This window comes from Schistocerca piceifrons, chromosome 2, assembly GCF_021461385.2.
Source record: "Schistocerca piceifrons isolate TAMUIC-IGC-003096 chromosome 2, iqSchPice1.1, whole genome shotgun sequence".
NCBI classification, from domain to species: domain Eukaryota; kingdom Metazoa; phylum Arthropoda; class Insecta; order Orthoptera; family Acrididae; genus Schistocerca; species Schistocerca piceifrons.
The window spans coordinates 648,485,066-648,557,154 of NC_060139.1; the positions used below are offsets into that span (position 1 = coordinate 648,485,066).

Sequence of the window (72,089 nt, forward strand, 5' to 3'; positions counted from 1 at the left end):
GCCAACTTAGCCATTTTATGACTAGATCTAGCCTTTTTGAACTGGCAACTAGTCACTGTTTTTGAAAAAAGTTACTGCTGGCATTCATAGTATTATTGTGATATGATCTGGCCACTTTTAGTAACCGATAATTTTCTAAATAAAAAGGCAAAATTAATAAAACTATGAAATTTATTGTGGCTGTATTTATTGTTTAACATTCCTTTTCCTCTCTGATACAATACGTACCATGCATGGGTCATGTGTGGACAATGGACAAGTTATAACAGTGTTGTGTTAAATTCCACATTTATATTGTATGTGAGCAGTGAGTGTTAAAAGAATGTACTGCACATTCTAATTGTGATAGTTAACTGTGACATCATGCCAAAACGACAATATATACAAACTTACAAAAAGATATGAGAGAATATGTTGGACTTTAAGGAGTGGATAGTATCAGTCGTACAGACACAACTAAAGCATTTTCTAGGTTTTGCAAAAAAGAAAGAAGGGCAAATTATATGATCAAAAGCATAATTCAAGTGCAAAAAAATACATATAGAATCTGTTCCATCTAACAGCAAATGTCAAACTAAATTCATTTTTAAAAGAACTGATGAAACCATGGGTAGCAAATAAGGCAGGAGATAGATTACTGTTGTACATTGTGACACATTCCACAGTAAAAAACACTGGTCGTCTGTCACAATTATGCAGTAACACATTTTCTTTAAATGACAGTAAAACTGTCGATCTTCGTCTGCACAGGACAAAACATAAGGGAATAATTGTAAGTATAATCGCCCTATGCTGCACTGATCTATTAGTGAGAGATACAGGTGCACAGAAATTCAGTCTTACTGTAAATCAATCTACTGACATTTTAGTATCTACATTTTTAGCAGTTGCATTATAATATTGCAGCAAACGAATGAACAAAAATTTTTGGGTGGTCTTGAACTAGAAAAATGTGACACTGCATCTGTACTTTCAGGAATAAAAAATCTTTTGTTGAATCTAAAAAGTACAGGGCCACAGAACAGACAATGCCAGTAGATGTGCGGTATTAACGATGGAATATATGTTCAGACGAAAAAAAGAATTTGAAAACAATTCTGCTGTTCTCATACACTGCACCCGTCATTCTCTACAGCTCGCACCTGCTTTTGTTACAGAGGAAACTCCCCCAAAACATTTAATTTCTTATTTGTGAAACCAATAAATGGTTTTTGTGTTCTTGTCAGCGGCACTGAGAATATAACCACATATATAACACAATTAACTGTGGAGAAGGTGAACATGATTCACGAAACAGTCCATAAATTTGCAGTACTCGCTGGATTTCCAATGTACCCATTGTTCAATAGTAAAATTTTAAAAATGTACAGAACATTCTGAATTAACCTGCCACAAGACACATTGGTTTACTGCAGAGCTTTCTTACAAAATGTACAAGGCCCCAGCCATGAAATGGAAGACGCTGACTGAACTCAACAAACAAACAAAAATAAAACAAAATAAAAATGTATATGTGTTGACCAAACACTGCCAATCCCACGAAGTAATTAAACAGTTTGGCCAATTTAGTTTGGTCCATAAGAGCCAGAATAATAAATCTCACTTCTTCTCAAGACCAGTACTGATATTATATTGATCCATCTCCATATCTTGGCTATGCAGTCGAAACTGTACTCAAACTATTCTGTCTGTCCAATGATGCCAAGACAATTTTATGAGACATGTGAATGAATTTCACAAAAATAAAGCTTTTTCATGAGCTTCCAAATAGGCTTCCAGATTATTTTGAAGTACTACCCCAAATATCGTTAGTAAGTGTCAAAGAAACAATGAAAATCTGAAGCAACCAAGGGCTTAACCTATCACTGGTCTGATGTTTCTATGGGTTTTGAGCAAAATGCCGACAAAATTGAAAACCAGTGGCGAAATATTAGTTACACAAAATGGGTAAATGAAACATCCACCTCTGAATTCTGGCAAGAAGTGAGTCAGTACAGTGATGCTGGAGGTGTAAATCCTTTTATTGAGTCTCACTCGCATTTTCAATATTAACTCTATCACACTGCAATGCGGAAGTCGAGAGATTTTTAGCCAGGTAAACTTGGTAAAAAATAGACTTAGAAACAGTAGTGTCATATGTCAATGAGGAACTTGAAACTTTCAGCACAAGGCAGGAACATGTAGAGGAAGTGTGTCTTATGTTTAAAAGAATGTTTGACAATACATTGTATAGATATATACCCAGTAGAACAGTTCATAATGATTGGAAACCTCTATGGCATACAGACACTGTGAAGAGACTTCTAAGGAAACAGAGATTACTGCATAATAGATTAAAATAAAGCGTACAGCTATAGACAGCCAAATAAATGCATAGGAAAAGCTGATATACTTCACTACATTTTCAGATGTTCCTTTATAAATGAAAACCCAGAACAATTTCCCCATTTTAATCCTCGTACCACTGAACAGATTAATGAAGTAAGTATTAGGGTCAATTGTGTTGAGAAACAGTTGAAATCGTTAAAATTGAACAAAGCTCCAGGCCCCAATGGAGTCCTGTGAGATTCTATACCAAATTTGTGGCTGGGTTAGCCCATCTTCTAACTATAGTCTATCGTCGATCCCTCAAACAAAAAACTATGTCCATTTCTTGGGAAAAAGCACAGATCACACCTGTATTCAAGATGGGTAATAGAAGTGATCGACAAAATTACTGTTCAGTATCCTTGATATCTACTTGGATTGGAAGATATTCTGAGCTCAAACATAATGAGGTATCTTGAACAAAATGACCTCCTTAATGCCAACCAGCATGAATTTCGAAGACATTGATCATGCAAAACCCAACTCGCACTTTTCTCACATGGCATACTGAAAGCTATGGATCAAGGCTACCAGACAGACACAGTATTTCTTGATTTCCTAATAGCATTTGACGTAGTACCGAACCTACGCTTTTTGTCAAAAGTATGATCATATGGGATATCAAGTGAAATCTGTGAGTGGACTGACGACTTTTTGGAAGGGAGGACACAGCATGTTATCTTGGCTGGAGAGTCATCATCAGATGTAGAGTTAACTACAGATGTGCCCCAGGGAAGTGTATTGGAACCCTTGGTGTTCATATTGTATATTAATAATCCTGCAGACAATGTTAATAGTAAAATCAGGCTTTTTTTCAGATGATGCAGTTTTGTATAGCGACGTGCTATCTGAAAGAAGCTGCAAAAATTTTTAGTCATATCTTGATAAGATTTCAAGGTGGTGTAGAGATTGGTAGCCTGCTCTAAATGTTCCAATACGTTAAAACTTGGCATTTCACAAAATGAAAAAACGTAATATCCATTGATTATAATAACAATGGGTCTTTGTTGGAATAGGCTAACTTGTACAAATACCTGGGTGTAAGGCTTTGTAGGGAAGCTATGGAATGATCACATAGGTTCAATCTTGAGTAAAGCAGATGATAGACCGATTTATTGGTATAATACTGGGGAAGTGCAATCATTCTACAAAGGAGATTGCTTAAAAATCACTCGTGCAACCAGTTCTAGAATATTGCTCAAGTGTGTGGGACCCATACCAGATAGGAGTAACAGTGGATATTGTGTGTATTCAGAGAAGGGTAGCATGAATGCTCACAGGTTTGTTTGATCCATGGGAGAGTCTCACAGATGTACTGAAGGAACTGAACTGGAAGAGAGACATAAACTATCTCGAGAATGTCTATTAAAAACTTTCAAGAACCGGTTTTAAATGATTACTCTAGGAAAATACTACAACCCCCTACGTATCGCTCACATACGGAACGTGAGGATAAGATCAGAACAATTAATGCATGCAGAGAGGCATTCAAACAATCATTCTTCCCGCTCTCTATACGTGAAAGGAACAGAAAGAAACTCTACTGACTGGTATAAGGGGACTTGCCCTTTGCCATGCACCTCATGGTGGTTTGTAAATTATAAATGTTGATGTAGACTTAAAACGGATACACTTTCTGCTATTTTGATTGAAAGGTACAGTTTCAGATGCCATCATAGCCTATGTGTTGTTTTTCATGCGAAGTTACAGAAGCAGTACTGTAATTTGGTGGTACAAACGGTGCATACACGAGGGAGACCAAGGAAATCTACAGCACCAGCAAAGGAAATAATGTAGAAGGGGATGAGTAGGATGATATTTATTTTGGTAACTATCTGACCCGACAGATTTCGTCCTGTCAAAAAGATTTGTAATATGGCAGTTTTTTTGCCTACGTATTTAAAAAAATTCTCCTGAACAGAACCGTCACCCTGGTGATAGGGCGTTGTGAATAAAAAATAATTAAATAAAACATATATAAGGATTTAAAAGTAAGTAATCGCTTTATTGTTAATCATGTGAATCATAATTATTATTATTATCATTGTAGTGCTTTGTGGTATACGATGTTTTTTGTTTGATTACCTGGCGCATAGATAAACAAATCTGATGGTTTTCCAACACGGGAACAGGCAACATACAATTGACCATGTGAGAAACATGGGTTTTCTAGATTAATACCACAAACACTTAATGATTGCCCCTGGGACTTGTTTATAGTCATAGCAAAAGCAAGCCGCACTGGAAACTGTAGTCGTTTAAACTCAAATGGCACATCAGTCGGCATCACTGGGATGCGCGGTATGAGAACATCTTCTCCTTTATACTTTCCTTTGAGTATAGTTGCTTCTATCACATTGTTTAGTAATTTTTTTATCGCTAACCGTGTACCGTTGCAAAGACGCGGTTGGTTGATATTTCGCAACATTATAACCACCGATCCAACCTTTAATTGAAGATTGTGAGGTGGCAATCCTGGCAAATCCAGCGAGTTTAAAAATTCCGGTGGATAGTTGACTACATCATCTTGATTAGTAGCCGAATCAACTGATTTATATATCCTCAATTCGCCTGTAATTTGTTCTTGAATTTTGAAATTTAATTCATTTACATCTATGTTTTTTGCAGCCAGTATAGCTCGTTCGCTCAACCAATCATGGTTTCTGTAATTTTGAGAAACATCTGGAAACACCTTCTGAATAAGTTCATCTTTTGATCGAGTTAACTGACAAAAACTTTGAGGAAAGTTAATGCAGCCAGTCAACATGTCTATAGGAAATTTGCCATTACCAATGTCAATGAGTTGTTTAGAGAATATGTTTCCAGATTGGTCATTTCGCAACTCGACACGCATATTCTTGCTTAAATGAAGTACTTTGACATGTTTCCACAAATTGGAGGACTTTAGACATGCATTGAGTTCATCAGCTGGCGTTGATCGTGGAATCACTGGCAATGTTTGACGAAAATCTCCTGCTAATAAAATCATTGCACCACCAAATCGGTTATTATTGCTCCGTAGATCTTTTAAGGTTCTGTCTAAAGCCTCCAAAGATTTTTTATGTGCCATCATGCATTCATCCCAAACAATCAATTTACATTGCTGCAAAACCTTTGCCATTGCAGAGTTCTTCGAAACGTTGAGGGTTGGAGTTTCATTGCTTTGCATATTTAATGGCAATTTTAGTGCTGAATGGGCTGTTCGACCACCTTCAAGCAAAGTTGCTGCGATTCCCGACGAAGCGAGTGCAAGTGCAATTTTATTTTGTGAGCGAATTGTTGCTAATATTAATGAAATCAAAAAAGTTTTTCCTGTACCACCAGGTGCATCTAAGAAGTAAATCCCTCCAGTTTCATCATTTGTTACTTTCATAAGAGTTTCAAACACATACTTCTGTTGTTCAGTTAACAGTGGAAGATTTGTTTGAATTAATTCTTTCAAAGTGTTGAGATCATACAGTTTTTCTCGATGCAACTCTTGGTTAAAAGCGTCATGCATTGGACGATTGGGCGCGGTCAGGCCTAATTGAATTAATAGTTTGTTTGACATTATCAAGCACATGTCCTCAATTGAAATCAATGCTTCATTGTAAATTTCTTCACTGATTTGTATATTTGGATTTCCCATTCTATTCCGTATTTGATACAAAATATCATCACACATATAATCTTTGTACTTGATCCACAAATCAATTGGGTTTGATGGGAAGCATGTAGATATGATTATAGAAAACAATGTTCGTATTTGATGAGCGTGTGATGATATTACAGCATCATTGAGAGTTTGCTCCCAATGAGCGTCATTTTCAAGCAATTGCAAACGTTGACAGGCTTCTCTGTAGGATCCACACAATTCACCATGAACAGTTCGTAACTGTTGGAATGATGTTGGGCCACGTACATTGACTAATAGCAGTCGTAAATAAAAACATTCATCATTGCTTGGATGTACTGAATAAATCCGGCCAATCGCATCGGTGGAATATACATCTGTATATCCTGGAACTGGTTTTCCTTGTTTCCGTCGTATAAATCTCCTTGAGGATTGATTCCAGGTATAATATTTTGGCATTTCAGAATATAGCAATGTTTGTGCGAAATGATCGTTTCGGCATGTCTCAAAAAAACTGGTTAATGTAGTAGATGGTGGCTTAGCAGCTCTTTGTACTGCGTTCTGTGCTGTAAAATACACTCTTTGTCCATTTTCTAAATGCACAGCTAAGTGAACAACAGAAGGGTGTCTCTCATGAATAGGAAAAGAAAATATTCGCCAAACTGCTTCATTACTACTGACATAGCGGCCCATTTGGTATTGGGTAACTTCATCATTGGAATTCTCTGCACCAATTCCAATCACAGCCATATCACTCCCTTTGGTTACATATTTGCAAATGTATTTAATAGATTTCACTGAATGGCAAGATTCAACGTTGATGTGTGCTATGAATGTCTTTGATAACATGGGTGAATATGGAACAATCCAACGATTATCTATTTCAATATTTTGTTGATTTAATTTGACAATTGTTGATTTTCCATTGTCTGCTGTCGATCTGCGACGATACAATGGATAACCGTCATTACCAGTAATTGTTTCCGATATTAATGTCCGTGGATATCGTTTTGAACATTTACCATCCATCATACACGGTGAATTTTGATTAAGAGTTCCACAGGGACCATGTATCATGTTTTTGATAACTACCTCTTGCAATCCAGGATCTACTTGTACATTAGGGATTTCAGCTGATATCACTGCATCAACTTCATTTGGCCTTATCTTTTCAACCAACCAAATCAAAATGTGTGCATGTGGCAATCCTCGTTTCTGCCACTCCACAGAATACATCCAGCAGCGTGTCTCACCAAACACATTATGTTTTACGATGAAATCCATTAAAGATTTCAACTTTTGTCTAAAGACTCTGGCTGTAATATCATGACGATCAATGGGTGATTGCCCAGGGAATAACTCCTGCTTGATTTCTATCCATTGCGGATTGCATGTAAATGTGATGAACAAATCTGCTGTACCATAATGACGAACATACGACATGGCATCTTGAGCATATTCATGCATATGCCGAGGGCTTCCGATGTATGTTGCTGGAAGAATAGTCATCCGACTGACATTCTGTGCATTTCCATCAGTATTAATCGCATCTCGAAGGTGAATATACTCTTCAGATCGGAGTTTGGTTTGATTCAACCTGATGAATGTTAATCTCTCCGTTTCAATTTTTACATACATGTCAACAACATATTTGTGATATAATCGCTGACATTTCAATATGTGATTTTCTTCATTTTCCCGAATCATTAGGCGGTATGAATAATAGTTCATTGAACTGACTTTTTTGTTGGTTTCAGAACCTGTAAATAGATTTTCTTTTAATAACATTCAAATATAAAATTAAAATACATAATATAATGACTGAGATATTATCGTCATAGCTAAATTAATATTTTAGTTACCTGTAATGGGATTTATCATTTTTATTGAGAAATCGTAGCCATCTTCACCTTGCCAAAATATAATGGGATATTGCAGTGCATCATATGAGCGGTGTGTTTCCTTTATACGTTGTAATTGATCATTCCGACGATGTAAAACAATATCACGGGATTCCAAGTTTTCTCCAACTACAACGATAGCAACTTCATCAATAGTTGGTGCATTAAAACGTCTTGTATGTTGACCTGCAGGTGTTTTATCAGCTCTGATTACAATTTTGTGATTATCGGATGGCATCAGATCTAGGGCAGTTTTAAACAATATAATCAATTGATTGTGTTGATGAAATAAAGTTTGTAATTGTTCTACAATAGACCTCTTTACTAAATTGTTATGTGCACAATGCAGATCAATTTCTTGTGGTGAATTGCCCATAAAATAAATTTGCAGGAATTTGTTGTCGCTATCTGACACTGGTAACAGTGAACCTGCTCTGTGATATATTTGCCCTTGTATCTGTAAATAAAATAAAATATTATGGTGTGGTATAAATTAATGGATTGACAGTGATCAAACTTAAATAATATTTGATCTTAAAAAGTATATATTTAGTTTGAACTAATACCTATCAAATATAAAATATAATAAAAGTGTCACTGAAACTGAATCACCATATAATATGATGACTAAGTGATATATAAGTGATTAAGAAATTGAAGATTAGTGACACATCTTAACTTTTGTGACAGAAAATTTTGTTCGCTAAAATAATTATGAGTAACTGCTATAATACATACCTTGAAAGTTGGCATAAAATTTTCCCGAACTACATTTGTTGCCCCAAATGAAGTCATTTGAAAGCAATTGTTATATTGTTGGATATGTGTCAAAAAGTGTATAGAATCTGTTCCTATTCCTGAAACCAATGAGTACAATGGTTCTGGTGGTGGGTCCAATGGTATCAATTTCACTTTACCATTTGCGCAACACAATCCATTGGCTTCGTTTTTGTATTTTAATGCCTTACAGTGTGAGCAAACCGAGTTCATAGAACCAATAACAACACATTGGTAGTTACTGTAGTCAATTGACACATCGTAACTGAAAGCAGCTCGATTCAAACTTGCGCGATTATTAGTTGAATGTCGCGCTCGCGCTTCACGCGTTTGTGATATCCGAATTCTTTCACGTTCATTTCCGTCGTCACGTTCTTGTGCCGTACGATTAGATCGGTAATTAGCTTGGTTTGTAGCATTTCTGGTTCTTCTACCTAAATTGCTTCGTCTTATAGGAGGCATATCAAATATAAATTAGTTTTTCACTAATCACGAACTAAACAAACACTAACTAAGTAAACACTCTGCACAAAACACGAATTTGTTTCGTGTATCAGTTGACAAAAGCAAACTCAGTAGATTAGGTCACAGACAACTTTTTTTTTTTTTAAATTTTATATGACTTGAAGTCAAATCCTTTTAAGCCGTACGAATTGTAACGCGATTTTTGTTTGACTGATGTAATGACGTGGAAACTGATGCATTTTATCTCGCGTGCCGAAACTAATACAAAAGAAACGCGAGTTTCGGAACGCGACATTAAACTTCTCCAACTATGTATTCTGTGCTCCAACGCACACACGCACATTGTTTTGATAGATATGATCTTTGACGTTAGGAACACACCTACATTGCTTAGACAACAGTGAGTGCTTGTAATTTAATATGAACTTTGTACCATAGCAATAAAGCTCAAATTGACTACTTTTAGTTACAAATCATTTGTATAGGAAAAAGAAAAGGGCTATTTTTAGGGTTTTTTCCAGCAATAATTCTAATTTTTCTCGCCGTAAAAACCATCCTTGAACTTCAACGAACATTTTAAAAAAAGACTTGGCCAAATTGATCGAGGCGTTGTTGAGTTATGCGCTTACCAACACATTTTGCGATTCATTTTAATATGAACTTTATACCATAGCAATAAAGCTCAAATTGGCTACTTTTTAGTTACAAATCATTTGTATAGGAAAAAGAAAAGGGCTATTTTTAGGGTTTTTCCAGCAATAATTCTAATTTTTCTCGCCGTAAAAACCATCCTTGAACTTCAACGAACATTTTAAAAAAAGATTTGGCCAAATTGGTCGAGGCGTTGTTGAGTTACGCGCTTACCAACACATTTTGCGATTCATTTTTATATTATAGATTTCGCGAGGTCCAAACGATACATATCGAACGTGATATTGTAAATCGATCATGCGAATCTGGGGGCGGGCCTTATGAGTATGTTTATGGTGGTCATTACAGCAACGACAAAAGAAGAGCGTTACAAAAATACTTATAATTACAGAGGGAACCACTTACCTTACTCGTCGTTGGTGTTGTGATGTGGAAGTCCATGTGATGTGTACGCTATGGGAACAATTCCCTTTTTGCCAAAGCCTTGGTAAACTCTGCCAATGTCATGCAGGAATATGGGTGGAGTGTGGACGCTCTTCTCTGTTAACGGAAGACTTCATAAATTTCCATAGCCGCTCGATGTTCTGAGTGTGCACACTAGGGCTGTCCTAAGACACGAAATCTACAGTGTGATTGACGAACTCGTGGTCGAATCCTTCTGCTTTGAGTGTCTTGTAGGACTGAAACCTGTCTGTAATGACTTTACTACCAGGCAGTATGAAGTGCTTTATCAGACACACTAATGTGACCTTGTCTCTGGACAATTCTCTGACAGGGACTCTCGTTCTATTCCACCGAATACCCAAATATAATCGATTTCACTTTTTGAAGGTCGTCCTCTCTTGTTCTTTCTTCTTGCTGTGTGAGAGTCGTCCACTTCAACAACTTTACTCGGTCCACTAATCGGTACACTGCCGTTCGGCAATACCACATAACACACTTCTCTGTAAAACCGGAAAGAGTCACGCGCGGTATTAACAGATAAATCAATTTCCGATACTGTTGTTTGTAAGGTGTAGTCTCGAATCCAGAAAGAATTACGCTGGCCTGGATGGATAATTTGGAAGAGTCGATCCACGTATTCTTCCTGATACTTGCTCGTTTTCCACACTGTCCGCAATGAAATTGTAACGGTATTTCAGCATCGAAACTCTCCTTGCGAAGTTGTACACACTTCGCACCACCACAGTCTACACAGTCCCTGCTTTCGTCGGCCAGTAGTACTCCAACATTGGGACAAAAATTCAAACAATTTTCTACGCTGGATTAGCATGGAATAACATTGTTCCATGTGAGAATATCCCCCTTGGAAACGTCAAGAAAACCAGACATCCCACTCATTACCGACAGAAATCGTCTGGGTTTCCCTACTAACTCACAAACAATTCCCGGAGGTATTTATTTTACAACAACTAAAGGAAAGACGAAAAACAAATAAAACTGACGATCACAAATAATTGGTCATAACACACGCCACCAAAGTCGCATGATCGATTTACAATCGCAGGTTCGATATGTATCGTTTGGAACCCACGACTTCGACAGGCAATTATTCTTGGAAATTAGCATTGTTTTTGCTAAATGAGTGTTATTTTCTCAGTTTTTAAATTTTTCATCTATTAAACATATAAATTACAAGTTAGCCGTGTCTATCCTATTTTGCGAGACTGATTTGCTATTTTTATTGACTGTAGTTGGCAACACTGCAAGAAATGTGTGTTCAAATGTTTCGCGGCGTTGGAGTGTTTGTTATTTGTTTATACTTGGTGCTAGAGCTAGGGGAAGGAGAAGGCAAGTACTAAGTAGAGAATCTGATTAATATAGTTGTTACATAGGTTAGTGTTTACGGATACCAATACACGGTGCGACAAACATTCATTGAGTGCATCACAAATGCGTGATCTGCAGTGGTGACAAGATTTAGGCTGTAGGAGAGTTAAGTAGTCTTCATCAAGCGTGTTGTTTTTCTTTAATGTGTACACATCATCGCTTAATCCACAGTGATTCACCATTCAGTGTACCTCTTTTCACATTTGTTAACCATACGATTTTAATAGGAATTCATATAATTCATACTGCCGGCAGTACGGCTAACAATTGCACCAAACTCGGATTCTAACATTAACCGTAATATTCACGTGTACAGTAACTCATGTTTGGTTTCTTCTGTGATATTTGTCAAGGAACACCATTATTATGTTAAAGTAGACAATGATAGCTTTTGCATCACTGATGAGATCTATCTGTAGATTTGTAATTAGTGGTTTATTCACCCGCAGGTTAGTTTAGAGTGATATTAGAAATTTCTGGTACTCCGGTGGTGCTTCACATCGCTTGTTTTAACGGCGCGACAGAAATATGTATTGGGGAATGGGCATGAAATAGCTATTTTTGTGATAAAAAATTGGTTTTTCCACGATGTGTTTGAAATAACAAAACTGTTTCACCAGTATGTAACGTGCCTGTAGTAATTGTAGCTGAGGTGTGAAAAAATTGATCTTTTAGCCCTTTGCTATCTACCTGCTTACAGTTCCCATAGGCTGTCTGCTACCTGCAACATTATACTTTGATTAAAATAACATTATGATTGACATTTATGTTATTCGAGGGGTAATGGTTATGTGCCATTCTATCATGGTTCATTCTTGAGTGCCGCCTGCAGCATGTGTTGCCTTGTTTAGGCGTAGCTGCCTGCTCTCCCCCTTTGTCTCCACTTAAATTTTTCAATCACAGAGTTATCTTTTTAGCAATAATTTGGTTCCCAAATGTGCTGCTGTTTAATCCCAAATTTATGATTTCATTCTTGGTAGTGATGCACACACGAAAAAAATTTAGATTTAGTTATTACTAAAAAACTACAAATCAGACAAATTTGAACAACTGCACCAATTTGAGACAGTCTTTAATATCCCAGTTAAACTCGTAAAATTATTAAAGACCTGTCTGTCTGTGTATAATGATGTATGGCCACATTAACATGAACGAGTGTGAAGAAGTCTCCTATGATTACGATATTTGTAAGTCAAGTGACAATTACAGAAAATTTAAATCCCAAATTAAATTTCCTCTCTTGCTATATATAAGTAGAACTGTTTTAGAGCAATTGATCAGTTGGGCTATGTATCATTTGCATGATACTAGTCATTAATAATTTTATGGTGTGTGGACAATGTTGTTTTTATCATGTTTCAGAATGACACAAACAGCAAAAATATGTCGAAATATTAGGCAATATTGCAGTAAAGCAGACCAGATCAACAACAATGAGATAACTTCATGGTTTTATAACAGGAATCCTCGTAATCTGGAACGATTACGAATTGCATACAAACCAAGAGGGTATGGTCTTGAAGCTCCAGGAAGAGAATACTGGCACAGGTCTGTGTTATTCAGTGTTGCTTGCATTGTACAACTTTTTCACTGAGTTAGAACCTAAAAATATATATATATAAAATATAAAAAATATATATATATAATGTAGACTGGCAATGGCAAGGAAAGCGTTTCTGAAGAAGAGAAATTTGTTAACATCGAGTATAGATTTAAGTGTCAGGAAGCCGTTTCTGAAAGTATTTGTATGGAGTGTAGCCATGTATGGAAGTGAAACATGGTCGATAAATAGTTTGGACAAGAAGATAATAGAAGCTTTCGAAATGTGGTGCTACAGAAGAATGCTGAAGATTGGATGGGTAGATCCATAACTAATGAGGAGGTATTGAATAGAATTGGGGAGAAGAGAAGTTTGTGGCACAACTTGACTAGAAGAAGGGACTGGTTAGTAGGACATTTTCTGTGGCAGCAAGGAATCACAAATTTAGCATTGGAGGGCAGCGTGGAGGGTAAAAATCGTAGAGGGCAACCAAGAGATGAATACACTAAACAGATTCAGAAAGATGTAGGTCGCAGTAAGTACTGGGAGATGAAGAAGCTTTCACAGGATAGAGTAGCATGGAGAGCTGCATCAAACCAGTCTCAAGACTGAAGACCACAACAACAACATAGAACCTAATGACAATCACTTGTGAAACCAGTCTCATTTATGATACAAGTTAAATAATAAGAGTATGTTGTACGAATTGTGTTTTAGTTTCTGTAGATGAACAAAAAATGAAGAACTCATACAGTGCATTTTCAGTTTACTTCTTCCCCAAAAATTTGTCTTCACCTATTCTGTCAACTAATAATATAATTTTGCTGAATCATTCCACCATTGCATAAACATATTCAGAGTTGCATAGATAATTCATGCCTACCAGCTGAATTTTACCAAAAAAAACTATCAAGAAGCACTTTATTTTGTGTAATTAATTGCCGTTTAACACATCCTTGATAAAATTAATTTTTGGCTATCATAGACTTATTTTGAGAGCAAATGTCAGCTGCCTTTTTAAAATAATGTATTAATTCAAATACAGCAGAGTCAAGCATTAACTCTTAACTGGTATCATGATGTCTGTCAGACTCCAGAAGTTTACTATTGAATTGTATAATACTGTATTAACTTATTAGCCATTTATTGATCTCAGCTAATTGCAACATGTAACATAAGTATTATTAATAATCAAGAAGAAAATACAGAAAATATTCAAGTGATGAACCGAAAAAGCAGATTATCAAAAATCTAGAAATTAAACTTTTAATTACTAGTCCTATTCTGCACCTACCTTTCATAAACAACCAAGAAACAGAAACAAAACTGCTGGAAAATTTCAATTGTAAATTTACATTTTCAAGTCACAGTGTAGGCATAATATAAGTTCTGCATCCTGGTGTCAGTCACACACAATCTTGAATGCCTACTTAGCCAGTTTTCTTGGCAGGTACATCCAAACTTTATATAGATTGCGGTAAGTACAAACAGTACATTTGAAGAGTAACACTGCTGATGGTTTCTAGTAAATCTCTTAAAAGTGTTTGATACTGCGGCAGTTGAATCTTACTTTTTCCTTTCTTCCCTATCATCAGTGTTCTCAAACCAAAAAGCCATTGAAATGAACAAAAACTTTTTTTTTACAGTACTTTGAAAAATGTTATGTCTGCTTCCACCCACTGAGGAAAGCTTGGGCTACCTATGGATTCAGTGCCAGATTGAGATTGCTGTGAAGCTTATTAAAGCTTTCAGCTCAAGAACAGCAAATATCATGCACAAGAGATATCAGAGTACTTTTATTTTACCGATTTTTACTGTGTGATCTGTGCAGAATCTTGTCGAAAATCTCGTGAGTGAAAAGTAAACCCCATATTTGTTCAACATCTGGATTGTTACTGAAGGCATTAATCCTAAAGTCACAGATCAGAAATCTGCAACAGAGTGCTGTGTTATGTTGTCTTTTTCTGATATTAGTTGATGGTTGTGCTTTTTTCCATTTGGAGTAGTTTCCATTCACGGCGATGTAAGTGACTTATACTTAGATCATCTTCTACTGTTTGCATGTCCTACGTTCCATCGTTGTTCTTTCTGCTTTGAGTTCGTATCACCATCGCTATCTGTCTCAAAATCTGGATCAGTATTACTGTCATCCAAAAGGTCATTCATCATTTCTTCCAGGGAAGTTTTGATGTTTGCTTCATTTACTCTCAGAACCCATTGAGAATAATAAGTCTGTTTGGACTGTTTTGAATGACTGAGAGGGACCTGGTAGAGGCTCCCTATTGTGCAAATTGATGATACACTGCCACGAAAAACTGTAATACAGGGCTATTACCAATGATTGAAGCGATTTCATAAATTCACTGTAGCTCCATTCATTGACATATGGTCACGACACACTACAGATACGTAGAAAAACTCAAAGTTTTGTTCGGCTGAAGCCGCACTTCCTTTCTGCCGCCAGAGCGCTCGAGAGCGCAGTGAGACAAAATGGCGACAGGAGCCAAGAAAGCGTATGTCGTGCTTGAAATGCACTCGCATCAGTCAGTCATAACAGTGCAACGACACTTCAGGACAAAGTTCAGCAAAGATCCACCAACTGCTAACTCCATTCGGCGATGGTATGCGCAGTTTAAAGCTTCTGGATGCCTCTGTAAGGGGAAATCAATGGGTCGGCCTGCAGTGAGCGAAGAAACGGTTGAACGCGTGCGGGCAAGTTTCACTTGTAGCCCGCGGAAGTCGATGAATAAAGCAAGCATGGAGCTAAACGTACCACAGCCAACGGTTTGGAAAATCTTACGGAAAAGGCTAAAGCAGAAGCCTTACTGTTTACAATTGCTACAAGTCCTGACACCTGATGGCAAAGTCAAACGCTTTGAATTTTCTGCGCGCTTGCAACAGCTCATGGAAGAGGATGCGTTCAGTGTGAAACTTGTTTTCAATGATGAATCAACATTTTTTCTTAATGGTGAAGTGAACAGACACAATGTGCGAATCTGGGCAGTAGAGAATCCTCACGCATTCGTGCAGCAAATTCGCAATTCACCAAAAGTTAACGTGTTTTGTGCAATCTCACGGTTTAAAGTTTACGGCCCCCTTTTTCTTCTGCGAAAAAAACGTTACAGGACACGTGTATCTGGACATGCTGGAAAATTGGCTCATGCCACAACTGGAGACCGACAGCGCCGACTTCGTATTTCAACAGGATGGTGCTCCACCGCACTTCCATCATGATGTTCAGCATTTCTTAAACAGGAGATTGGAAAACCGATGGATCGGTCGTGGTGGAGATCATGATCAGCAATTCATGTCATGGCCTCCACGCTCTCCCGACTTAACCCCATGCGATTTCCTTCTGTGGGGTTATGTGAAAGATTCAGTGTTTAAACCTCCTCTACCAAGAAACGTGCCAGAACTGCGAGCTCGCATCAACGATGCTTTCGAACTCATTGATGGGGACATGCTGCGCCGAGTGTGGGAGGAACTTGATTATCGGCTTGATGTCTGCCGAATCACTAAAGGGGCACATATCGAATATTTGTGAATGCCTAAAAAAACTTTTTGTGTTTTTTGTATGTGTGTGCAAAGCATTGTGAAAATATCTCAAATAATAAAGTTATTGTAGAGCTGTGAAATCGCTTCAATCATTTGTAATAACCCTGCATATTATACCATAATTATTGTAATAAATACAAAAAGTTTAGAAATGCATCTTGATGAAAAATAATCACACAACTGGTAGCATAAATCTGCCAGACTTTGCACTTTTACTAAAGGTATAACAGTGTGACCAGAACCAAACATTTGCAGCGGGAAGCCAGCACTCCATCTGAAAGGTACGTGGGGGAGAAAATGCAAAACTGCGTCAGAATGGTAGGGGATGGCCACCAGGAAGATACAGCCTTCCAACATGTGTATGATACCAGTTAAAGGTTAAAGAAGAGCTTAAACCTCATTCCTGACCATTTTCACTCTCATAATGCTCTTGGCTTGTTCTGTAAATTTGTGTATAACTTTGATTTTACCAAACAGTGCAGTGGCTGACATCGTTACTTTGAGTTAAATTTTTATGTTAGATATTTTTGTGTACCATGGATCACATAAGTGTGTAATCATGTTGAGACACTACTGTTTGTTTACCTTGCAGCTTAATGCATTGTCTGCAGGAGGATCAAAGAAGTGTACCGTGTATGTCTGGAGACTACACTTCTAATGTTTTCCTTGTGTGTATTTGTGTGGCTGCTGTCATATCATTTGGTCATTTAATAATTAATTATATGCCAATATTTTTCTCTCTGCATTACTACTATACCTGTCATTGCATTCCTGAGGATACAGTTAGGGATAGCTTAAAATTCATATGTATCTTTTTCTTTGCACCAGTCTCCTCCTTTTATGTAGTGTGATTATATTTGTGTTGGTGCACAAAATTCATATTTCCAGACACATTGTTTGCATGTAGTCCTTTTTTTCTGGTGCTGCCATCACAAATGCTTTTTGGTTTTGTCAGTGTGATAAATGCAGTCACTTAAGACCAACACCTACCCATGCACAAAGCTGTAGCTGTCCAAAGATGTAGCAGTGTACACAGATCCTTCATGTTAACATTTTGCTGCATCCATACCAGTTATTATAATTGCTATTTTAACTATCATACTCATTGCAGAAGTTACATGCTGCAGCACATTTTTTGTGATTTTTAGGTCCTTTACATTATGATTCTCTTCTAAGTAAAAATGGATCATCAGATAGTACTAGGTATAAAAGAAGTACCTGTTCGCTAGATAGTGAAAAAATATATGTCTGGAGTGTAGCTGTCAAAAGTGAAAACTAGAGCTGTCAAAACTGAAAACTAGATGAAGCTGTAGCATTTGTGACAGTTATCAAAGTAGTTCCTCTGTTGTGGGGGAGAGGCAGATGTAGAAGAAGAAAATATAAGTAAACATGGTGATCAACAAAAGTTTTGCATCATCCCGGTTCCCAGAACTTCTGAAGAAAGACATTGACTGTGGATATTGTATCACAGACACAGTCCCTTTGACTGTTCAGAGATGTCTCTAAACCCACCCAAAGATGTAAACTACCATGCATGAGCACTGCCTATTAGATGGAGGGGATCCGACAGCTGATCAGTTCCAGTCCTTCCACCAGGAAGGAGGTACGCAGCTTGTGTTGTCTGTAATTCAGCCATGCCTAGACAGTCAATAATGCGGTTCAATTGTGTCCACATTGTTACTTAGTGCCAGGAAGAGCCCTCAACAAGAGAAGTGTCCAGGCGTTTTGGAGTGAACAAAAGTGTTGTTGTTCAGACATGGAGGAGATACAGAGAGACAGGAACTGTTGATGACATGCCTTGCTCAGGTCGCCCAAGGGTCACTACTGCAGTAGGTGACAGCTACCTACTGATTGTGGCTCAGAGAAACCCTAACAGCAACACCACCATGTTGAATAAAGCTTTTCGTGCAGCCGCAAGACGACGTGTTACGACTCAAATTGTGCGCAATAGGCTGCGTGATTTGAACTTCAATCCCGACATCCATGCAGCGAGGTACAGATGGGCTCAGCAACATGCTGAATGGATTGCTCAGTGCATATTCTTCACCGGTGAGTGTTGCACATCCCTTCAACCAGACAGTTGTCAGAGATGTGTTTGGAGGCAATTCGGTCAGGCCGAATGCCTTAGACACACTGTCCAGCAAGTGCAACAAGGTAGAGGTTCCCTGCTGTTCTGGGGTGGCATTATGTGGGGCCGATGTACACCGTGGTGGTCATGGAAGGCGCCGTAACGGCGGTACAATACATGAATGCCATCCTCTGGCCAATAGTGCAACCATATCGGCAGCATATTGGCAAGGCATTAGTCTTCGTGGGCGACAATTCGAGCCCCCATCGTGCACATCTTGTGAATGACTTCCTTCAGGATAATGACAACGCTCGACTAGAACGGCAAGCGTGTTCTCCAGACATGAACCGTATAGAACATGCTTGGGATACATTGAAAAGGACTGTTTTTGGACGACATGACCCACCAACCACTTGAGGGATCTATGCCGAATCGCCGTTGAGGAGTGGGACAATGTGGACCAATAGTGCCTTGATGAATAAAATGGGCGGAAATGATGTTTGTGTTGATCTTTATTCCAGTTTTCTGTACAGGTTCCGAAAGTCTTGGAACCAAGGTGATACGATTTTTTTTTTACTGTGTGTATATCTAGGATGAGTGAGTTTCCATCATAGGTGCACTAAAAAGAATTGGCGGATGAAAAAGAAAGGCTGTAAGATATGTGGGGAGAACAACCGGAAAATACTTCTTTCAGTTACATTGCATAGATATTTTACCAATATGCAATTATCTTTTAAACTGTGAGCTCATTAATAACAATGTTCAAAGCCAATTTGGACAGTTTGATAATAAATTAAATGCTTCTAAAAATTAACCTGTCAGCAACCACAAATACACTGTGGAAAAACACAGTGTTCAAACAGTCTGTTCCCTGTCTCATAGTAATTTTAAGGGTTTAAAATAGGCTTATAAACGTGTCATGAGCAGTCTAACACAAGATGAATATATATATATATTTTTTTAAGTACCATGTTGGCCATCAGAAGTGTCACACATTTATCATATCAAAGACAGGCCCATTTCAATTTATGTCTGCTTGCGCACAGATGCATTGATTTATATTTCTTCCTATGTACTTTATTCTGTTGGCAGATTCCATATTCCTAGATTTTCGTAAAGCGTTTGACATGGTACCACGCTGCCAACTGTTAACAAAGGTATGAGCATATGAATAGGTTCTCATTTGCGATTGGCTCAAAGACTTCCTAAATAACAGAACCCAGTACATTGTTCTCTATAGCAAGTGTTCATCAAAGGCAAGGGTATCGTCAGGAGTGCCCCCAGAAAAGTATGAGAGGACTGCTATTACTTTCTATATTCATAAACAGTCTTGTGATTAGGGTAAGTAGTGGCCCGTCTGGTTAGCCGTGTGGTCTAACACACTGCTTTCCAGGCAGGAAGGTGTGCCAATCCCCAGCACGAATCAGCCCGGTTGATTAGTGTCGAGGTCCGGTGTGCCAGCCAGTCAGTGGATGGTTTTTAGGCAGATTTCTATTTGCCTCAGTGAATGCGGGCTGGTTACCCTTATTCTGCCTTAATTACACTATGTCGGCGATTGCTGCGCAAACACTTTCTCCACGTACGCATACACTATCATTCTCTACCATGCAAACATTGGGCTACACTCGTCTTGTGCGAGACGTTCACAGGGGGGTCCACTGGGGGCTGCACTGCACAGTAATCCTGGGTTCAGTGTGGAGCAGCAGAGGGGTGAGTGGACTGCTGTACCCTATTTTGGGTATGAGGCTACAGTGGGGTCGCAGCCTCTCCATCATTTCTAGGTCCCCAGTTCCATACAATACAACACAGGGTAAGTAGCAGTCTGCAACTGTTAGCTGATGATGCTACAGTGTATAGGAAGTTGTCATTATTGAGTGACTGTGGGAGGACACAAGATGACTTAGACAAAATTTCTAGTTTCTGTAATGAATTGCAACTAGCTCTAAATGTAGAAAATGTAAGTTAATGCAGTTGAGTAGGAAAAACAAACCTATAATATTCGAATACAGTATTAGTAGTGTGTTGCGTACACAGTCATGTTGATTTAATATCTAGGTATAACATTGCAAAGCAATATGAAGTGAAATGAGCAGGTCAGGATTGTTAAAAGGAATGCAAATGATCAACTTTAGCTTATTGGGAGAATTTTAGGAAAGTGGTTCATCTGTAAAGGACACTAGTGCAACCCATTGTTGAGTACTTGAGTGTTTGGGATCTGCACCAGATTGGATCAAAGGAAGGCATTGCAGCAATTCAGGGGCAAGCTGCTGGATTTGTTACCGGTAAGTTCGAACAACATGCAAGTATTATGGAGATGCTTCGGGAAATCAAATGGGAATCACTGGAGGGAAGGTGACATCCTTTTCAAGAAGCATTATTGAGGAAATTCAGAGAACTGGCATTTGATGCTGACTGCCAAACAATTCTACTGCTACCATAGAGAGATTAGGGCTCATATTAAGGCATATAGACAGTTGTTTTCCCCTCACTGTATTTTCAAGTGGAATAGATTAGGAAATGATTGGTAGTAGTACAAGGTACCCTCTGCCAAGCATCATACGCTGGCTTGCAGAATATGTATGTGGATGTAGATTAGCGTTTTCCTTGTATTGGTGTGAGTCACATTGTTTTTCTTTCTGTTAAGTAAATATATTCAAAATGGAGGCCTGAGAAATAGAGGAGTGTCTACTTAACAGCTGAGAAATGTGGACTAAGGCTGACAGAACGATTTCTTCATCAAGAGAAACTATGAAATGGAAAGGGCAAATGCACAATTACTGATGGGAGGGAAAAGTCACTTGATGCCTGTGGTCAGGAGACAAACAGTATACAGGAAATGTTCAGGATGTTATTGTGACCTAAACAACCAGATGGAAATTTCCGAGTATGTATAATAATGAGTTCTAGCTTGTCCAGAATTCAAAGATGGGAGCTAAACTAATGAATAATGCAAGAGAAAAGATTATAATGCAGGTTATGGATAGTATAGATGACAGTGCGAGAAAATCAGTGAAAGAGAAACTAGAGATGAAGAAACATATTAAATTAACATCAGGCGAGTTGTGACAGCCTGATATGAGATGGAGATTTGAAGCCCTAGTTTGTGAGGGTTTGGTGAAATATATTGCAAAAGCTCTGATTTTGTTTCATAGCATGGTTATCATCAGGCTGTTCATGTTACTCAGGCAGCTTTGTAGTTGTCACGCTAATATAAAACACAAGACAAAACTTATGAGGTTAGATGGTTGACTACAAGGAGGTTTTCAGCCTGCAGAGTGTATATCTAGATGCAGAAATGTTACCTATCTTGAGAATTTGTCTTCTTTCAGTCATAAGGCTCTTACATTTGGTACTGATAGGATGCAAAGAACAGATTTTAAAACAAAGTTGCTCACATGGCTGGAAGCCATGAGACCAGTTAGACATGATTTGGGCCTAAAAAATATATTATGAAGTTGTGGTGTGTGGTGGAAGGTACTAAAGAAGGCTTTAGAACAGTTTAAGGAAATATTGATCCTATTTCAATCCTTATATAAGTATCAATAGAACTGCTACACTCATGATATTCTTACTCCACAGTAAGATTATCGCTCTGTAACCCTACTACAAAATCTATTTTGCCTGTGCAGTCATGATGTTTGGATTTTAAAAAAGACACAGTTTTTTGTGTTTTCGGCAGGTACATTTTTACATGTTTAAAGTCATAATTTAGATTGTTTAATGTATTAAGCTTTGAAATTGCATAATAGAACACTGCAACAATACAATAATTGAATATTAAAATGACTTGTGTGTTGATTTTACTATCCTGTGCCCAACTATTATGAATGGTTTTTACATGTTTATGTAAGATTTTTCTTGTAAGTGAAATCAGTTCTAGGAATAGTCCCTTCAATTCAGGGTGTTTTCTTTCCATTGGGAGGAAGTTGTTTTGTATAGCACATACAAGTTATATGCAGATATATCATTGATATCTGTGAACACAACAATAGGCCATCTGTTTGTCTGCCTCTACTGTGTAATTCACCATTATCTTGTCTAGTGTGTTCACCGTTCCTTTCATAGAATTGTAAACTAAACTAATTTCCAGTTTTCTTTTGATCTTATCACTGACTTTTGCATCATGGTGCAGAGTTCTTTACAGAATTACACATCTTTTGTTCTTTGATATGTATGATACAATCTTTGTGTCCTTTGTGAAAGCAAATGTTGATATGCAATTATGAATCTCTTGTCTGCAATAGTTTTGGTGAGATGGAAGGCTTGTTGGGGGTTTTCTTTCCCCACACATTTAAAGAAACATTGTGATATTTCTCTTCCTCAGCATTTACCCTGTTTAGTATGAGGTGAAAAAGTTGTCACAGGTTATGTTATGCCCTTTCAAACTGTAAGACGTGTCAGTTACAAACCTTAGGCCTCGGTAGTTTTGAGTGGTCTTACCTGGTCATTTCCCATTATACAGCTTGAATATTTCACACAACTTATTTTATTGTCATAAAGTATGCAAAACATGATGCCATACTGTGCTGGTTTACTTGGTATATACTGGCTTACCAGGCAATTTCCCCTGAATGCATTAAGTTGCTCATGTACATTTTGGGATTGTATAGCTTAGACCAGGGCTTCCCAACCTTTCCAGTTGGCGGACCCCTTCTTCAGTCGAAAACCCAAGGTGGACCCCTACTCAGTCAAGAGCACAATAACTTTAAATTTCAGAGCGAAACCCATGGGAACTGAAAGCTTAATGCAAGTGCCATGTTCCCAATGCCCCCCCCCCCCCCCCCCCCCCCCGAAGTATCAATAATCTTTGGTTTAGAGACGAATGAAAACAAATTGAAATTAACGACCCAATTTGAATTCCCACTGTATCCAGACACATACTAGTGGATTTACTCCCTTTGTTCAACACATTACAGCCTGATTAAAATTACTTGGTAATTGAAATTTCACACGATAGACCTGTCTTCCTCCAAGAGCAATCAACGTCACGTCCAAACTGTTCACTGTTGACAAGCTGCAGCTTATGGTCTGTTCACTTCCACTATTTGGCTACTGTTGTGTAAGGAGCATGCATATTTTGTAACAGTCGTGTGTGTGTGTGGGGGGGGGGGGGGGGGGGGGTCGTGAAATTTGAAGAAAAATGTTTAAATGGATGTAAAGTCTTCCTTTGGTCGTCCTCCCTCCTCATTCATTTCAGCTGGAAGCTTCTCTTGTTGTGAAGGCGATGGAGAACCCTTCTTCAATGATCCTGACTTCAGCCAACGATCCATGTTAGAAGTAATAAACTGGTCAAAAATCGACTTATGAAATAGGTAGTGCACTGACAAAGCAAGTTTAACATTTAATGATGCCTGGGGCCGCACACGTGCCAGCGAGCACTGTTATTGGTCGACAAAGCTCGCTCCGTGCATGTGTAAAAGGTTTCAGTGCATCTAGCGCCATGAGCCGGGGCACAAACGACCCCGTATTGCTGCGAAACAGTTGATCAGAGAAGCCGCATTCTCCAGCACTAAACAGTGTATACGTTCTCACTTAGGAACTGCAAAGGCTTCTTGGGAATACGACCTGAAGTAAAACTGCACGTTTTTCACACACACAAAAAAAAAGTATTGAATTTGATTTTCACATTTTTATTCAGTAATTTTACTCATTATTTTACACGATTTGGTGAAAGGTGGCCGCGGACCCCCTACAAAGAGCCGGCAGACCCCTAAGTGGTCCGCGGACCACAGGTTGGGAAGCCCTGGCTTAGACAATATCTCTATCCATTGCTCCCACAAATCCCTTATATGTACAAATACATCCTGTTCACATCGTCTTAATCTCATTATCAGGTCAAATAACCTGTGACTCTTTTTGAATGTTTCTTGTGACACTGTAGTTCTGAAAACTGGGCAAAATTTTTATTCATTCCATAAATTTTCAATAGACTCATTATGTGACATAAACTGCTGCTAATAGCAACAGACCTAGGTAAGCATCTAGGTCAAAAACATATTATTATTTCCATTTATCTCCATTTCAATGTGTTCCTTTAACATTAGAATCGGTGAGTATAATGTTTTCAGTTGATGGAGGAAGGAACAATTTGGAAACTGGGTATTCATTTTTAATGTGAGAAGTGGCATACTTTGTTGATCCTGGAGTAAGGTGAACTATATTACGTGCGGTGTAGCTTCCCAGTTGGGATAGGGGTTTTGTCTTCAGTTCAGTTGATTTAGCCTTTGAGATCAGAATTTTGTTACCATTTATTTGCTATTCTGATATATCATCAGTGTCTTCCAGTGAAAATAAAGAGCCACATTACCAAGCAAGGCGGTGCAGTTAATACTCTGGACTTGCATTCGGGAGGATGACAATTCAAACACGCATCCGGCCATCCAGACTTAGACTTTCTGTGATTTCCCTAAATCACTTCAGCTAAATGCCAGGATGGTTCCTGTAAAAGGACATGGCCGATTTCATTCCCCGCCCCTCATTAATCTGAGGGGACTGATGACCTCGCTGTTTGGTCCCCTCGCCCTGAATCAACCAACCAACCAAAGAGCTGCAGTCCAAAACATAATGTTAATTCTCTGAAATTACTTCATCCCTATCAGATACATTCAGCATCGTGTCTGCTGTTTCATTATTTGCAAAGTGGCAGTTACCTTTAGGGGAAAAACTCTTAACAAAATATGTGAATTCAAGAGGTAGAAACAAGTGATCTGAGTAGAAGTGAATCACTTTATAAATAGATTTGGTTACAGTGAAAAACAATTATTTGCTCTCCCCCTTCCCTCCTTTCCACAGAAATAGACATTGCACTGTTCAAAACAGCAATGACCTTACTTATTTATACCCAACTTTCTGTGTTCCATTGCTGACAAATTGAGTACTGTCAAACAATGGGAACTCCAGGTAGGAATATCATCGTGTAGGAGAAGACACGTCAAGTTGCAGACGGGCACAATTAAAAGACACTTACGTAAGATTTCAGCCACAACCTACATCAGTGAAAGACACACACACCATTCACACACACAAGCAAGCGTACTTCGTGCACACACGACTACCTATTCTAGCATCTTGGGCCAAAATGCAACTATCTCTTGGGGTGCAAGCAGGAAAGAAAAAAAATCAAGGCGCCGTGGTCACACGAAATGATGTGCCTATAGAAATTGACCTTCTGATGTCCCCAAAGAAAAAAACGTTAGGGGACCAAAGTCACATAAACTGATGTGCCCCCCCCCCCCCCTTTCACTGCCACCTCCACCTCGCCCCCCCCCCCACCACCACCACCACCCCACCCCCAGAGAACTCGTGCAGCATTATCATGGTGCTATTTGCTGTGTGCACTGTTGCAGCATCTTGCTGTAGCCAGAAGTGTCATTCATCAGCCTGTAATAATACTACGAACTTCATAATTATTTCCTGGTAATGTTCAACTAGTACTGTTTCCAAGGAAAAAAAAATTGGGCCTACTATTCATTCGCACAAAATTGCATACAAGAATGTCCAGCTTCCTATGAATGTAACGTGGGTCTAGTGAAAAATGTGAGTGTTTCTGAGCTCCATCTGTCGTTCTGGCTGTTTACATAGCCATTAGCAAAGCCGTGCTTCATCAGAGTAGAAAACATAAACCAACACTTGAACACTGTTGTGGATAAAATGCAAAACCCATTGACAGTAATGTAGTCTTTACCCTCTCTCAGGTTCTCAAAGTTCATGCACCACGTGAATGCAATACAGATGGTATTTCAGCTTCCTTTTGGCTCTGCAAATGCTCACATAAGACACAGTCTTCATATCGACTTACTTGATGAACCTAGCAAGGATGCATGGATATTTTCCAGTGAGGCATCGCTTAACACCGAAGGTTGGCTGAAATGTTCCCGTTCTTCACACTGTCAGTTTTTCTGAAATGAGCAACTATGCGGGACATAATTGATTTGATAGGCACAGTTGAGGAAAAAGCTACTCTGAAGTATTGCTGACATTTTAAGAAAGTTGAAATAACTTTCAAGAATGAACATGTATTCAGTCAGGTTAAAACATATTTGTTCGTACACAGCTAACTCACTGCTGACATCAAAAGGATGGAAAACAGCTGTGTGATTCCCACAAGGTCATCCTCTGGCAACACAATCATTCCCACTGTTAAGAAACTCAATTTCCCACCACTTTTAAAAAAAAGTTGCATAACTTCTGGCTCACAGAGTAGCGTTTCTGTGAATGCCAAACTAAAGCTACAAAATAACCTTTTTCTGTCTGAATATACTTCAGTTTCAATAAGGGACAAATAAAGTCAATGAAAAGAATTTATTAAAATCAAATATTTTCGAAATGATAGACCACCAAGAATCCTTTAGAGTCAAAATGGACCAGAACCCCTTAGGAAGGTTAAAATCTTCATGACCACCATCCCCTCCAAAAGTGACTTACAAGTAAGGTTCTTAGTTAAAATTTTACTTGTTCAAATCTGGCTACATGTGAACAGTATTTAAGAGCTCAAGCCCTTCCTGTGTGTTTCACAATAGTTGTTAATTGCTTAGCAAAAACAAATACCAGATGAATGGCAGAACAGTGGTGATAATGTCAACAGTAAAGCTTTGCATGCCAGTAATATCATCTTACCTGTTACAAAGGAAGTTGCACACTGCTCAGTGGACCCCACTTTCAGAAGGCTTCCGACAATAATGAAAGATGTGAGCAATAAACATCTGATTTTCAGGTTTAACTTTAAATACTACATGTGGTTAAAAGCATTGGGACTATGTTGGCTGTTGTGCACCAGAAGTACCAACTAACACCACAGAAAATTGTAAAAAGGCGAGAGAAACGATAAGAATTACAGAAAACAAAGCTGTAGTGTTCCTCGATATTATAGGAAATTGTTTTTGTTTCATCACTATCTACCAATTTTTACACCCATGGATGTCTTAAGTTGGCATACAGACTTTTTATAAAATTCAAAACAAATACACTGTTGTAAGTCCGTTTCTTCAACAACAGAGATTTTGTTAAGCATAAATTATTTGTAATTAAGTCACAGAAAGTGATGGTTCCTGAGTCTTCTGGAAATACAAAACACAAAAAACTTCTGGCCAACACAGCACCATGTAAGTTTCTTGAATAACTTACCTATTAGTACAAGAGAACACGATAGGTTCAATTGGGAAGTACTCGACTGTGAACCACAGTCATGGTGAATGAAGACAGCACTGCACAAGACAGACAGGCCAAGTCCATATGCTAGCCAAACATCGATAGTATGTAGTAGAAAAGTTCAAATCAAAGTCCAGGAGGAAACAATGTAGTGCAGGGCCTTCTCAATAGGTATACCAAAGAACTTGTTAACATCGACTGGTTGCAATGTGAAGCCACTGCAGTCCACAGCAGCCTTTGAATGTGCTGTGGGCATTTTGCCTGGTGCCAGTGTGTGTAATGTTACACATCCACATCTATACTCCGTAAGCCACCTTGTGGTATGTGGTGGAGGGTACTTCGTGTACCACTGTAACTTCTGCGTTTCTTGTTTCAACCACAAAGGTTTGTGGGAAGAACGATTGGTGGTGATCCCTCATGTGAGCACAAATCTCTCTAATTTCATCTTCATGATCCTTTCACTCTCGCAGTAATTCAGACTGTGATGCAGAATGACTTCCTACAACGTCTCCCACTGGAGTTGGTTGATCATCTGTGCAACACTTGCGTGCTTTCTAGATGAACCTATAATAAAATCCGCTGTTCCACTTAGGATCTTCTCTATTTCCTCTGTCAATCCTATCTTGTACGGACGACCAATATTCAAGTACTGGTAGAATTAGGGTTTTGTAAATTGCTTCCTTTGGTGGCAGACTACATTATCCTCGGTAAGGCCATTTTTATACTGGATGGTTGCGAGAACTCATCTGTTCAATATAATGTTGTTGTTGTGGTCTTCAGTCCTGAGACTGGTTTGATGCAGCTCTCCATGCTACTCTATCCTGTGCAAGCTTCTTCATCTCCCAGTACCTACTGCATCCTACATCCTTCTGAATCTGCTTAGTGTATTCATCTCTTGGTCTCCCTCTACGATTTTTACCCTCCACACTGCCCTCCAATGCTAAATTTGTGATCCCTTGATGCCTCAGAACATGTACTACCAATCGGTCCCTTCTTTTTGTTGTGCCACAAACTCCTCTTCTCCCTAATTCTATTCAATACCTCCTCATTAGTTATGTGATCTACCCATCTAATCTTCAACATTCTTCTGTAGCACCACATTTCGAAAGCTTTTATTCTCTTCTTGTCTAAGCTATTTATCGTCCACATTTCACTTCCATACATGACTACACTCCATACAAATATGTTCAGAAATGACTTCCTGACATTTAAATCTATACTCGATGTTAACAAATTTTTCTTCTTCAGAAACGCTTTCCTTGCCATTGCCAGTCTACATTTTATATCCTCTCTACTTCGACCATCATCAGTTATTTTGCTCCCCACCTTTCAAGACATTGTCCATTCCATTCAACTGCTCTTCCAAGTCCTTTGCTGTCTCTGGTAGAATTACAATATCATCGGCAAACCTCAAAGTTTTTATTTGTTCTCCATGGATTTTAATACCTACTCCGAACTTTTCTTTTGCTTCCTTTATTGCTTGCTCAATATACAGATTGAATAACATCGGGGATAGGCTACAACCCTGTCTCACTCCCTTCCCAACCACTGCTTCCCTTTCATACCCCTAGACTCGTATGACTGCCATCTGCTTTCTGTACAAATTCTAAATAGCCTTTCACTCCCTGTATTTTACCCCTGCCATCTTCAGAATTTGAAAGAGAGTATTCCAATCAACATTGTCAAAAGCTTTCTCTAAGTCTACAAATGCTAGAAACGTAGGTTTGCTCTTCCTTAATCGTTCTTCTAAGATAAGGCGTAAGGTCAGTATTGCTTCTCGTGTTCCAACATTTCTACGGAATCCAAACTGATCTTCCCCGAGGTCGGCTACTACCAGTTTTTCAATTCGTCTGTAAAGAATTCGCATTAGTATGTTGCAGCTGTGACTTATTAAACTGATAGTTCAGTAATTTTCACATCTGTCAACACCTGCTTTCTTTGGGATTGGGATTATTATATTGTTCTTGAAGTCTGAGGGTATTTCGCCTGTCTCATACATCTTGCTCACCAGATGGTAGAGTTTTGTCAGGACTGGCTCTCCGAAGGCTGTCAGTAGTTCTAATGGAATGTTGTCTACTCCGGGGGCCTTGTTTCTACTTTTGTCTTTCAGTGCTCTGTCAAACTCTTCACGCAAAATCATATCTCCCATTTCATCTTCATCTACATCCTCTTCCATTTCCATAATATTGTCCTCAAGTACATCGCCCTTGTATAGACCCTCTATATACTCCTTCCACCTTTCCGCTTTCCCTTCTTCGCTTAGAACTGGGTTTCCATCAAATCTCTTGATATTCATGCAAGTGGTTCTCCTTTCTCCAAAGGTCTCTCTAATTTTCCTGTAGGCAGTATCTATCGTACCCCTAGTGAGATAAGCCTCTACATGCTTACATTTGTCCTCTAGCCATCCCTGCTTAGCCATTTTGCACTTCCTGTCGATATCATTTTTTAGACGTTTGTATTCCTTTTTGCCTGCTTCATTTACCGCATTTTTATATTTTCTCCTTTCATCAATCAAATTCAATATTTCTTGTGTTACCCAACGGTTTCTGCTAGCCCTCATCTTTTTACCTATTTGATCCTCTGCTGCCTTCACTATTTCATCCCTCAAAGCTACCCATTCTTCTTCTACTGTATTTCTTTCCTCCATTCCTGGCAATTGTTCCCTTATGCTCTCCCTGAAACTCTGTACAACTCCTGGTTCTTTCGGTTTATCCAGGTCCCATCTCCTTAATTTCCCACCTTTTCGCAGTTTCTTCATTTTTAATCTACAGTTCATAACCAATAGATTGTGGTCAGAGTCCACATCTGCCCCTGGAAATGTCTTACAATTTAAAACCTGGTTCCTAAATCTCTGTCTTACCATTATATAATCTATCTGATACCTTTTAGTATCTCCAGGGTTCTTTCCTGATTCTTAAACCAAGTGTTAGCTATGATTAAGTTATGCTCTGCGCAAAATTCTACCAGGCGGCTTTCTCTTTCATTTCTTAGCCCCAATCCATATTCACCTTCTACGTTTCCTTCTCTCCCTTTTCCTACTCTTGAATTCCAGTCACCCATGACTATTAAATTTTCATCTCCCTTTACTACCTGAATAATTTCTTTTATCTCATCATACATTTCATCAATTTCTTCGTCATCTGCAGAGCTAGTTGGCATATAAACTTGTACTACTGTAGTAGGCGTGGGCTTCGTGTCTATCTTGGCTACAATAATGCGTTCACTATGCTGTTTGTAGTAGCTTACCCGCACTCCTATTTTTTCAATGTAATATGTCAAATAAAAGCACGTCCAACCATATAAATTTCCAGTTTTATTGTATTTTTGCTACCAGTCTCAGCGTTACACGACACCATCTTCAGGCCACCTGATGATGAGTCAGAAGAACCCCACCTCTTGCACAGTCAAAATAGGGGCCAGCTTGCAGTCACTGGTATCTGTAGATTTCTTTTTAACCATGTCCCTTCAATCATCACATGCAAACTGTTAGACAAACATACCCCGTTGCCTTTTGTGCTGTGCCTAGTGACCTTGCCAGATTTATGCATAATTATACTGATATGTCCAGCAGGATTACAAGATACACCTCATATCAAATACACTAACAAATTTCAAATTGAATAATTATTGGACAGATAATTCTGTTGTGTAGTTTTAAAAAATCGAGAAATTTCAATTTTATGATAGCACTGAAATAAATTTTCAGTGAGAATTAGATGTCATCTTCATGAAGTTATAGCCAACTTTAAATCTATGACCCCCCTTTTTCAGAAAATATGCTACAAGCCAAACATTCTGAAAGAGCAATGCCAGGCTGTTAAGCCAAAACTCATCTTCTGAACCCCTACAATTTTGACTCGGTGTCAGATGAAATACCACTAATAGTGATGATGTTTACAAAATTTAATGAATCGTAACATATTTTCTTTGCTGGAGAAAATATGAAATAAATTATTACAGTGGAGAATGTAAGGTAACTTAGTATTGGGATGTGTTATACCTGGTTAATGTCATGGTAATGGATTAAAAAATAATGATGTACTGCAAATGCAATTTCTCCGTCCACAAGATCCAAGGTACTTTAGTGATGATTTTGAAGTACTGCTGTCTATATTTTTTTCTTTATGAAGTCCTGATCCCTGACTAGCACTATTCAATCCCTATAAAGAAAGTATGGATCCTGCTTGCAGGCGTTTCAGGATTTTCCTTTTTTTTCTTGATCAATAGTGCCAAGTCAAGCGAAGGAGAAAACCATGAAGTTAAAATAAACATGACAAACATAAAGACATTGCAGTCCATTGAAGTACACTTTGTTATGGAAATTCCTGACAAAATTAAAACTATATGCTGATCAATATTCAGGTCCCAGTCTACCATACAATTCTAAACTATCAGACAGATTAATAAAAGATAATTTGTATTATTGTCCTTGTCAGTTGATCAGGAAAAAGAGGTTGGAAGACTGATAGTTTTTTTTTTTTTTTTTTTCCCAGAGCTTTAGCAGCTGTCAGCGTCTTTTGCATTTATGTTTTATTAGCTTGTATATTTATAGTTCCAAGGCTGTTTTTCTCAGATTTTTATGCGCAAACTGTGTCTTATTACAGATTGTCACTGGAGCAGAAGAATAGGTATGTTGTTGCAAGTATTGTACATAATACAGGAGTGATCGCTGTGACAGCATCTACAGCTGAAAATGCAATCCGTCGCCATTTGTACAGGTAATTGCTACAGTGTGTCACACTTTTTCATTAAGAAATATTAGCTGGCTTCATATATACTTTACTTAGTTTCCATCAGTAAAGCTTTTCCTAGGGAGTTTAGTAAAGGATATTTTTCAGCACCCTCTTCTATATACTTCCCTTCATTAATTTTTACTCCATTCTTGCTGTTAGTTTCAGAATTTATAATGGGACATAAGTATTAGTTTGATGAACACTTTGCATGTGAATAAATTTGTGTGATTTCAGTAACAAAAGTTTACTGATTCTGCATTTAAGACATTTTATATCGTAGAAAAGCACATTCTTCAGTAACACTGTCACAATAGTTTAATACGAGAAACACCATATTGGTCATTTGATATGTTTAATTCAGATTGTACTTATTTCCCACTCATGAGAGAGAATAAACTGATAGAACATCAACAATAGTAGGAAATGCTGAGTTGAATGAGAACGGTGATATAAGCAGAGAGGGAGCTTGGTAGTTAGTCTGACATTTCTTAAGCGTACAATTTGTTAATGTGATAGTACTAAGCAAATGTCCCCAAATCCAGTGCCACTTGCACATTGCCTATCTAACTGCTGCCAGGGGCAAAAGAAATTTGATTTTAAAAATTCTGTGTAATCATTGACTGAATTTAAGAAATTAAAATGCTGTCATAATATACTCATTAAGAGGTATAGTTGTACGTCAAAAGCCTAGGACAAGTATTACAGTTATAAATAGTGTGTTTATATTGAGGTGGCTGCATAACTGATGGTGTGGAAATACCTGGACTTTATTCATCCAGTATTTGAGAAAAAGTGCAGTCAGTGACTTTAAACAAAATTTGCATGTAATTTCAAACCTTTTGACCCTTTTCCCACTACCACTCCCGACAAAGTGACAAAAGGAAAAAAGTTTATCGCATACTACACTTTCACTGGTCATGCAATGAAACTTCAGCATCAGACATGATGTTTTAATTTATTACTTCTGTACTACTGATTCTATTCGTAAGATAGTTTGCAGGCAGTATTCACATGCATCACTACCTGCAAAATTATAATTAAGGAAGTATGCCATCATAAACATTGAACTACATGAAAAACTTGGTTTTGCGCAAAGTGAAGTGCAATTCCCTGGACTATATTCATGCAGTGTTTCTTAATGAAATCACTTAGCAACTTCCAACAAACCTTAAACATACTTTCTATCCTTTTCTCAACTTTTTCATGTTGGTATGCTTAATGTAAAATATTTAAATACATTAATTAATTTGTAAAATAATCATACGTTTGAATGTTTTATACATGGGAGTTCTGTTCTTTAAAGAATCATGGGTATATCAGTTGGCGCACTAATACAATAGATGCGGATGAGATGAAATATCAACCAATATCTCTCTCTCTTTGTGACAGGCCTACAGATGTCTCAGCATACCATAATCTAGGTCGTGTTCTGGCACAGAGATGTTTGGAGTCTGGTATTGCAGAAATCTACTCCAGTCTTTCACCAGATCAAGGTGAAAAGGTTAGTATGAACTTCACATACTTAAGTTCTTTAGATTTCATGGAAAAATGTAAATACCATTCCCAGGCAGAGAAAACATTGTAGCTAAGCATGGAGTGGTGTGTCTTTGCAAATTCTTCCATAAGCATGTTTCGTATTAACTTGCATTTTATTAGGTAGTATTGAACTTCATTGTATTGTTGTGTTGGTATTAGTCCAATGATTTACAAGTGATTGCGCCACTGATTGTAGTATGACTACATACCAAGGTTGTTAATACAATAAAGGTTAAACGGGTGGTATCTTCTTGTCTTCATATATCTTTTAGGCAATAGTCATTCAAATGTTTCTTTTATGTATCTTTATGTTTAAACATCCATTGATTGCAGCAGCAACAATCTGTTGTCTCCTTTGTCTCATAACCAGTGGTGGAATGTCTTATAATATACACACAAGTAATGAAAGGATTCATAGCAAAAAAGACAGAACTTAGACTTACCAAGGTTTATAAAATTGTGATGTTAACTCAGTGGAGTAAACAGAAAAGCAAATTATAATTAATAGAAGTAACAATCTCTTATGCGGGGAGGTCCCCAGGAGTGCGAGCAGCTTTTTGAAACCATCTATGTGGTGATCCAGGTTAGAGTCCCAAGTATCGCATCCTGCAGTCATTCATCCAAGTGGGCCCTCATTTGCGAGTGATGAACAAAAAATAATTTCATGCAATCCTCTAGAGTCTTAAAATTAATATTGTTTTTCAGAACAATGGTGTAGCATAATGATTTAAGATACTGTTCTTAAATGCCGAAAGTTGTGAATTTGAATCTCCCCAGGTGCTATTAATTTTTTATTTTTAAATCTTTATCAAAAGAGCTTTGATCATAATTTTCTTTCAGTTAATTGGTTTAAATGTAATTGTTTGCCATGTCATTTTAATAATTGTATTAATCTTTTTTAATTTGTGCCAGTTTTTCTTCCTATCATTCTTTTTTTTCTATCAGGAATCAGTATTCATATTATTTTAATTATTTTATACATTACATTTGATTTAATTTATTTCATTTTATCATATTTTTTTTTATTTTCTTCCATGTTACCTCATTCATTATTTCTGTGTCTCTTTTTGCTTGAATTTAATTTTATTTATGATTCTGTCTTTGTTTTAAATCATTGTGTGCATTTCTTAGACCATATTGCAACAAGAATTTATGTTGTAAATGCTTGTATAATTACCATCTGAAGAAATCCTACATCTTATAATGAAAAATATAGGAAAGGCAACCAACCACTTGCTTAATAATTCACTGTGTCTGTGGTAGTGTAGCTTCGGGTGTCTGTATGGTTGTGTTTTGTGTATTTTCTGCTAGAAGAAGAGGCGGACCTCAAAAGCTAGTAAATATTTTATTCTGTTACGTGTGTCAATGACCCACACTTCAGTGTGCTACAGATGAATAATTCATTTTTTGTCTTCTGACTCATAGAGAAATATCCTAAATGAAAAAATAATGATAGGAAGAAAAAATGGGAGCAAATAACAAAATTAATAATGTCTCTTAGAAGAAGGTGTAATTGGTGAATGACGAACACTAACTTCACGTAACGAATTTTTATTCAGCACTTGAACATACAGGAGCACGGAGTGAACTACCTCTGGCCAGAACACATACAGTATATATAGAGCTATAGAACATTCCAGTACAGTGATTCATGTCATTTGTGGCTACTTCTAGAATGTACCCGAACCAAATACAGAAAATAAAATTGTACAGTCCATGTGAATTTTGAACTCACGACCCTCCGTGCAACAGTTTAGTAACATAACCACTACACCACAGTGCTACTCAGCTTCTTCTGCAACATTGCTCCCTCCTTAAGAGAACAGCATCTCGTTGTTACGTCCTCCTAGTCCGGGAATGAGTCTCCTAGTCCGGGAATGAGTCATCGGTCCTGCATACTCCAACTCCTGATGACTGATTCTCACCCTGGTGGTGATCATCTTAGAACTTCTTTTGCCGCTATTCTTTTCGTCACCTTTCCACTTGTTGCCTGTCGCCGAAGCTTCAAATTCACCCTGGGTTGCAGGATCCTTATAGGGCTTCATTCAAAGGACGTGGACTGTATCTCTGATATTTCGTCACCTTGTGTTTGGGGTAGAAATCTTCAACTTCATAAGTAATATCAGACACCTTCATTTGACACAAGGTGTCCAATTACTTTGATTTCTTTTGCTCCAAAGAGACACTTGAGAACGGCCCTCAGTCTTTTGTTATGTGCATCAAATGCTTCTGAGAACACTATAATGTCATCTAAATAACAAAGACATATCGTCCACTTCAGGTGCCTTAGAAGATTGTCCATCACCCATTCAGAAGTTGCTGGTGCATTACACAAACCAAACGGCATTACCTTAAACTCATACAGGCCCTCAGGATTAGCGAATGCAGTTTTCTCATGATAAGCCTCATCTACTTCGATTTGCCAATATCCCGAGTACATGTCCATGGTTGAGAAAAACTTAGCCCCCTTCAGACAATCTAGTGTATAGTCAATTCATGGAAGAGGGTAAACATTCCTTTTAGTTACCTTATTAAGCTTACTGTTGACAACCATGGGCTCTGCGAAGGCTGAATGATGTCATTCTTCATCATTTTCTCTACTGCTTCACGAATTATTTGACATTCCATTGCTGACATACAGTATGCTCTCTGGCTTATTGGTTAATGGTCTCCGGTGCTAATCTGGTGCTTCACCATCGATTTGTCTAATTTTCTCTTCACCTGTGGATTGAAGCATTCAGAGAGCTCTTGAAGAAGGGCAATTAGCTTCCTCTGTTTTCCTTAGTGAGATCTGGTGATAGTTGAGCTAAAAGATCTTGTCTCATAATGGTAGCACTAATTTCGCCCACAGACTTGGCATAGGAGGTTTCTATGACACTCAGCTGTTCTTCAATTAACGGCTCAGCATTTGCTACGCACATGCGTCTTGGAAGGATCTGTGGTTCTCTGTGACAGTTAACTATCCACAATTCACCGAATCCGTTCTTAAACAAGATGACAGAGGCTGGGATGCCCAAGTTATTCTTCAGTGGTATGCTTCTCTTATATTCCTCTACAAGATCCGTGGGTTGATGCAAGGCATGACATGTGACAGTTACCTTTCTAGCACTGACTGCAGGAATGATCTCTTCATCCAGCACACAGTCTCCACACACTTGGATGCACATCTTCCTGTCCATAGTATCTCATCTCGTCTAGCATACTCTTCGAATGACCACAATCTATAATTGCCTGAGAAGATTTCAAAAAGTACCATCCAAGAATGACGTCATGACTACACTCTTGTGAGACGATGAATTTTAAGGGCTGTGTCTCGCCACTTATACCCACACGAATGGTACATCTTCCTGTACGTATTTCCCATTACCCACTTTTAGCAGAGGTGTTCTGTTGTCAATGAATACGGTTTTCTGCAACTGGTGACGGTACTTCTCCAAAATGACTGAATACGATGCTCCAGAGTCCATCCATGAAGATATCAACGTAGTTTCTTTTCATTTTTGTAGTGATCGACGACGGAGGATTTTTCTTTTTGGCTTCCTCACCTCCAAGGAAGGTCACATCGTTCAGTTTTCCAGGTTGCGGTAGCTAGGTGATCGGCTGGAGCTTCTAATCAGCGATGGAGACCTCGATTGGTGTGTTGGGGAATGTCCTCTCCAGCAGCTAGCTTGCAGCGATGGTGACCTACATCGTCCTGCACCCACGTCTTCTTGTTCATCACAGTCGTCCCAGAGTTAGTGTCGACTAAGATTGGTCTGTTGTCTGCTGGCATGGGTGTCATCAAATATCCGCCGCCTTTCTCGACAATAGCGCACCACATGCCCCGGTCATCCGCAGTGGAAACATACTGGTTGGTTATCCTGGGTCCTCCAGACATCACTGTTCCTTGGTGCCCAAACAGGTTCCTCATGCGGCATTGTAGGGACATAACTCCGCCTGGGTCTCGACTTTTTCACCATTTAAAAGGGAAATGAAGGATGAGAGATTGGGTTCAGTGTCTGTTCTACTTCCTCCCTTATGACCTCTTGAAGGATCTCGATTTTTTGCTCCATCACAGACATCGATACGATGTTTGGAAGCCGTTCAAACTCCTTGCGTATAATTCTTTTTTGATGCGTTGTCTTGATATACTGGCAGTATTTTATGAAGTTGTCTGCTGTCGAAACCTCCTTCAGGAGTAGGGCGTGATACATGTCCTCAGCAACACCCTTCATGAGATGTGCAACCTTATCTTCCTCCTTCATTCTAGGATCCACTATTTTACACAGCTCCGAGACATCTTGAATGTAGGATGGTGTAGTTTCTGCTGGACACTGTGCTCTGCATTTTAACTTATCTTCTGCCTTCGTTTCTGTCATTGTGTACTGCCGAAATACTTGTGCAGCTCTGCCTGGAATACTTCCCAGCTTGTGAACTTCTCCTCATTGTTCTCGTACCATTGCTTGGCAGTGCCCTCCAAGTAGAAAAATACATTAGCCAAACACACGGTGTCATCTCTGTTAAATTTGATGATATGCTCATATTCATTCAGCCGCTTGTTTGGATCTTGCCCATCGTCACCAGAGAACCAGGAAGGATGTCTCATGCGGTGGCACACAGTTGCTGTCATCGTAACGTCATCTACTTCTTCTCTCTCCGATGGATTGCGATCTGTTGAATATGGCTCAAACTCGGGTTTCTCGCCACATAAACTGCGGCTCTGTCGTGGCCTGATGGGAGCCACTGTGTTGTCAATAATGTGCGCTACCACAAGTTCCAATACCCAGTGCCTCCACCAGAATAATGTCATGTAGAAGAAGGTGTAATTAGATAAATGATGAACACTAACTTCACTTAATAAAGGTTTATTCAGCACTTGCACATACTAGAGTGCGAAGTGAGTGGCCTCTGGCCAGAACACATACAATATATATACAGCTACATAACATTCCAATACAGTGATTCTTGACATTTGTGGATACTTCTAGAATGTATTCAACCCGAATATAGAAATTAAAATTGTACAGTCCATGTGAGTATTGAACTCACAACCCTCCATGCAACAGTTTAGTATCATAACAACTGTTGTGTCGGTAGCTGGGCCGACACCGTGAAGTTGAGATTGCTGAAAATGAACTCTAGACTAACGCTGTAGCCGATAGTGCACGCACGGCTAAAGCAGACGGACGTGAAGTCTGGAACATGAGAACTTATAAATGAATAAGAAGAAAAGTATGTAGATGCTTATTACTTATCTTTTAATTAGTCCTTGGAATACATCTCTCTTGAATACTCGTAAGCTATAGGCACTGATACAAATGGCGCCTTGCTAGTTCGTAGCCATTAACTTAGCTGATGGCTATTCTGTCTCTCGGCTAATGAGAGAGAAAGGCTTCGTACAACTGGTCGGTAGCTAGGTTCTCGTACAACTGGGCGGTAGCTAGGTTCTCGTACAACTGGGCGGTAGCTAAGTTCTCGTACAACTGGGCGAGTGCTCTCTCGTATCACGAGACCTGCCTTGGTGGTGGCGCTAGGTCTGCGATTACACAGTGGCGACACGCGGGTCCGACATGTACTAAATGGACCGCGGCCGATTTAAGCTACCACCTAGCAAGTGTGGTGTCTGGCGGTGACACCACAACAACTATGCCACAATGCTACTCAGCTTCTTCTGCAACAATATGATGATTAAAATGATACAGTGGAGGATTAGAAGTTTAAAAAATACATGTGAGCCCATCAGGATTTGTGGACTGTGTGTACATTACATTTAAATCAGGTAAATGAATAAAAATAATGAAGTCCTTTCGATAAAGATTTAAAAATAAAAATTTAATAATACCTGAGAAGACTCTAACCCCAAACTTTCACCCTCTCGCATCTTAACCACTATGCTATGCTGCTGAATTGGGTAGTACTACAATTTTTAAGGAGATAGAACTAAACTCTGTTTAGATGATTACTCACAAATGACATCCCAGCTGGATGAATGGCTGCAGGGTGTCATACTTGTGGCCCTAACCTAACCACCACACACATAGAGGTGACAATAGTCATGGGATACCTCCCAATGTCATGTTGGATCTCCTTTTGCTAAGCATAGTGCAGTAACTTGATGTTGCATGAACTCAACAAGTTGTTGGAAGTCCCCTGCAGAAATATTGAGCCATGCTGCCTCTATAGCCATCCATTATTGCAAAAGTGTTGCTGGTGCAGGATTTTGTGCACAAATTGACCTCACAGTCATGTCCCATAAATGTTCAATGGGAATCACGTCGGGCAATATGGTTGGCCAAATTATTCGCTCGAATTGACCAGAATGTTCTTCAAACTAATCATGAACAGCTATGGCCCAGTGACATTGTGCATAGTTGTTTGGGAACCTGAAGTTCGTGAATGGCTGCAAATGGTCTCCAGGTAGGCATAGGTAACCATTTCCAGCCAATGTTAGGTTCAGTTGAACAAGAGGACCCAGTCCATTCCATGTAAACGCAGCCCACACCATTATGAATCCATTACCAGCTTACACAGTGCCTTGTTGATAACTTGTGTCCGTGGCTTTGTGTGGTCTGTGCCACACTCGAACCCTACCACCGATCTCACCAACTGAAATTGGGACTCACATGAATGGATCACAGTTTTTTAGTCGTCTAGGGTCCAACCAATATGGTCACAAGCCCAGGAGAGACTGCAGGCAATGTCATGCTGTTAGCAAAGGTACTTGCATGAGTTGCCTTTTGCCATAGCCCATTAATGTGAAATTTCTCCATGCTGACCTAATGGATATGTTTGTCGTACATCTCACATTGATTTCTGTTGTTATTTCATCCAGTGTTGCTTGTCTGTTAGTGCTGACAACTCTGTGCAAACACTGCTGCTGTTGGTTAAGTGAAGGCAGTTGGCCATTTCGTTGTCTGTGGGGGGAGATAATGCTTGAAATTTGGTATTCTAGGTATATTCTTAACACAGTGGATCTCAGAATATTGAATTCCATCACAGTTTCCGAAATGGAATGTCCGGTGCATCTAGCTTCAACTATCATTCCAAATTCAGAGTCTGTTGATTCCCGGCATGCAGCCATAATCACGTTTGAAAGCTCTTCACATGAATCACCAGAGCACAAATGAAGGCTCCACCAGTGTACTTCCCTCTTATACCTTATGTACATGATACTACCACCATCTGTATATGTGCATATCACTATCCCATGACCATTGTAACACCATTGTGCTGTAGTGTGCAAATTAATTGGGACAAAATGGTTAAAATTCAGTGGCACACATTTGTACCGTTGTATAATACAATGAGTAACTTACCAAATATTAATACCTAATGTGCCCTCCTTTAGCTTTAACCAGCTTGTGAACACATTTTGGCATAGATTTGACCATTTGGAGGAAACCATACTTTTATCACATTTACTAACATACATTCTTTTGTTGAACAGTCCATTTTACCAAGACTACTTTTCACAATACTTCATAAATTCTAGATGTGATTTAAGTCTGTTTATTTACCAGCTCATCAAAGCAAGTTAATGATATTTTCTTTCCTGAAAGTCTGAACTGCTGTGGAATTGTGAAAAGGGCCAGTTCATGTTGAAATGTTTCTCCACCTTCTGCGAAGGTCTGCAAATATAGCACAATCCTGTGCCAAAGGATTTCTGTTATTAGGTTGAATTCATCATGCTGCCAACTTGAACTAGTGCCCTGTCCAATTGCTGTGAAGAAACCCCAAAACATATTTTTGAGAGCCCTCACAGCCTCATGGGTGCTTGATTTGATAACCATTGCTCTGTAACCTTGAACAATAAAGTGTGACTCTTCTCTGAAAATTACACATTTCTGGTCATTGGAGATCCAAGATTTATGTATTTTGGCTCATATCATCTGTTTTTTCTTCATGACGGATGTTACTTCTTTACTGGCTATTGTGCTTCCACCCTCAATCAGAAGGCCTGTGCCATGCCATTGAAGAGTCAGTTTCAACCCCAGTAGCCAGTGAATCTCACAGAAGGTCCTTACGTGTCTTGTGAAGATGAATTCTACTGTCTCCAAGTAAAGTTTCATCAGTTTTATGGGTGGGTGGTCCCCCCCCCCCCCCCCCCCCCCCCCACTTCTGCCTTTTCTCTTTGGAGACAATGAGGAAGTATCATTGTATAGCCTAATAAGTCTTGAAACACTACATTTTTCCACACCAACAACAGAGGTAATATCTTCTATAGTCATAGCTGTGCGTTCATGAAGAGCAACTATTTTGCCCGCTTTTTAGGTAAATGTCCATTGTAACACAAACATAATGTTTTCCTGTTGAGAACACAGACATAACACTTGCTGTTGCCACACATGCAAGCACTCAGCTGAACTCAAGAGAACCTGAAGTTGTTGTTCATAGTCGAGGCAGTAGTAGTCTGCCAAGAGTCCAACAGTTGGGCAGATAAAGTCGGTTACAGCTAACCAACTTAAATTCCTTGTAAAATGAGCTTGCCCCACTTAATTGGCACATTATGCAGATGGTTTGATAAAGTCTATCTCACTCCTGAGTATCTCCCTTTCTTAGAATGCGTGGTATGGGAAGTATAGACTGTGAAGAAAGAAAGGAATTTTTTAGCTATTTTGGAGAACTTTGTTGTCTTTACTGATTGGTGAGACTTTTCAAATTAAAGGTTTTAGTGCCATTCATACAGTCTCTTCATGACAGTTCATTTGAACCTCAGTGTTTGATGATACCCAGTTGTGCCCCACAGTGGCTCCTGTTTGTACTGGGAGATACTGACCACACAATGTCTGTGACTGCCTTGTGATCCTCAATGTACTCTCGTTTAAACTGCTACATTTTCAGAAACATGGTTAATTATCCGTCTGCTCCCTTCTTACATGTGACTCTACAAGCCCTCCATGTTCAGTTCATGGGTGATGGATATGAAGATAGATCATCAGTATCTCTCTATACATACAGTACCTTAATTTTTCCATCTTTGCACTGATGGTTATTACACAAGATATGAGTTGGAGGAAGCAATGCGTATCTTGTCTATTATTGTAAGAGAGCTTACTGAATTTTGAGAGTGAAAACCTCGGTAGCACACAGTATCTTTATGGGAGTGTCTTTCATTGAATTTTGTTGTGCATTTGTCTGACCACTGAGTGAAAAAAGTGTGTCACTCGTCTTTGTCTCCTCCATTAATCGAACTTGGTAAGCATCTCATACTTTCCAACTGTACTTAAGAATTAGTCAAAAGAAGGTTAAGTGATCTTCGTGGGTGGACTACAGTTTCTTAGAATTCTTCTTATAATTCTCACTACACCCTCCCCATGACTTACTTATGGTCATGTTGGTTAGATATCCCAACATATCTGATGATCGTGGCTTCCTGTGAAAGTTCAGTGACTGTATAGTCAGGCAGTGTCAGGTCTTTTCACCTATTTATGTGCATCACATTATATTTGTTTGTAAAAATAAAATATTATAGATAAAAGTCTATTCACTGACTGGTAGCAGAACACACAAATAAAATACTGTTGTAATTTGCAAGTTTTCGGAGCCAGTGTCTCCTTCTTCAGGCAGAAGGGTTAAAGGGGAAGGAAGAAGGGAAGGAAAAGGACTGGAGAGGTCTAGGAAAAGGAGTAGATTTTGGGAAAGTCACCCAGAACCGTGGGTCAGGGCAGACTTACTGTATGGGACGAGAAGGAAAGGCTGATTGTTGGGAACTGCATTGGACGAGATTTGAAAACCGGAGAGCTTAAAGGTGGAAGACAGGGTAATATGCAAGACAGAGATTACTACTGAAACATCATGCATGAGTTAAAAAGAATGAAAAGCTAAGTGCAGTGTATGTAACAGAGGTGGGAGGTGGGGCCATGAAAAATAGATAGGAAAGACAATGAAAGATGTAGAAAACTAAAATGGAATGAAGTAAAGAGTAGTTACAATGAAGAAATGCTGAGATGCAATAAATTAAAGTAAATAAGGCGAGGTGGGTGGTGAGAAGCCAGTGAGTTGCCAGTATAAACCCTTTGCCTATGCCCAGTCTTCCTAATTGATAATTTGGTGGTAGTCATGCCGATGTAGAAGGCCGAACAGTGTTTACATAATAGCTGGTATATGAAATGTGTCATTTCGCAGGTGGCTCTCCCTTTGATAGTATATGTTTCACCAGTTACAGGGTGGTAGGCGCGTGCAAAGGGAAGTCTTGCAGTGGGGGACAGTTACTGGGGTAGAACCCATAGGGTAGAGATATGGGTGCAGAGGGAGCATAGGGTCTGACAAGAATATTGAGATTGGGTGGGTGATGGAAAGCTATTCTAGGTATGGTGGGCAAAAATTTCAGACAGAGTGGATCTCATTTACGGACATACAAACAGATCAGGGGTACGACCACGGGAACCAGGACGGCTTCTTCCTATGCCAGCCTTTTCATACCTAGAATAGCTTTCCATCACGCTCCCAATCTCCACAATATTCTTATCAGACCCTGTGCTCCCTCTGCACCCATCTTCCTACCCTATGGCTCTTACTCCTGTACTGTCCTTGCTGCAAGACTTGCCCTATGCACCCACCTAACACCACCTATAATAGCCTTGTAACTGGCAAAACATATACTATCAAAGGGAGAGCCACCTGCGAAATGACATACGTCGTATACCCGCTATTATGTAAACACTGTTCGGCCTTCTACATCGGCTTGACTACCACCAAATTATCAATTGGGATGAATTGACATAGGCAGACGGTGTATACTGGCAACTCGCAATATCCTGTTGCAGAGCATGCTCTACAACATGACATTCATGACCTCGGCACCTGTTTCATCCCACGCGCCATGTGGATTCTTCTCTCAGACACCAGTTTCTCAGAACTCTGCAGGTGGGAACTAGCACTACAACACGACCTCAGTTCTCACCACCCACTTGGCCTTAATTTACATTAATTTACTGCATCTCAGCATTTCTTTACTGTAACTACTCTTCACTTCACTCCATTTTAGTTTTCTACATCTTTCATTGTCTTTCCTATCTATTTCTCACGGCCCCCCTCCCACGTCTGTTACATATAATGCACTTAGCTTTTCATTCTTTTTAACTCATGCACGATGATTAAGTAGTAATCTCTGCCTTGCATATTACCCTGTCTTCCACCTTTAAGCTCTTAGGTTTTCAAATCTTGTCCAATGCGGTCCCCAACAATCAGTCTTTTCTTCTCGTCCCATACAGTAAGTCTCCCCTGACCCACGGTTCTGGGTGACTTTCCCAAAATCTACCCCTTTTCCAAGACCTCTCCAGTCCTTTTCCTTCACCCTTCTTCCTTTCCCTTCAATCCTTCTGCCTGAAGAAGGAGCCATTGGCTCTGAAAGCTTGCAAATTTTTAATCCATCCAATTAAATTATTTTGTCAATAATTGTTTGTTTTCATTGTTACATTTTATTGTAAGAGTGATTAATTTTTCTCTGTAGGTTGCAGCTTTTGTTGGCGCCCTGGAAGCAGCAGGAATTTCTCTGGCTGAACCAAAAAGGTTTTTTGCCCCTCGACCTTGGGACATGCACAGGAAAGAAAAGCCATGGGAAGTAACTGAATAGTTTGCACATGCCATTTGGTGTATATTTTGCAATCTACTGTGACAGAGACAAAATCTCAAAACTGCTATTGAATGTCACGTTGTGAAAATAGTGGATTAAGTGTGCTGGCATTTCAGATGATGTTTTGACATGTGTAAATATGGGTTTGGTAATCATATCATCAAGCAGTGCATAAAGTTGTGATAAAAGATATTGTTGTAGTGTGATTAAAAATAAAAGTATGAAAATATACAGTTGTTTGTTGTTGGGGTTTGGTAATTTTAATCTATGCAGTAATTTTGTTTGATGTTGGAAATTATTTGAAAGATCTAAACTGCTCAGTATTTGCGCAGTTACATGGTGAAATAATGACTTTATTGAAAAGAAATCTGTAGAATTTATCATTCCTCTTTTCATAATCTAATTTAATTTCTCGTGTTTAAACCTACCAATAAAAATAACAGAGGAAAAAAGCAGTTAAGTCTCTTAGAAATGACTGTGTCGTTCTTCATTCTGTCATCTCATCCCACAACATTTCTTCAAGACAGTTACTTGACCCTTTCAGGTGCTTAACACTGCTCTTGCCAGTGACATATGTGCTAACTATGTATTCAACAGAGGTCTCAGGAAAGGCTAAAGTGTAAAAACTCTTATGCTTGTGGATACGTTGGGAACAAAATGTGTCACAGTGTTAGTGTGTGAGTGTGGGGGGTTGCACTTGCACTATGTGCCTAGTCTTTCTGCCACATGAAATGTACACCTCGACCAAATTCTCCATTTATATCATCCAGCACAACGGTCAGTGATGAAGTCATTTTAAGCTCAATCTCTTATTCTGATCTGCCTTGGAAACAGAACAGAGAATATTTTGTACACTTTTATGTCCCTTATGTATATTTGATATTGAACTCTGTTCACAAAATTTCACCATTTCTGACATTCATAACAGCTACATTTTCAGAGCATTATTTCTCACCCATCATTTTGCATGTTCAATTTGGTGTGACTGAAACATCCAGTAAATCCTGCAAATTGCTATTGCTGTTGCCATTGCCATGCGTTCAGAATTGTGTGTTGAGACTTACATCCAGCTTGTACATAAATAAGAACATTTTTCACCTGATTGTTTTATTTTCCATTATTTTTGAATATTCAATTTGACCAATGTGAAGTCGTTGCAGTAATAATTGACTAGTGTTTTAGATAACCAAATAGAAATTTTCGATCTTCTCCAGGTTTGTGTGTCAGCGGTCAGCATGGTGCTTGTTTGACAGCTAGGAGTTAAAGAAAGACATTTGTGAAATAATCATTGCTAAATTTCTATCTTTCATTGCACATTAGTGGAATCTTCTCCAGCGATGATCCACTTCACTGTGTCTCAGCCTTCGCAATCAGTGTCAACATAGGCAGCACCTAAGACAGCAGATCAGAGGCAAGTTTGTTTGTAGTAGGACCTACTTCCAGATAAAAGTAATTTGTGAAGAGGGTTATGGTTTGTCTTCTTTCCTGAATCATTGTATTTTCAAATAATGGGTCTAGAGCCTTATCATGAATATACTTGATTGAAATGCAATTGTGGCTACATTTTCTTCACTGTCATTTCCTAGCACGTATTACTGATGAATTTGATTTATTTCCTTCTGAAGACAATCAAATTCTGAAGATACAGAAACCTGTGGTTTCTGTGATGAAGTAAGTGTTCTACCCTGATGAGGTCCTGTAAACTCTCTTCACACTTTTCAGTATCCTGTGTAACAAGAGAATTACCCAGTAGATGTTGTGAACCTTATTTTCCTGCCAACAGCAATATTCTGTAATGAATGCCAGATCAGGTGTGTAAAGCCATTGAGGATATGAAGAAAGGAAAGATACCAGGAGATGAGGTGCTTCAGTAAAAATGGTTAATGCTGGAGGCAAAGTAGTAAAATAAATTTTTTAAAAAAAACTTGCAAAATGGTTACATGTGCTTGCAGAAGATGTTCCAGTGTAAAGTCAAATGCCGGAACACCAGTAGCGAATGTTATAGCATAGAGGGCTGTGAAGAAGACGTCAGATAGTTGCATGTAGACCGACCCCTCTCTACGATGACAACCCAATGACAGTGCCCTCCGCATGAAGAGGACATACGCGCCACGCCTCCTGGCCGCAGCCCAGTTGAAGACTAGCAGTTCTGCAACTTCCACAGCGGCATCAAGAATAGGCACTTGTATAGCAGTGACTTAGGAACTGTATTACTTCTCTTGTATTACAAATTGTATATACTGAAGGGATTTTTTCTTTGTCTGTCACCCTTTGCACGTGACATGTCTGTATCTCACAAAGTTAAGTATGAGATAATTTTAGAAAATCAGGAGAATGCTGTAATTCTTCTACTTCACAAAAAACAAATTTGAACTTTTGTAAGATTACTGCCCTTAAAGTCCTTCACACAGTGTTTTCTGTGCAATTAAGTTGAAGAATAAATAGATATGGTCAGTGTTTTAATGGCAATCATTGAATGTTTGATTTTGATTTTTACGCCAAGACGTATAGTGTGTCCCAGGAAAAATGATAATATTCAGAGATGTGACTGGTATGCTAATTTGAAACAAAAAGCTTCACATGGGCATATGCCCCATTTTGAATGATTTCTGAGATAGAACACATTTAATGTGCTTTTTTGTATGGGTTAGTGGTGCACATATTTGTCTTATCCATCCCATCTCTTTGGCATTTTGTTCTAGTCCAATCTACCTCACTGCTTTTGGCCTATTTGCCCAGGATGTCTTTATGGTGTTACAATGGCCTGTTGAATACACAGTTGTCCACGTGTGTCATGAGTGAAGTAGTGCAAGTGCAAGTATATCAGAGAGAAGCAAGTTGAACTGTGTTTGCACTTGTATTGGATAGAATGTCGCACACCTACACCAATTAAGAATATGCAGGTATGGTGTATGTTTATGGCTTCTGCGATAATAGTGCTGCTGCTGCTGAAGAATATTGATGGCAGTTTCCAACACATTGAATTCCTGATCGTAGATAGTATACCAGAGTTTTCTGAACATTGTGTGAAACACAATTCCCATTTTTCTTCTGAATGTGTAGTTCAAGAATCTTTGCAGGAACAGCAACACATTGTTGAAATTGTGGAGTGTAGTCCTATGACCAGCACACATTGACTTTTTGCATGTATCAGTGTCCCACATAGCGAACACTATGTGTGAAAAACTTGTACCCATTTCACGTACGGCATGTCCACAGTCTTCACATTGGTGTCAATGCCACATGACTTGAATTTTTTCACTGGCTAAATGACAATAGTCATTAGGATCCTTTAATACCATACGTTCACACTGTATGGAATCAGAAACACACATAATAATTGTCAGTGGTTGCAGTAAAATCCACTTGCTTCCGTGGAAACCAATTTCAGAGATTGTTTTTTGAACGATGTTTGATGCGGCATGATGAATAACATGGCGATTGGTCCAGTCATTTTAGAACACTTTTTTTGAAGACTTTGAAGATATTCCTCTGCCGCACAGACTGCGATGTACTCCCAGCATGACGGAGCTCCTCCACATTTTGTCAGATATTGGAAGGAACATTTCAACCACACTTACCCTAATTACTAGATTGGTCATAGTAGTACAATTAACTGGCCGCCAATGCCAAAGATACACCATTACATTTTGCTTTATGGAGCTGGTTTAAGTCTGAGGTGTACAAACAAAAGGTGAATATGTGTATTTTTTTCGCGTCATGCACACTCCTGTCCTCCTCAGTGAACCTACAGAGGCACTCTTGGTAAGCAACACAACATATTCTCTGAAGAGTGTACAAATGCACTGAAGATGAGAGTGGGATATTCGAAAGTTTATTGTGAACCTTACAATAACTGTAATGTTACATGTACGATAATGCGTTGAGCAGAATGTATTACAAATGTGTATATTTCAATTGATATTTTGTGAAACACTTGTAGTTAAATAATAGTTGTACATGTAGAAATCTGACAATGTTATGGATAACACAGAAAATAAATAACAGTGTACGTTAAATGTGTTATGTCTTGGAAACTATTCGGAATAGGGCATGTATCCATATCAACGTTTTTTACTTCAACTCATGATTCATGTCATATCACTGAATAATGACCATGCCATAGAATATGCTAACATCTGCATCTATATAAATAAAATGTAAATGTTCCTTTGCTCAAAATCTTAAATCTACAAAAGTTCTTCAGCAGTGACTTCAGTCATTATCTTAAATTTTGATACAATGTTGCATTCAAATATGCACTTTTTTTATATATCTACTAGAGCACCAAATATAATATAGAAATATAATGCAATAATTATAGGGTAACTCTGTATAAAAATGTAAATTTTCATTTGTTCAAAATCTTAAATATCCTAAAGTTGTTCACCAATTGCTTCAAAATTTTTACACAATGTTGCATCCGAATATATACCTATTTTTAAATATATACACTGAAGCATCAAAGAAACTGTTATAGGCACACATATTCAAATACAGACACGTTAGCAGTCAGAATATGGCGCCATGGTCGGCAGCACCTATATAAGATGACAACCGCCTGGCGCAGTTGTTAGAACGGTTACTGCTGCTATAATAGCAGGTTATCAAGATTTACGTGAGTCTGAATGTGGTGTTATAGTTGGCGCACGAGTGATGGGACACAGCATCTCCGAGGTAGAAATGAAGTGGGCCTTTACCCGTACAACCATTTCACGAGTTTACTGTGAATATCGGGTATCTGGTAAAACATAAAATCTCTGACATCACTGCAGCTGGAAAAAGATCCTGTAAGAATGGGACCAACAACGACTGAAGCGAATTGTTCATCCTGATAGAAGTGCAATCCTTCTGCAAATTGCTGCAGATTTCAATGCTGGGCTATCAGCAAGTGTCAGCATGCGAAACATTCAATGAAATATCATTGATACGGGCTTTTGGAGCCAAAGGCCCCCTTGTGTATCCATGGTAACAGCACGACACAAAGCTTCACACTTCGCCTGAGCCTGTCAACACTGACATTAGACTGTTTGGACTGATGTTACCTGGTCAGACGAGTCTCATTTCAAATTGTGATATTAGGGAAGTGGACCAGTTTCTTTGGCTGTTCAGTTTATAATACATAAACAAATGTATGAAGGGAAAATGTTATTACCAAGAATCTCGAAACGTTTTTGACTGATTTACCTCAAATGTTACACAATACTCTTTAAAAAAGTAGTAAAACATTGTTAGTGCACAGGAAAGTTGTGTGTATGATTAGAATACCACTACCGAATGTGATTTTGCAATAACAGTAAACAAGGCTGAAGGTCAAATGGGGGGGGGGGGGGGATGGTCACAGTGGAGTGAGATAAAATGGACGTTGAAAGTGGTTAGGAGAAGATGGAAAGAAGGGCGGGGGGGGGGGCGGAGGTGGACACAGAGAGAGAGGAGGTGGAGGGGGGGGCGGAGGTGATGGACAGAGGGAGGAGGAGATGAATGAAGGGAAAGGAGGGAGGAGGAGGTGGTGGTCAGGGGGAGGGGGGAGAAGGAGATTAGAACATATATCCAATTCCCATACATATTAGAAATGTGTGCATTCTCTTTTCTTTCTTTTCCATTCAATCAGACTGAGCTACAGCAATGTGTGGCCAGGAAGAGCTAGTGTTTAATAATAACATAAACTGCTAGTATTTTGCATGTAACTCAAAAAGGATTCATTTAAAATCTAGCAAAGTTGTCAGTCTTGCTTATGTCAATGTGACTTTTAATAACCCAACTAGTCTTTAAATTATTTCAGTGTGCAATTTGCAGGGGGGGATGGGGGCGATTTCCCCCCCTCTGCATCAGACCATCCCCTCCTCTGGTTTTAGTTTATGCATCCCAACCTGGGATGTTTATTTCCCACACACTGGAGTAAAACTGTACATATAATTTAAATTTGTGGAGCCGAACACTGAAAGTTTTTAGTAAGTCTTACTATTAATATGTTTCAGTTCATCAGAATAAGTACAGCTTTTCACAAATGTGCCTCTACTTTTTGAATTCCTCTCGTATACCTGTATGTAGATGATTTTGTAAATAAACTTTACCTATAATGTACTTTTAAAGATATAACAAGGCATGACTTTTCTGATAGTGCATAGGCGTGAATAGTGAGTTTCGGCATTAACATCTATTTATAAATAGCTGTTTAACCATGCGTAACACCACGGTCCAAGCTAGTAACACATATAATTCTACTAATCCCCTAAGACATCCCCCCCATTGGTAAAAGCACAAATCGCACCCTGAATTATTTACATTCTGTGAGGACTTTCCAGTGCAATCCAGATGATAATACTGGGTCTTTTGAATAATTTGAACAACTTGTGTTTCTTATGACAACAATATTTTTCTATAATATAACTTCCTAACTTATAACATTTTGAAAGATGATGTATTAAAAAAATAGGTCTTTAAAATGATGTATGTCAATCCTGAAACAAGCACTTATTAGTGGAATTGTATTTTTGATTTCACAGGATTTAGTAGCTGTTAAATCTCAAATATTTCGACAACAAAAATGTTCCTACTCTACCATATGCAGAAAATGCAGTGACTTAAATGCAAAGAACAGAAGCCAAAATAAATAAGTTTGGTCCCCAGACTCCTGCAGTCGTCAGGAGAGAGCCAGGCAGGATGAGGTTTGAAGACCTAGTTATGCTTGAGAGGACCTAGAAAACATTATTTACAATAACACTTTTATTAGACAGTGATACAGGGTTGTCTTTCAAAGGGTCACGCCATAGCCGGGCCAGCGGAGCAGTGTCCTGTCAGCAGTGGAAGGCCAGTATGCACTCGACCTGCAGTACCACCAGCGCAGCAAAGTGTCAGGTGGCAGCTGTTACGTCATGGGGCTGCCAGTCATCCGTGGACTCCAGCGGCCTCCAGCACTATGTATCAATCTCCAAAGTGTACTTGTTGACATCAAAAATTTGCACTCAGGAGTCAGGCCCCAGGTCCCCCTGAAGTATTTGCTGGCTCCTAGGGGTCAGCTCTCGGACCCCATTCAGGAGACAGGAGCAGCCAGCAGCATCAGTGTCTGCTACAGGAATGGGATGAGCTGCAGTAGTCAACCCCCCTCTCAAAGACAAATGACTGAGAGCATTCAGATCATGGAGGTGAAGCCTCCAGCAGTGATGGTGGCCTCTGCAGCCCATCAGTGTTGCCTTGGATGCTGGCAGTGCAGCAGCATCCTTCCAGATGGACTCAGAGATGATTCAAGATAGCTAAGTGTGCTGAGGGTCGACCTCCATAGCCTCCCTTCACACTGTAAAGCAGCAAAAGACACAATGGGTGAGATTACACACTGGGCATTCGGTTATCAGTGCTCAGCAAGCGAGCATTTGCTAAGAAGGGTGGGGTATTTGTGTTGGCACTTCCTGTGTGCTCTGCGGCAGTGTGGATGGCTAGGACATCCTGTGTCCTCATATTCGCTGTCAGCTCTCCTAGTGACTTCAGACTCTGACAACTTCACCTTTCATAGGCTCTTTTCTGCTGGTTCAGCATCTGAATACTTATTGTTGCATTGTACTTGTCCTTCCTTGCAACACTCTGCTTTTTTTCCTGTATGATGGTATCATTCTACTTCCATGATGTCATCACATTTCACTTGCTGACGTGGGCTCTCAGTTGCTCCTATGAGCTGCGATAGCTTCCTGCTGTGATGGCTTCCATGTTTGCTGGGACTCACTTGGCATTTCCCCCTTGTTGGCCGTCTACTGGTCATTGACACAGATGGTTTGGCTTCCAGAAGTTGGAAAGATCCTAAGACCCAAAGTAGACCTAGTTATGTCTATAGTAAAATGCCTTTTACATTGTATACTCGCTCTTGTCGTAAAGTTAGTAATGATGAAAAAATTCATGTGTTGATGAAAGGACTTCGTGTATTCATCGTGCCGCACTACCCGCTGAGCGCCAAGCGAGTCGGTGGCGCAGCCCACTCATGCCAGCGTCGGCCTGATGAAAGATTGTCATTTGAGACGGGGTGCAGCGTAGTGCAATGAAAAGAAGACCACCAAGTACTTCACAAGTGGTAAGCTGTTTGTATCAGGAAATGGCAGGAAAACGGACAGGTAGTGGGTCGTGAGGTGGTGAAGTCACAGAGACCCATGTGACAAGATGGAGGCCATGGCATGTTTTAAATGCAACTGAACTGGTCACTATGTGACAGACTGCCCACTGAGTGCTTGCCATGTCCAGAACGCGGATAGGAAAAGGAAAAGCCAGGAAAACTAAGTAAGGGTGTAAGAAAGCAGCAACCTTATGCTCTGCTTGGAAAGATGTTAATAGTACACTGTGAAAGAAATGAATCTATAGAACTGGAGTGCCAAGGAGAATCGCCTAAGATTTCTTGTGGATACTGGGGAGCAGATAAGCCTAGTTTGGTGAAGTAGCTTACAGAATGTCAGAAAGTATAATCTAGCAGAATGTATTAGGATACCGCTACCGTAGCTTACACATTTACCAGAAAAGAGAAATCTCTTTCGAGAAAGGGTTGAGCCTGAAGCAAGAAACATGTAGAAAGGTGACAGCAAGTAGGAGCAGAAAGCAAACTCTTGATACGCAGCAGTGGCAGGTAACTAGGGCTCGAGACAAGCAAAAAGGTCGTAAGCCCAGTGAAACAAGGCTAGCAATAGGACTCCAAGAGGAACAGGTGAGCCAAATTAAAAAAAAAGGGGCGATCACTAAGGGTGTGTATCTTCCTGTGGCATTCATTAAGGTAGAATTAGGAGAATGCGTAACAAGTGTGCTGAACACTACAGACATGAGTGTATCAGTGAAGTGCCCACAGGTGGTGGCAGAAGCAGTTCCAGAATGGGCATTGTTGCAGGAATTGCTCAGTAAAAACAAACCGCAGTTGAAAATGAGAATAAGTACACTAACAAAGAATATTTGCGTGAATAATTTGAAAACAGCCACTATAGAGCTAAGCGCCATTAAAGCGATGTTTCTGTTTGCCAGGAGACAAATTATCTTATACAAATAGTATCAGGCATAAAATTAAACGTATCAGAGGCAGAATGTAGGGCCATATGCTATAGAATACTGCAACTACCAAAAGAGGTGTTCCAGCAAGAGGTAGAAAAGATTTTAGAGGATGTTGTCATAGTACCAAGCAAATGTGGTTGGGACTTTAAATTAATTATGATTCTGAAGAAGATAGATGCCAGTGGAAATCAAAATTAGTATACGGTCACTGACTATAGGCGACTAAATGAGATCTCCCTGGATTCAGTTTATCCTTTTGTCAAAGATAATAAAATTCTTGACGGTCTAGGACAGGCAAAGGGCTTCTTGACCCTCGATTTAGCGAAGGGCTACTGTCAGGTCGTAATAGACAAACAGGATCAAGAAAAAACAGCATTCAGTACACTGTAAGGGCATTACAAGTACAAATGGATGCACATAGCTCTTCAAACAGCGCCAAGTGAGTCTTCAGCTGAACTCTATTTTGACATTGTTACAACGTGGATCCACGATTTGTAGCTACAGGCAGACAAGTGCAAATTTTTGCTAAAAGAGGTATGTTATTTAGGCCCAGTCGGTCGACAAGGGCTTGAGGCCAGACCCATAGAAGGTCAAAGTGATACAGGAGTATTAACAGCCCAAAGCAACTAAAAGTGTATCTAGGCATTGTGGCTTGCTACAGGCATAGTATAACCAACTTCACCAAAGTCACGAAGCCACTACATGAGTTATTGAAAAAGGAAGTACCTTATACATAGGGTGTCAAGCACGAAAACATTTTATTGCATCTGAAAGAGAAGCTGATTGATCCACCGATATTGCAGTATCCACACTTTGAAAAGGACTTCATAATCACCATGGTTGTCAGTCAGACAACTATTGGACCAGTCGTCAGTCGGAAAAATTGGAAGGGCATCCCATGCCAGGATCTCGAATTGATGGCACCTTCTGTGACCGTCGGATCGCGTTGCCTAGCGTAGTCATTCAATTTGACGTCCGTTGCGCAGAATTTTGAGTTGATGGCACCTTCTGTGACCGTCAGACAGTAGATAGTGTTGCCTAGTGAAGTTTCTGTTTCCCATGTTTAATATGGTGCACTGGGTAGATAGAGTACATTCGCCTTGCTGGTGCCTATACATAGTACTAATATTTAATTGTTGTATGTGTGTATTTTTTATTTTTTATTTGGCCTTTGAGTGTGTACTCAATTTAGCTATCGGCAACACATAGTGACAATGTACACAGAATTGAATAAACAAATACAGAAATGCATATTTACAAGAATAAAAAGCTTAAATGTTACAGTTTTGTACATAATGTTTTAAAAATTGAATTGAATTGGAAAATAATTAAAAGTGTCGTGGCTTACAATTCACACCAATTCTGAAATATCTTCATCAGCAAGACATATTTATAATTTACGTGTACCATTAAAACCTACAGATCGTAACCAGTACTATTGATGAAGTGAACTATCACTTTATATAGACAAACGTCTTTAGTACACAAAAGAGAAGAAGCTGATTGAGGAAGATGGTAGCCCATACTCAGCAATGTCTTCAGAAAGACCAACCGTTCACGGTCAAATTTGGGGCACATAAATAAGATGTGGTTGACATCAGCTTCCGACTCAGGATCCGACTCACATGCTGGTGAACTATAAACGTTGATCCAATGTAGATGCTGTGGGAAAGAGGCATGATTGAAGCGGAGTCTTATGATGGTTGAAATGGTGGATTGGTCCAGATGTGTCCTCATGAACCACGGCTGTGAAGGAATCCGAGGTTGTAGCACTGTGTAATAACCGCCTTTTGTCTGGTGAGAAACGTTCCACATTTCCTGCCATTGTTGTCTTGCGTGCTCCTTGACTTCACGTAAGTGGTCTGTATAAGGAAGGTGCAGATCCAGGATGGTGCCTACAGTTGCCGCTTGTTTGCCTAAAGCATTTGTGTGTATTTTCATGTTGTGGTTGTGACTTCTGTGTCACTCGATTGTTTGTTTCTGACGGCAAACGGCGTTGTGCTGATTTGTTAGGATAGATTGAGAATTTTTCGTTGTCACGAACTAGAAATCAGTAGCTCACAGGAGTATAATTTAGAGTAGAATCTGTGTGGCATAGGAATGTGTAGTGTTTATCTTCGTTTGGGTCAGAATTAGAGAGCATGCATGCAAGAAGCAAGGCACGTTTGCTATAGAGTAGTGGAAGTAATTGTGTTTTGTTAACGTTAGATCCACGCCAGATTAGTAGAGTGACCAGGCAGATATTACACAGGATTCTCAGGTAAATGCAGCTTCAGACCGGGCAGAAATGTTGAACTTAGAATCTGCATAGTATGACGACATGTCTCAGTAAGGTGACGAAAGTGAACGGGAGAGCGCCGCAGAACGGAATGTAGACACTGCTGGTATGAGACGCACCGTCAGTGAGACTGGCAGACGAGAATCACGAACGAAACGTCCCAGAATGATGGAATCTTGTTCATCTAGTCCTGGAGGTGTTAGCAGTGGATCTCAGTTTGAGGCTCTCGTGCAAGAGGCAGAAAGGAAGTGACAGGCAGAGAAAAAGAGATGGGAGGAAGAGGTGGAAAGAGACAAATTAGTCATAAGAACGGTTACAGTCGGTATAGGTGGAGCCAAGAAAGAGATCGTAGGAATCAAGAAGAGCGAGAGAAAATCAAGAAAACGACAGCAGAAACGCGTGAGGTCGCGGACCAGGCGAAGCACGATGCCAAAACAGCGCGATTGGTAGCGGAAGTAGCACGAAAGGACGCATCATTGGCCAAAGAACAAATTAAACTGGCAAGAACTGAGCTGTGTAAAACAAAAAAGGCACTCGCATTCGGGAGGACGACGGCTCAATTCCGCGTCCGGGCATCCTGATTTACGTTTCCATGATTTCCCTACGTCGCTCCAGGCAAATGCCGGGATGGTTCTTTTGAAAGGGCACGGCGGCCTTCCTTCCCTGTCCTTCTCTAATCCGATGAGACCAATGACCTCGTAGTTTGGTCTTCTCCCGTAAACAACCCAACCCAAACACTGTAAAAAAAAGAGGCTGCGAAGAGAATCGAACAGATAGAAATCAAACAGGCCAAAATCTCTGAAGTTAAAGGTCAGCAGACCCGAGTCGCCGCGCAACAAAACGACGTTCGGCAGGCAAATGAGTGGGTCGCGCAATTGCAAACACAATCTCGTCCGGTAGAGCGACATAGAGAGCATCGCAGAAGTGAAGAAAATGTTTTGCGACTCTCCAAACTGCTATATGAGAACACAACCCCTACACTTGGGCGAATGCAGTGGAATATGCTCCTGCCGCGGCAGAAAGAACGCATAACAGAACTCGCTCCGTCGGAAACACACAGCATGTCAGAGACCGAGCCGGAAAACAATTGTACACATCTACGAAGGTCAGAAACGTTATTACGTGAATCTGACAACACAAGGGAAAAACCACAACAATGCTTGAGGATCGTTTGGGCGCAGATACATGCAATCACGCGCTGCAGATGAGAGGGAAAATTCGTACGGGGGATACGTCGAACCTTTGGACCACAAACTTTTCTTTACCACCAGAATTTTCAAATATACAAGGAGACGTCCAAAGACCTGGATGGCACAGTACGATCACGTGCTACCCGAATCTTGGCCACTGAAGTACAAGCTCCAGCTTATCTGTGGTTTCTTTGAAGGATCGATTGCAGAACATATGCGCGGAGTTGCGGAGAGTTGTCGTTCCTACCAAGAATTTATTTAAGGACGCATTCCTTAGTGCATACTGGTCACAAGACACAGAGAAAGAGATACAACAGGAGATCATGTTAGGAAAGGACTTAGAAGCGTCAGGATTCCGCAGTCCTGACAAATTCTTCTAATTGCTGGTCATGACGATTCTTGGACCAACTGTACAGTCCCAAGGAAATTATAAGGCACTGCTACATTAAATTATCTTTACGTTACCAGCAAGTTCTCATCGGTAGATGCAACGATTCAATCGAAGCTTTCAAGAATACATTGTGCGAACTCAATTACATGAATGAAATTCACAGCTCGCGGGAAGAAGTAGAAATAGTGACCGTAACTGGCCAGATTCGCCAGAGAGGAATGACGATGGACGAAATGGGGGAAAACATCGATCGAATCGAAACCAAAATTCTAGGGAAAACAGAAAAAGACGAGAAAATTATAATCATAACAACAACAGCATCAACCGATGAAACGGAAACTGGAGAGAGCAACAGAACTCGAACTAGGGCCAACAGGATTCTAGGGACCAACAGCAAAGCAATAGCAGGACATACAACGGTCAAGGTCAATGGACTGACCAACGTAGCGAAGATGGGGAATTGAGGCCACCTAACCCATCGCAGTGGTAAAGGCAAAAAAAAAAAAAAAAAAAAAAAAAAATCAAATATCAAATAGAAATTGATACACAGCCGCTGCGGACTCAGCTCAAAACAATGCCGCAGAAACCGCCGGGAGAAGCGATATAAACCTGTTAGAGTACGAAGATACAAGAGAACTGCTACGGGCAGAGAAGGAGATCTGTGACACATCCGGATTTACACTCCATTATTCACATCACAGGCTGTAAGGTCAATCTAACCGGGATTGTGGACAGTGGAAGTCAAGTGACGGCGATATCAGATTCGGCGTACATGAAATCCACTGCGAATCATTCTTGGTCGGCACTCACGCTGCAGAAAACCAAAATCACCTTCGCTCTGAGAGGGAAGCATACGGAAGTGCAGTTACAAACCAGGTTGACGTTCAGCTGGCAAGGGCGCACCTTAGAAGCGAACCTTCTGGTGGTCCCTTCTTTGGTAATTGAGATAATATTTGGCATAGATTTCCTAAATCAACAACAGGCAGTATTGGACGTAGAGCGAGGAGAACTGACTTTACATAAAGACGGCGCCAGGAAGATTTCCTTTTCTGGCCACGCAACACGTGCGCAAATCCCTGCCAAATGCTTCAATCTAAACTACGCAGAAAAAGAGGGGAAGAAAATATCAATCTTGACACCATGAGTTTAGCCGCAACAAGATGTTGAGCAAATTTGACGAGAGGTGCGCGATGCTATTGACCATATGCTAGGGAATTTAGCAAACATCCCGACACAGGTAAAAGAAGAGCTAGAAAGAATAGTAAAGGAAAACGCAGATGTCTTTCTACCGAAAATCGGAGCAACCCGAAATTTCATGTATGCATTTAGAGTGCCGGGACACTAAATTCTTCGTGCCTCCCCACCAAATCCCACACGCCTACAGACAGAAGGTTTTTCTCGAGATCAAGACTATGCTTGACAAAGACATCATTGAACCAACAAGCTCCACGTACAACAACCCACTCACAGTGGCAGAGAAGGCTGACGGCTCGATATATTTGGTGCTGGATTCACGACAAATCAATACATTCATTAAACCAGAGACAGATCGTCCGGAAAATCTGGAGAAACTACTGCCAAATTTCCATGGTGTTATGGTTTTCTCATCTCTTGACTTGCGGTCCAATTTCTGGCAAATTACGCTCCACCCAGACCGCAGGAAATACACAGTGTTCCTTGCATTCAAGAAATGCTATTGATTTAAACGTTTAGCATTCGGGCTAAACGTGTCTTCATCTGCCTTCATCAGAGGACTCGATAGCATCTTAAAGGATACCAGTAAGCAAAGAATCACCATCTACGTGGACGACCTCTTGATAGTGGAACCGACGTGGAGAGGACACAATGCGATCCTCAGAGAAATCCTACAGACCTTCAAAGAACATGATGTAGCCTCCAACATCACGAAGTCGTTCATAGGAACCTCACGAGTAAAACTCCTCGGACATATCATCACTGCGGAAGGAATCACACCAGACCCGGACAAAATAGGGTCAATTACGAAATTTGCCACGTCAACAACCAAGAAACAACTACGTGGCTTCCTTGGTATTGCAAATTTCTATAAACGACTCATCCATGTGAAAAAATTAGCGACAACGGGACTATGCCAGCTCACAAGAAAAAAAGACGCCGTGGGAATGGGACAAGGTGGCGGAAGATGAATTCTGAGGCCTCAAAACCGTGCAGATTAATGCGTCAATTCTTTCGCACCTCAACCTGGAGGAGGATTTTTGTATGGCGTCAGACAGCTCCTACTCTAGGATTGCTGTAGTGATTTTCCAACGATATCAGGAAGGGGGAAACATGGTGCACAGAACCATTGCTTTGGGAAGCCGAGTCCCCAGCAAGTGTGAAAGAAATTATTCAGTGACTGGGTTAGAAGCTTTGGCGGTTGTTTTCGGCTTTGAGAAATTTCGTTTTTTCTTGTATGGGAGTAGAACAAGAGAACACACCGAACACAAAGCCTTGGAATTCCTACTCACAGCGAAACTCCGAAACAAATGTCTAACGAGATGGGCACTCTTGCTCCAGGAGTATGACTTTTCGATCACACACATAGCAGGGAAGGAGCACATCACTGCAGATGCGCTGTCACGTTCACCTTTGGGGCTAGAAATAAGTGAGGCCAACGTACTGGAAGACGAACACTACAGATTGTTCTATATTGAAGAAGGTTGCATTAGAGAATTATGTAACCTCGAGCCTCAAGGACATCAGCAAGAAGCAGGACAAGGCTCAAGGTCTATTTGCTCTAAAACAGAGGGTAAAAGACGAGAGGGATTCAAAACTGAGGCAGTTTTACTTGGTATGAAAAGACATTCTGTTCTTTTGAAGTGAGGGAGAAGGAGCGCCCTGGCGCGTTTGCATTCCAGATGAACTGGTGAACAAGATCATCTGTTACACATACCTGAGTTACGCACATTTTGGACCCAGGATGTGCTACTTAAAATTACCCACACTGTGCCATTTCAAGAATATGGACAGAAGAATCTGGAGGGTTTTGACTGTCTGCAAAGTTGTCAGAAGTCAAAGCACATCACTGTGGCAACCCAAGCATCTCTATATCCCATCAAAGTTTAAACACTTTGCAGCAACAGATTTAATGGGCACACTAGTGCAAACAAATAGAGGGTACTGCTACATCATTGTGGTAGTAGAGCTGACATCCAAGTATGTCACTTTAACCCTGCACCAGAAAGCAACTGCACAGTTAGTATGTAGAGCATTCTGCCAGGATTTCCCGACGCACGTCGGCCATGTTGACAGGATCATCTCTGACAGTTGATTTCAGTTCTGGTCAGAGATGTTGAGGAAACACAGAATCAAACCAATATTCACTTCCATACGTCATCCACAATCGTCGCCAGCAGAGAGAGTGATGAAAAGTCTGGGAAACCTCTGCCGTTATGTACTGCGTGAATCGTCACACCACCTGGGATGTTTTCCTACGTGACTTCCAGGACGTGATGAAAGAGTTGCCACACGGTGTCACCAAAACAGCACTAGTAACAGTTATCAAGAACAGGCAACCCACAGATCTCATCCGTGAAGTTGTAAATTTTCCCCTGCGATCTCGAGAACAACACAAACAAGTTGTTGACCTTGCACTCAGGAGATTGCGTGAAGCAGGAAAGAAACGGAAAGAGAGTTGGGATAGAAATGCAGGCAAGGGTGAGTACCAAATTGGCCAAAAAGTGCTCATCAGAAGTTTCCGTCTATCTAACAAACAGAAGACTTGTCCATGTCCGGAGAATCACTCACTGCAACTCTCTGGAGCTAGAGACCTTAAAATCAAGGAAATCTCCTGGCATCCACCATGTCTGTCATGTAAAGTCGTTCATAGAATAAGTGTACATAGTAGATTTATTGATCAGGGAAAGTACAGTATGTAAATAGTCTCCATGGGTGAACTCAATAATTGGCACTTTTGGTGGCATGCCAAACCAGGCACGTTGCAATACTGACTACTCCAAACAACTGAGTGCTGCTATTATTTCTTTGGACCTCACAATTGTTGTCAGATTTCCACTCCCAGGAGAGCAGGGAGATCTGTCGTAATTTGACCGAAATCGAGCATCTTACTCTGTCGTAGCATTCTCGTAGAAGAGTCTTCACAAGTATCACAATGGCCAATGAAATTGTTTCTGTTTACTTTCCGTGGTTTCTTGTACACTGCCCAAGGGACGGATGTACATCACTTTATGTTTTTTTGTGGTGTCAAGATGGTAAATCGTGCCATAGAGCATGTGCCTTTTGATTTTTGGAAGTGTTTCATATGGTGTTAGCAGTCCACGCTTTGGGCGCGCGTCGACTCTTAAGACTCGGTGTGTGATGAGCCATCGCCTGACGTGCAGTGTAGCCTGTCTCGTGGTGGAATTCTGCCAGCGCCATCGGTGAAATATTGTGTATGGGGAATTAGCACAGACAAATGCAATTCACAGTAGAGTGGCGAACCCCAGACCCAGAAATAGGAAGCAGAAACGAAATGATGGACCATGGATGAGACTTTAATGCAGTATGCTTGCGTTTTATTTTGGCTGCAGCGATCCTGACAGAGGGGACAGGAGGCATCCTTGTACTATGTAAAATTACGTCTACATGATCATAAATGCCACTTCAAATATTTCAGGTATCTCACCAGCAACTGAGTGAGTAGACGCACTCCTTGACCACTTCAGCGTCAGCAGACAACACTGCCAGACATCCAAAAATAAAAGAGGAGTATACAAGGAATAAAATGCATGAAATTTCGCTTTGGTAGTATTAGCGAAGGCATAGGGTAGAACAATAAGTTAGTATTTGGAGAAGTCTGCACGTTTGTTGGAGGTATAGAGATAGTGCCAGCGTAAAATTAAGTTGCATGTCAGGAGTATAACTAACCAAAAACACGTACACACACAAACAATGACACCTCACACCACATAATTTACGTCCATACAACATTAACAGGGCCCTGCTTTTGTTAAAGTTTCGAGAACATACCTTCACCGAAGAGTCAAGCAGTATATTGCTCCCTCCTACGTATATCTCGCGAAGAGACCATGAGGATAAAATCAGAGAGATTAGAGCCCACATAGAAGCATACCGACAATCCTTCTTTCCACAAACAATACGAGACTGGAATAGAAGGGAGAACCGATAGAGGTACTCAGGGTACCCTCCGCCACACACCGTCAGGTGGCTTACGGAGTATGGATGTAGATGTACATGTAGATTAAATTTATTTTTGGATATTGCATCCTTAGTAATATTGTATTGTATTGTATTGTATGTTAACCGGGGACCTAGAAATGATGGAGAGGCTCCATCCCCGCCACAGGCGCAGTGGTCCACAACCCCACGATGACTACCACAGTCCACTTCACCCCTCCGCCTCTCCACACCGAACCCAGGGTTATTGTGTGGTTCAGCCCCCGGTGGACTCCCCAGGGAACATCTCTCACCAGACGAATGTAACCCCTATGTTTGTATGGTAGAGTAATGGTGGTGTACGCATACGTGGAGAACTTCTTTGTGCAGTAATCGCCAACATAGTGTAACTGAGGCGGAATAAAGGGAACCAGCCCGCATTCACTGAGGCAGATGGAAAACCGTCTAAAAACCATCCACAGACTGGCTGGTTCACTGGACCTCGACACAAATCCACTGGGCGGATTCGTGCAGGGGACCAGGCGCTCCTTCCCACCCAGAAAGTCATGCGTTAGGCTGCACAGCCAACCGGACGGGCTTAGTAATATTACAAATGGCAAAAAATAAATAAATAAATAAATAAAAAAAATAAAAATAAAAAGAATTAAGAAGAAAAGTTTTACTTTTCAGTATTTTTTCTGTAAATTGATTATATCGATGTAATGACATTTGTGAGAGAATATGGCATTTGACAACACCTGAGGATTGTGCAGATCCACCGTTGCACTCCGGAACCAACACGGCAGACAGCACATGACGGCAGACGCCAGCCAGCAAGGGGAGCAGGCAGCCATAACTAGTCAGCTGTAGCAGGCCAGGTGAGGGGGACCAACCACAGCGACAAAACTGGCCACTGCCAGCTGATGTGCCCACATCATGCAGCCTGGTTGTCTACCAGTGAAGGCAGCACGTCTCAAGCTAGCGCAGACAGTGGGACACTACCACATGTTTGCAAGAACCCCCTAGCAGCCAATGATCTGCCACGCCACTAATCGAAGAACAAGCATGTCACATGGCACCACAGTCGACATGCGTGCCGAGCCTAACTGACTCAGTGGTGTGCCGAGAGTGATGTGTCCCATCGACAAAAGGTGAGCTAATCCAATGTCCCGTGTTGGCAGGCACACATTCTGATGCAGAGGCGAATGGGAAGAGTAAGGCTGTCCCATGTCCTGCTAATGCTGAATGGATTTCTACGCCCAGGGGCGGGTTGCACATCAAATGCAATGCTGTCATGCCTGTCCCTGATGACTGACTGCAGCCTGACCAGGATGATGCCAAGGGTCCAGCTGTAGTCCAGAAGCTGCCAAAGGTGCCAGATGCTGCCAGAGACAAGAGGGAATGCCAGAGACATCTGCCACCACTTCTGCCACGTCATGCGCTGAGTGAGAGGCCATTCCACTCTGGTGCAAATTGCTGCTCTTCAGTCCTACCAGTCATGGTTTGTGTGTATGCATAAGTGCCATGTTCTCAGTTCGTGTGACATTTTCAGTTGTAAAATTTGTCTCCCCAGGGATCATTGCAAAGGGAGCGATAGGATACCTTTCTGTAATATCAGTATGTAATATCTTTTTGTGTTTTTGTATGTATCAATTGAACTGTTTTGATTGTGAGATCTATGTTTTTCTGTACATTTATTAATGCTCTTGACAGTGATTATGTGCCTGTATTTGTTTTCATGTCATAGAAAATAATACACAGTTTTACACAACTTAGGTAATAAGACAAACAGATTACACATGTTATTTCCTTATTCATTGAGGATTTGAGAATGTATGTGTTTGACAATTGAGACCAAATGGGTGATAGAGCAGTGGTAAATCAATGAGCAGAGGGCAATTCATACTCCAGGACACTGTAGTTGATTAGGGACATTAGACATCTCTGACCTCAGGATATGGTGTGAATGGGTATATTTCTTTGCTGCAAGGCCTTTTAACCATATATCAAATGTTTAACGGAAGTCTGTGATGTAGCAATGACTCCTGGATCTAACATAATTCGTACTACTCACAGCAATGTTTACATGTACTCTTGCTGGCTTGAAGCTTCATATATGACCCCTGGAATGAACGAGGTCAAGCTAGGATGTGTTTTAGCCATGGGCAATCCTGATTGGCAAAGTTACCTTTTTCACATATATATTGGTTATCAGGATGAGGTCCTCCTACTATTTTCAGTGATTTCCTCAAGTTCATGTCACACAAAACAATGCTGAAGTGAGACACTATCTATGCAGAAATCAATGACAGGTAGGGCGCAATGAGAGAGGACAAGTTATTCTCTCACCTATTTTTTGCATAAAAAAATTATTATGGATTTTATTACAACCTGACAACCTTGAGTGAGACTCCAGAAAGTTAACGGCCTGAGCAGGTGTTGATGGAGCCTGGTAGGGTGCTAAAAGCATGAGGTATTTTCATGATTCTTAGCTCACAGAAACATATTGCTAGGAGTTGAAAGCAATTGTTGGCGAGCCCATCCCTTAGTAAATTTTGCTGGACAGGTCCACAGCCATACAGGGCAGCCCCTCGGTGGGACAGACCTCCAGCAGAACAATGCCGTGATACCTGCCACTGTGCCAGCAGAAGCCTGGGCAGGGCAATGGTCTAAAGGAATGCATCTACATGGGGGAGTTGTAAACCAGGCATTGTGTGCAGAGCCATGCGTAATAAAAATTCATGTTTGCCGATATTTCAAGGAGGCCAGTGAGCCACTTCCCTTGGCTGCCCCTGTTGTATAAGAAAACTCCGGCATCTGAGAAACGTAAAGCTGGAATCTTTATTCCACCTCATAGCTAGGACTAACAAGCTCCAAGGCACAGGTGATTTCGATAAAGACATTTGAGATTGTATCTGTTTGCTTGTTGCCATGGGAAGAGACACGACTTTGGAGAATATCACCATTTCCCCCTATATGAAAACTTGCAAAAGACAGTAATTGGCGGTTTCTTTTTTTTACAGAGACGTAGGTTTCTTAACGCTTGCCCTGGTTTGACATGAGTTTGTGCTGTCATGTGGGAGGGGAGATTTAGCACCTCTAGAGCCTTGTGATTGGCTCAAGATTCTGTGAAGCCAGTGTCGTTCATGCACTTTGTGGGAAAACAGAATTTTTTTCTGGATAGGTGGGAAGCTCTCGGGCGTGGGGACCTTTGGGCTGGTAATCTCTTCTGGTTGAAGCTCTGGCATGTGTGGTTGGTACTTGGGACTTCTCCTGAGACTGACTTCACTTGCAAGTAGTGTAGACTGGAGAGCCTGTGGTGAAGTTCTTACTGTACCGACAGTGTGACTTCCAGCATCTCAGACTACTCGTTAGCTGAGGGCACACTTACTCAATTTTGGTTTACCAGTCTTGACGTTTGGTATCCATGTGCACTCTGTTGTATAAATGAGCCAAATTGGTCCTTGGTACGACCAGTAAATGGGTGTGTCACACACTGAAATCTACCATGATTTCAGAGATCTGATGGAGAGTAAATTGCAACCCATCTGCCTGGTCACTAGATTATGAGATATTTGCATTTCTTGCATGGCCACAACTGATTCACAGGTGCCGCCTCCACATCTCACGTCCTCCGCCGCACACATCTCACCAGCTACAAGTCACATTGCTGCACGAAGTAAACAGGGTAATGTACTGCCGCTCCGGCATTGTCAGGACATACGGGTCTCAATCACCACTTGCTCTCAGCTGCACCTGTGTAGAGAAACTTCATTAGATTTGATCAGTCAAAGTCTGCTCAGTGTCAGATCAATTCAGCTTGCGTTACCATAACTGTCACTGTCAGCTACACTTCACAGACACTGACTAAGATCGAAAGGGGGTAGTTACAGCACATTTTAGAGGGGCATGTCATTCATTTACTGGACAGTAAAAGACTTTAGACCATATGTATTTGATAGAAAGTTCCTCACAGGTACTGACCATATATCCCTAACTTGGGCAGGTTGCATATCAGATCCGTCATCCAGATTGATGAAGTTTAGGTTAAAGCTGGAGGAATATAATAGGAGCATAGAAGTGGCAAATGAATCCAGCAATTGATGCACTTTTGTGTGTGAGAGAGGTCAGGGCAGCTAGTGCACTACCAGAAGGCAACAGTAGTCTAGGTCAGGACACAGGAGGAGAGGAAGCCATAGTATGGGTCAGGGACCCACAGGTGGGAGGGGACAGCAGGTGCGTTGACATACACAAGCCAGTGGCGGCCACAACCACCAAGGACACAGACACTACTTGCAAGTGAAGTCAGTCTCAGTAGAAGTCCCAAGTACCAACCATACATGCCTGAGCTTCAGCCAGAAGAGATTACCAGCCCAAAGGTCCCCACACCCGAGAGCTTCCCACCTATCCAGAAAAAAATTCTGTTTTCCCTTAAAGTGCATGAACGACACTGGCTTCACAGAATCTTGAGCCAATCACAGGGCTCTAGAGGTGCTAAATCTCCCCTCCCACATGACAGCACAAACTCATGTCAGACCAGGGCAAGTGTTAAGAAACCTACGTCTCTGTAAAAAAAAAGAAACATGTTCTCCTAAATCTTTCTCCATACCATTCCATTCTTTATTCATTTGTAAATTCTTTCTGTGATCTGGTGTCCTCCAGTAGAATCATGCAACTTTTAATATTGCAGCTTTTTCATTTTAACTTGTTACTTCACCATTCTCGGAAATCCAAAAACTGTCAAAAAAATATACTCATTAGGAAACACACAAAAGTGCTTTCAGAGATTACAAAGACACCTGAACATGTTTTCAGAAGGCTTGATATTAACATACCAGGTCCATTAAACCATGTGGACTGAGGGAACAAGTGCACCCTTACATTTCAGGATGCACTGACTGAGTTTATGGTAGCTGAATCCATTGAACAGCAAGATTCCGACACAGTGGTGCAGGTGCTAGCTAAGAAAATTATACTGAGGTATGTAACACAGTCAGTGTTGCTATGTGACATGGAAAATAATTTCCTGAACAAAACCATGAAAAGAGTATGTAAACTGCTGTAGATTGAGAAAATATAGACTAACAGCTACCACTCTCAAACGAATGGAGCATTACAGAGGTCACATCGAACATTAACAGAGATTTTGCAACATTATTTAAACAGAGGACAGACTTACTGGGACTGTTGGGTTCCATATACAATTTTTATGTATAATATGACACTGCACAGTGCGACATAATATGCACCCCATTAATTATTCCTTGGAAGAGCATGTAACATCCCAGATACATAACAGAAAGATGTGGCTGGTCTGAGGTATAATTTTGACAATTATGTGCTAGAGCGAAAAGAGTGCATGCAAGAGATGCACCAATGTGGGAGAAAGCAGAATTCGCACTGTAGAACAGGGGATATGGAATCCTATGATAGAACACAGAATCCGGAGCAATTCCGATGTGGAGATAAGGTTTTGTCGCATGATGAGAGCAGATCGTGTAACTAAAATATGTAGTGGTGAAGTCTGTACAGAGTAGTACAGCAAAGGACCTAGTGTTGTAATCTGTGTAAAAAGAAACAAGTATCTTACATCTCATTCCAACAGACAGAAGGAATTTATCTAATTCTAGACATTGGTGTCATACTACATCATCAGCACTATTATTTGTTTATTGGAGCTGAGCACACAGATGAAGTACAAACACTCAGTTAATACACACATCAAAAAAAGTTTTGCATCACCCTGGTTCTGAGAACTCCTGAAGATAGATGTTGACTGTCCCTTTGAATGTTCAGAAATGTCACTAAACCTGCCCAAAGATGTAAACAACCATGCATGAGCAGCTCCTATTTGACAGAGGGGGTCCAACAGCCAATCAGTTCCAGTCATTCCACCAGGGAGGAGGTACACGTCTCGTGTTGTCTATAGTCCAATCATGCCTAGACAGTCAATACCATGGTTTGACTGTGTCCGCATTGTTACTTTGTGCCAGGAAGGGCTCCCAAAAAGGGAAGTGTCCAGGCATCTCGGAGTGAACCAAAGCAATGTTGTTAGGACAAGGAGGAGATACAGAGAGACAGAAACTCGATGACATGCTTCGCTCAGGCTGCTCAAGGGCTACTACTGCAGTGGATGACTGCTAGGGACTATGGCTTGGAGGAACCCTGACAGCAACGCCACCATGTTGAATAATGCTCTTCGTGCAGCCACAGTACTTCATGTTATGACTCAAACTGTGCACAATAGGCTGCATGATGTGCAACTTCACTCCCGAAGTCCATGGCGAGGTCAATCTTTGCAACCACAACACCATGCATCATGGTACAGATGGGCCCAACAACATGCCAAATGGCCTACTCAGGATTGGCATCACGTTCTTATCACTAATGACTGTCGCATATGCCTTCAACCAGAGAATCATTGGAGACTTGTTTGGAGGCAACCCAGTCAGGCTGGACGCCTTAGACACACTTTCCAGCGAGTGCAGCAAGGTGGAGGTTCCCTGCTGTTTTGGGGTGGCATTATGTGGGGCTGACATACGCCGCTGGTGGTCATGGAAGGTGCCACAATGGCTGTACAATATGTGAATACCATCCTCCGACCGATAGTGCAACCATATCGGCAGCATATTGGCGAGGCATTCGTCTTCATGGATGACAATTCGCAGCCCCATCATGCACACCTTGTGAATGACTTCCTTCAGGATAATGACATTGCTCAACTAGAGTGGCCAGCATGTTCTCCAGACATGAACCCTATCAAACATGTCTGGGATAGACTTGAAAGGGCTGTTTATGGGCGAAGTGACCCACCAACCACTCTGAGGGATCTACGCCGAATCGCCGTTGAGGAGTGGACAATCTGGACCAGCAGTGCCTTGATGAACTTGTGGATAGTATGCCACGATGAACATAAGCATGCATCAATGCAAGAGGATGTGCTACTGGGTATTAGAGGTACTGGTGTGCACAGCAATCTGGACCACCACCCATGAAGGTCTCGCTGTATGGTGGTACAACATGTAATGCGTGGTTTTCATGAGCAATAAAAAGGGCGGAAATAATGTTTATGTTGATCTCTATTCCAATTTTATGTACAGGTTCCAGAACTCTCAGAACTGAGGTGATTCGAAACGTTTTTTGATGTGTGTAAAATTCCAGCCATCACCAGGATTGTATTATGATAACTTACAGTGTAACTTGGAGAACTGTGAATTATTTCAGTTTGATGGAACTGAAAGAAAAGTTTTAGTACACTGAGGTTCTCTTGAGGTGAGTGATAGGATATTGTTAAGATAGGTTCGCATTATTGACTATTAGTGCAGCACAGTGTAAAGTTCAGAACTTGGGTTGCATTGGCAGTAGAAAAAATTGAAAAAGCACAACATACAATTAGCATGACATGAATCTCATATGAAGCAGCAAGGAATCTTAAATTTTGTGGGCAAGATCAGTAAAATATTGTTTGGAACATTAAATGAAGGTGATGCAACATATTTCAGGGTGAAGACAGATGTCTTAGAAGGAGAGCACAAACAGCTACTCAGCCTTTTGAAGCAGTAAGTGACCATAGTTAAAGCAACATTAACTAGGTTTAATCAAATGCTAAGATACATTGCAAAAAATGAAGAGATTATCACCCAGGGAATGAAACAACTCAGCTGGCACATATCTACATCTACATCTACATCCATACTCCGCAAGCCACCTGACGGTGTGTGGCGGAGGGTACCTTGAGTACCTCTATCGGTTCTCCCTTCTATTCCAGTCTCGTATTGTTCGTGGAAAGAAGGATTGTCGGTATGCCTCTGTGTGGGCTCTAATCTCTCTGATTTTATCCTCATGGTCTCTTCGCGAGATATACATAGGAGGGAGCAATATACTGCTTGACTCTTCGGTGAAGGTATGTTCTCAAAACTTTGACAAAAGCCCGTACCGAGCTACTGAGCGTCTCTCCTGCAGAGTCTTCCACTGGAGTTTATCTATCATCTCCGTAACGCTTTCGCGATTACTAAATGATCCTGTAACGAAGCGCGCTGCTCTCCGTTGGATCTTCTCTATATCTTCTATCAACCCTATCTGGTACGGATCCCACACTGCTGAGCAGTATTCAAGCAGTGGGCGAACAAGCGTACTGTAACCTACTTCCTTTGTTTTCAGATTGCATTTCCTTAGGATTCTTCCAATGAATCTCAGTCTGGCATCTGCTTTACCGACGATCAACATTATATGATCATTCCATTTTAAATCACTCCTAATGCGTACTCCCAGATAATTTATGGTATTAACTGCTTCCAGTTGCTGACCTGCTATTTTGTAGCTAAATGATAAAGGATCTATCTTTC

The 72,089-nt window shown here is 40.3% G+C and overlaps 1 protein-coding gene across 1 annotated transcript; it reads left to right on the forward strand.

Annotated features, from left to right (window-relative positions):
• The first annotated feature begins 11,489 nt into the window (after positions 1-11,489).
• Positions 11,490-45,968, forward strand: LOC124777693 (39S ribosomal protein L18, mitochondrial). The gene is made up of 5 exons (XM_047253174.1): positions 11,490-11,565; positions 12,967-13,152; positions 32,519-32,632; positions 34,037-34,148; positions 45,615-45,968. Exons 2-5 carry the CDS (start codon positions 12,968-12,970, stop codon positions 45,735-45,737), a joined length of 534 nt encoding a protein of 177 aa, XP_047109130.1. The 5' UTR covers positions 11,490-11,565; position 12,967; the 3' UTR covers positions 45,738-45,968.
• The last annotated feature ends 26,121 nt before the right edge of the window (positions 45,969-72,089 follow it).

Coding starts and splice junctions, on each gene's coding strand:
- LOC124777693 (XM_047253174.1), top strand. CDS start 12,968: ATGACACAAACAGCAAAAATATGTCGAAATATTAGGCAATATTGCAGT. Junction 13,153..32,518: donor GGAAGAGAATACTGGCACAG/GTCTGTGTTATT, acceptor GTCTTATTACAG/ATTGTCACTGGAGCAGAAGA. Junction 32,633..34,036: donor ATCCGTCGCCATTTGTACAG/GTAATTGCTACA, acceptor TCTTTGTGACAG/GCCTACAGATGTCTCAGCAT.